The sequence below is a fragment of the Peromyscus eremicus genome, chromosome 2, assembly GCF_949786415.1.
Source record: "Peromyscus eremicus chromosome 2, PerEre_H2_v1, whole genome shotgun sequence".
Classification (NCBI taxonomy): Eukaryota; Metazoa; Chordata; class Mammalia; order Rodentia; family Cricetidae; genus Peromyscus; species Peromyscus eremicus.
In genome coordinates this window covers 94,276,377-94,348,465 of record NC_081417.1, presented here as the reverse complement: position 1 = coordinate 94,348,465, position 72,089 = coordinate 94,276,377, and the positions used below count along the sequence as shown (strand labels likewise).

Genomic DNA, 72,089 nt, shown 5'->3' with positions numbered 1-72,089 from the left:
AAAATATAAAAGGACAAGAAACAATCACTGATTTCACTAACACTTGACAGCAAATTGAAAACACCAGTCTCTCTGGGTTACTGTTATTGGGATGAAACACCATGACCAAAGCAACTTGGAGAGGAAAGAGTTTATTTAGCTTATGCTTCTGCATCACACTTCATTATCAAAGAGGTCAAGACAGGAACTAAAAGCATTGCAGAAACCTGGAGGCAGTAGCTGATGCAGACTGAGGCCATGGAGATGTGCTGTTTAACCCCAGCCCAGGGTTGCTGCCAACTGTAATGGGCTGGACTCTCCCTCATCAATAACTAATTAAGAAAATACCCTATAGGCTTGCCTGCAGCCCGATCTTATGAAGGCATTTTCTCAGTTGAGGCTCCCTCCTCTCTGATGACTCTAGTTTGTGTCAAGTTGACATAAAACTAGCCAGCACACTCTGATAATACAATGAACAAAATATAAAGTGATATTTTAGATTTGACATGAAACTTTAAAAACTGAAGAATATTAAGTGACCCCATTGGATGCTTACTACATAGTTCATTTTTTATTTTAAGAAACATAGCCTGGATATTAGAAGTCATGTTACAGATTCAGAAGGCTCTTGTGCTTTGCTGTTCAGTGTTTGCCACTATATACACATATTCTCTCTCTCTCTCTCTCTCTCTCTCTCTCTCTCTCTCTCTCTCTCTCTCTCTCTCTGTCTCGTTCATTTTTCTTTATGCCAAATTGTTTTTTAGTTAATTATTTTTAAAAAATATTTCCAAGGCCTTACTTAAAGATAATTTCTGCTCTGCTTCACAGTGACTCTGGAAACTCACTTCTGTATTTAATAAGCATTGCTCTTCTTAGGTAAATGTTCTTTATATCTGACTTAAATTACTTACTCTGTAGTCTAAAGTCATTTGTAGCTTTTTCTTCAGCCATCTTCTTTAGAGGGTAGCAATTAGAAGACAGCCACTACGTTACACCCTTTCACACTGTGGAGTTTCCTTTGCTTGTTTGATTGATGTTTCTTCTCACAGAGCTAAATAGTGTGGATCTCTCACTCCTGTTCATATTCAGACATTCACTAATTGCAGTATGAATAAACAGAAGAGGAAGAGGTTCTTGAAAAGGACTTAGGAGACATGAGATATTTTAAATCCATCCTTGTCATCCAATAACAAAATACTTGCAGGTCAGTCGGTTAGTTTATTGTTATAATTTTTTGCATTATACTGAAAACCTGTCTAATCATCAATCTTTTTCTGTTATGAAAACCTGCAATTGGTATATATGATTTCTCCATGAGTTAATTGTTTTCCTAGCTTAAAGAGTACACAGTCCTCATCTTGGTGGGATGAAGACATTCTAAAAAGATATGTCTGTTCCTTCGCTGAACTTCACTTAGCAAGCTACTGAAGAAGTGAGACCCAAGAAATAGAAATTTCCCTAGGTAAATGATGTTGGGAGTAAAACATAGCTGAAGCCTGGTGCCAAACAACATAGGAACTTGTCTCCAGGAATGAGACTTCACACAATTCAAACAACTTACCAAATCACCTTACAGGATGTGTCTAGAGTTGAGACAATGATATGATTAGTAGTCATTACTAATTATTTATTTATTCTTCTATTTTTATAGTGTTAAGGAATGAACCCAAACACCTCAACCCCTCAACGCATGGGAAGCATACATTCCACTAGTAACCTACATCCTCAGCCTATGGTATTATAATATACTGCACTTCAGCTTTACCAAAATCTGAATATTTGGGCTCTTAGTGATAGGTCAAAGTAGAGCATGGACTTAGTATGTGGCCTGGTTACAACCTGTAGTTAGTAAAAAAAAAAAATCAACTAATTTACATAAAAATATAAATAATAATCAAAAAGAATATCTCTCAGGAACACAGGTAAAAACCCCTCACCAAAACACTAGCTAATCTAACAATAAAGATGTTACAAGTTAGATTTGTCTCTGATGTGAAAGTATGAATCAAAATTTTAAAATAAGTTAATGGATTCCATCACATTATTAAATCAAATAAATATCGCATGATCATATGAGAACATTCAGAAAGAGTTTCTTCCAAAAAACTATGTTGATTCGTTCTAGAGACTCTCAGTAAAGAAATACCAGGGAATTTCTTCAGCTTAATAAAAACTACTTTAAAAACTTGTTGCAACATATTTAATAGCATGAAACCCAAAGATTTTTCCACAAAGATCAGCATCAAGGTAATGAAATCTCCTCTCACCACTCCTTAGTGTCACAGTACTTGGCTGTCCAGATGCAAAAAGGAAATCCAAATAAACACAATCCTTCATTTAACTTTAATTGAGTGATAAATCTAAATTGTACAAATGTGACTCACAGAAGATAGAAAAGGAAAAAATTGTAAGTGTTTAGAGGTACAAATGATATGCAATAGATTCAACAGTAAATTATAAACCTTATAAATATTAATGTACCCAACATCAGAGCAAAAAGGAGAAATATCAATAGATCCTAAAGACTTGAGTAAGAATGTAATTACTTTTAATATTGACTGTAATAGCCAGATCGGAATCAGTAGACAAAGACCGGACAATAGTATAGTCCAAGAGATAACACATTACAAAATGCGCATTCTTTGCAAATGCACAGAGAAATACTCCAAGGTAGGCCATGTTAGACAGCAAATGTGTCTAAATGAATTTGGGGAGACGATAGATATTAAATGAAGAATTATTTTCCTGTCTCTAATGTGGTGAAATCCATACTGTTAAGATGAGAAAATTCACTGCCATATAGAATTTAATAGCACCATTTTGAGCATCATTGGTTCACAAACTAACAAGGGCATTAAAGTGACATTAAATAATACATAAATATTCTTTAAACTATTTCTTCCATAGAGTTTGTCAGTTTTTTGTTTATTACATTTTCTACACCAACAACATATATTTTCAATATTCACATTATTTTGATACCTATAATTATTTGACTAACTTATTATTTTATTTAAATTTTGGTTGAATGTCTTAAATGGGCAAAAGCTAAGGAAAAGTTTTCAGATTTCTAAAGTACTCTTGTGACCAAACATCCAAAATATTACAAAGTTATAAAATCATGGCATAGATCTACTTGTCATTTCTTTGATGCCATATCTCTGGCTAATTGTCTCATAGGCAATTGAAAGCCTATTTCAGAGCAAATAACTTTGGCTGTAATAAAAGTAAAGTATGAGCAACGTAATATATAAAGAATTGCTAAAATACATAAGTGATTGTAACATGAGCAACGATATTGAAATATGCTATAAGGATACTGAATGCCAATCCTGAGTCACTCATGTCATCATGGACCTGCTTATGATGTTAGGGTATGATGATGAGTACGGCAAACTGAGTGGGCTAAAACATTCAGAAGAATGGACAAGGAATGAATGCAGAACAATGAAGAGCAGGTGTTCCCTATGGGGAATTAATATGAAGCTATGACATGCATATATACGGTATTGCAGAGCTACACAGAGGTGTAACATTGAAGTTAAACCATGCTAAAGTGTGTTTTCCCGTTATCTTGGTAAATAATATATGAGTGCACTTCTTCCATATATAACGTGCCAGAAAAATAAGATATGTAAATTTTTTTAGACTAAAAGATGACTTAGGTTTTAAAACTGTACCGAGTAGTATTGAATTACCAGGGAACCTTACAGCTTCCTCAAGGAAACTGTTTTTCTTTAATCCATGATTTATCCACCTTTTTTTCATTACTTTGGGATTCTATGATAGAATTTCTTATGTTGTCAAAATTTCAATTCCTTAGAAGTGGTGAGTTGTCAGTTTGAAAGTGGAAATATATTGTTATAGCTGTTCATTGTTCACATGTATAACCCTGTAGTATGTCACAAGTTAATATATTCAATCTTTCATTCATTTTTATTTTTTTAAACATGCTTATTTAGTGTCCCTTTTCTTCCAAGCAACTTTGCGGATGTTGACAATACAAAGATGAACGACATGAAGTAGCATAGAGATGTGTTTTAAATAGCATATACTGTGTGGGAACTGTTTTTGATGTTCAAAGAGTGGGAGGAAACCGTATTGCAACAAATACCCAAGAAATTTCTGTGTCAAGTAAAGGTGTTATAATGTACCTGTAAAAATGAAGTTTTAATTGCATTTTCAGCAGCAATAGAAAAATGTGTTGTGACCTATATTTTAAAAGATAAAATGATGAAGAAAATTGAGGAAGGCACTGAAAGCCTAAAAAGTACCCAAGACCTGGGGATATGAATATTATAGAGATATGATTTCAATTTTAAAAGAATTTAGTGTTCTGAAGAATACACACTTTAAAAGTGTAACTTAAACAATGCCTTTGCATTAAAGGGAGAGTACCTATATGTGTGAGTGTCAGAGAGCCTAATGGAGGAGGGCTGTGGGTTCTGGGGTTGTGTGAGTAATTCCTAACAGAAGTTTACAGATCTGAGTTGAAAGACAGAGACAAACTTTGAAGGGCACAGGAAACTGAGTTAAACTCTTGCCATGCAGGATGTATAAACAACTAAATATGAGAAAAAGTAGTTTACTTTGAAATATCACATATGCAAGTATTATTGAATCAATGTGAGATATTTGTAAGATATTTTATATAGGGAAACAGACATTGTTGAATCATAGTATTACTGAGAGGAGTACTTCAGGATTGGAACCAGAATACAGTAAGATAGGTCGATTACACTAGATAATGAAAACTATAAGTAACTGTAAAAAAAAAGAAAAGGGAAACAGCATATATTAATGCTAAAAATACCCATGGGGTGGAAATTATAGTTTGTGATATTCTACTGAATGTACAGTGTCAAGTGAGAAAGTGGATTTCTGAGGAGGGGATAGTTGGAAATTACCAGTCACTCAGAGTGAAGGCACGAGGGAGGGAGGGAGGAGGGCACTCAATCTCATCTAATACTCTCTGTATACAGAATATGAAGTGTCAACGTGCTATGACTAGGCAACACAAAACATTAAGAATTGTGAAAGAGGCCGGGCAGTGGTGGTGCACACCTTTAATCCCAGCACTCAGGAGGCAGAGGCAGGCGGACCTCTGTGAGTTCGAGGCCTGCCTGGGCTACAGAGTGAATTCCAGGAAAGGCAAAAAGCTACACAGAGAAACCCTGTCTTGAAAAACCAAAACCAAAACCAAAAAAAAAAAAAAAAAAAAAAAAAAACAATTGTGAAAGAACATAAACATTAGATTAAAGTTTCCTGGTGAGGTGATTCCAGCCTATAGCCGCTTCCTCATTCCAGCCAAGCTCATGGATAATTAATGCAAAGTGGGCTTCAAAGAAAGCTGAGCCATGCAAGAAGATCTGGACATATGGAAGGAATATACTACCAGTGATCAGACTGGAGGGTCAATATTCTTTAGTGTCCACCTGATATATGCTTCAAGATCTGAGAGTGGTTAAACGTGATTTGCTTCCCTGGATTTTCTTTCTTTAGCATTAAGCATAGTATTTTTGCCAAGTGCTCATCTTAGCTAATGTCTGGGGGAAAGTGTACAGTGTTAGAAACTATTCAATGTAATACACTAAGATAATCTAAATCTGGCTTTTGAGCTCAAAAAACACAGCTATTTGAAACGGTATAAAATCTTAATTAATCTCAAAATGTTTTATATTTAATTTTATATGTGTCTATTGTACTCCATGTGTGTTTATGTTCCTGGGGAGTCAGAAGATAGTTTCAGATCCCTGTGGACTGGAGTTACAGGCCATTATGAGTCACTCAAAGTGAGTGCTGGGCCGGGCGGTGGTGGCGCACGCCTTTAATCCCAGCATTTGGGAGGCAGAGCCAGGCGGATCTCTGTGAGTTCGAGGCCAGCCTGGGCTACCAAGTGAGTTCCAGGAAAGGCACAAAGCTACACAGAGAAACCCTGTCTCGGAAAAACCAAAAAAAAAAAAAAAAAAAAAAAAAAAAAAAAAAAAAAAGAGGGAGTGCTGGAAACCAAAGCGCAGGTCTCTGTAGAAGCAACATATTCTCTTAACCACTAAGGTATCTCGACAGCCTCTCCATCTTTTTTATCTAATTTTATTTTTTGATAATATATAATTTGAGGATTTCATATATACATACACACATACATACCTATGTGTGTGTGTGTGTGTGTGTGTGTAATGTCTTCTCTCCTTCCTTCTCCTTCCTCCTCTTCCTTCTACTTCTTTTCTTCCTCTTCCTCCTCCTTTTTTCCCTCCCACTAAGTTCAGTTAGTGATGCCCTTATATGTGTGGCTGTGGGGCTATTCACTGGAGCATGAACAATCAGTTGTCAACTGAATGATTCTTCCTTCCCCAGTAGCTATCAATGGCCAATAATTCCTCAGTCAGAATTAAGGCCTCATGAATTCCTCCTCCATCATGAAAGAACTTTGGCTGGCCTGATTATGTCCATGTCTTTTGTGGGTAACCACAGTTTCTGCAAGATCCCAAGTGCTATAATCACATCGTGTCCAGGAGACAACAGTTTGTAACATTCCTCCCCACCCTCCAGCTCCTACACTTTTTGTGGCCCCTATTCTTTGATGCTGCCTGAGACATGGAAAGAGATTTGATAAAGATGTCCCATTTAGGTAAGAGTGCACACGGTCACTTATTTTCAACCATTGGACTGGTTATGATGATTCTCTGCATTGGCCATTGCCTACTGTAAAATGAAGCTTCTCTCCCCACTGTTAAAAGCAATCTATGCTTGAGAGTAATAATTTTATAGTGGCAGGAGTATTGTGTTAACTATGATCAAAATACATTATATGCATGCATGAAATTCTGTAAGAATCAATTGAGATATATTAAGACATGCACATTTATGAAGCAGTTTATTGATATGATCATTAATAAAGTAAAAATAGCAGGTCCTCCCCTAGTGCCTATGACCTCCCCAGATGTGACCTTTTGACCATGTATATAGTTCCAATCCTGAATCCCCTTCTACAGAACAGGCCTCAAATCTAATCAGGAGACTATTGGTTACCTAGCAACAATCATGGCACTATTGACCCATGGGAACATACACCTTGGCTGGTCAGTATTTTAGCATGCATTGTCCAGTGCTGATAAGACAGCAGATGTCTTTTCTACTCTAGAGTCCTGCATTTTTCCTTCCGAAAGATAGCCAACATAGAATAAATTTCCTTTTCAGTCAGTTTGTTTCTCTACATCATGTTGCCAATATTCTCCATCTTAACACATCCTGGAGTATATGTGTCCTGGATTGTATATGTGCTATACTATTGTACACATGCTACATAATTACACTACAGTCTAGCAAAAATTATTTTGTTATTCTAACTCAAAATATAGGTATAAGAACAAAGTAAGAAAATTAATGTAGAAGACACTTGGAAATACTTATAAGACACTTAGAAATGGAAATGTTTTACCCATTTAGTAGTTAACTTTAAATTCATCTTATCCATGTGGGAGGAAAATATTTTTTTTTTCTGGAATTGGTTATTTCACCTGTTGAAATAACCTCTTGAAGTACATTGTTTATTAGATTAGTACAAACTACCAAATCGGTGCAGTGAAATTTTAGTATTATTGGCAGACAACTGCTTATAAGGAGGTAATAAAATAGCAAGGGGCAAAAGCAAAGTCTAAATCCAGATTTCTTTCCCTGCCAGAGAATGAAAATGAAAGATGAGATCCACTAACCCATTAGCTTCATTGTGTGAAAAACAACCAGCTTTTAATATATAAAGACTGTTATATAACCTTTTAAAATCCATTCCAAGCTGATATAATCATAACAATATAATATACAGCAATAAGATAGTGTGAGCATTCTGAAACAGTGTAAAATCCTGTGAATAGGCCTCTTTATGGTATAAATATTTTATGTACAATCCTAGTATATGACTGAATTTAAATAATGTTGATTTCTTAAGTCTAGATGTGTGGGATTTCATTTGCATTTGTCATTGTTTTGAAACAGGGTCTCACTCTGTAGCACTGGCTGGCCTGGAACTCACTGAGATCCATCTGCCTCTGGCGTCTAATGCTGGAACTAAAGACATCAGCTCACCTCAAGTTCAAATAAAAGAAAATAAAGGTATGTTGTTGCTGTCATTTACTACATTGATTTGACAGTATCTGAAGAAAACTTCCTTGACCAAAATCCTTTAACTTCAGAGAAATATTCTGAGAGGAAAAAAATTGGAAGAGGAAATATAGTACAGAAAACACTGATAATTTAATATACTTCTTGATCAACTAGTAAAAAAAAAATCCAGATATAATCAGTGGGTGAATGTACTCTTCAAGCAGAAAGGAGAATTGGAAAGAATTTGACTCTACATCTTTATGGTTGGGAAAGAACAAAACCACAAAGCCTTAACTCCAAGACTGGTATGCAATTGTTGAACCAACTTCTAGAACTCATTGTATTTTAGAACTAGCCTCTAGAATCCACCAGCAAGTATAAACAACACTCTAAAATACATCATTGTGTGAAAGCAGTGTCTAGAATCCATCTCCATGTAGAATTCGCCTCTACAATCCAACCTTTTATAAAATCGGCCTTTACAATCCATCCCCTGGTAGAACAAACCCCTCTAGAATCCATCTTTGTGTGTAAGCAGACTCCAGATCCAACCTTTTGTTGAACTAATCTCTAGAATCCATCTTGTGTGAAAGTAGGATCTAGAACCCATTCTCTTGTAGAATTATCCTCTAGAAGACATCCTGCCAGCATTTAGTTTTATATGCTTGAGGAAAGCTACATGGGATTGTATACTGAAGTAGACATGCCATTTAATCAAACAAAATGTTCTTTCCTAAAAAAAAAAAAAGACAATATTTTACCTAAGATCTTGTAGGAGGGATATACTGTATCATGCTTCTTAAAGCAGCTTTGTGATGAATGACAAAGCCACTTCTTAATAGCTTTTTCTTTTAACAGTCTGCAGTAAAAGCTAAGAGAAATTAGAGGGGAAAAGAGCCTCAGAAAAGAGAGGTTATTCTGTGCAAGACTTAGCACTTGTGACCCAAGTATGATAAGAGCTGTTGATTAATCACAGGTAGCATCCAAATTGAATTGTTGGCCATTTTAACTGTTTCTTACGAGTTTCACAGTCTCATAGAGACTTTTAATGTGACACCTGCTCAAGAATGTATACTCATTATTTCAATTTATGTGTCTTATGTTGTTAAAAAGAAGTCAAATCATTGCTCTTGATATAACAGACACTGGAAATCAGGCCAACATTTTACTATGTGACTCCTAATACTTTTGATAAAAAAAAATGAACAAAGGGTTGACTTCAAGAAGTCATTTCATATGTGTTAATAAAAATCTACAAAACCTAGTCACTATAGGAGGAATGAATTAGTAAATTATTTTAAACAGTATTCTAATACATATACTTTGCTTAACATTTTAATTATCATAATGTTATTTGGCTCATTTCTCTCAGAAATAGTTTCCAGTAGTAACTCCTTCTAGTTTACACTGACTTAGTCTACTTAGATGTCCCCTTGTTCTTAAAGCTATAATTTTCTAGGAAGACTTATGATCTGGAAGGCTTGGCTTCCTCTTTACCAAACTTTCATGTGATCACTGTTACTTTAACATGTGAGAACAAGCCATCAGCTTCATTTACTCTATTTCTCAATGTAAGTTTGCCCAAGTTTGAAAAGGTGATGTTTTCTGGGCAGACCTTCTTACAACTAGAATTAGTCCTAGCAGTCAGTTCATGGCTATATTTAATTTCCATTTCATATAGATAGTGTAGTCACTCTGCTTCAAATGAAACAATAAATAATCAGCAAAGATCTAGAATGTGTCTCAGTGGTAGACTATCTGCCATGTATATGCACAGCTCTAGGTGCAATACCTAGACCTAATAAATAAATAAATAAATATTCACTAAATGCATTTTACAGTCTGTATTTATAGGAAATAAAACAAAGCATAATATGCTTGTACTGGTAAAGAGAGACACGAGTTTAAGCAGGATGGGATACAAAGTGGATTTGTTTGTTTGTTTTTTTTTTCTCTGACTGCTCTAGCACTTTGAGTATCTTTTTTTCTCTCCTGTTTATTTATTTTTCTTCACTCTCATCTTTTCAGGAGAGAAATGAAAAATTCCTCTAAAATAGACACTAAATTTGGAATGATTAAATTTCCAATCCAAAGCATGATTAAGGATGAATTATTTTGAAAGCTATTGGTAATATAGTTGAAATAAACACAGGCTGTGTTCTTCTTGTTATGGTGGTAATGGATATTTCACCTTTTAATTCCTATGCAGTATAATCCAGGGAATTTTCAAGAAGTGGTTTCATTTTATTTTTAACTAGAACTAGAGAAAGTTGAATAATAACCTCATACTATGACTATCTCCAGCGGATACTTTTCTTTTTAAAAGAGTTCACATAATATATCATTTTATTGGAGGAAGGGTCTGAAGAAAGCACTTATGTCACTCTATAATTACCTCTTCCATTTAGCACAGAAAAAAAATAAGCATTGCTTTTGTTCAGTAGGTAGTATTTTGAAGGCTGGTCTTTGCCTGCTTTTTTCCATTGAACTTCCTATAATAATTACAGAATGTGAGCTGGTTCTGTTTTTCCACCAACCTTTTATCTCTTAGTACCTGTGAAAACAATTCCTACTTTACTAAACACACTCGGGGTCTGCTATGCTTGAAACAAAGTCCTTCCACACACCAGACAAAGAAACACGTAACAATGTAGTTAGCAAACACTGCTGTTGACAGCCGAACACGTAGTAGATTACAGTTATAGGTCCACCCCTAAGAGCTAAAGAGCTATTTCTAAAAGTTTGCAGTTTGATTGTTCCCCTCCTGGGTTCCCTCTCATTCTGTAAACATATAGTTTAGCAACTTGCAGGACATGGTAATTGTGTTTTATCTAGAGAGTGTATTTAGCGGTTTTTGTGTATTATTAAACACAATATTAATAAGCATTGCTATTTCCACTTACAAATCATGCTCAGTTATGGAATCACACTGGGCTTTTTTAACAAAGAAGCTTGGAAAATGCTTTAACTACACATCTCCACATCTCTTTTAGTGTATAGAGATGGGAGTAAAGGTAAGCTGGAAGCAAAGCAGGAATTAAAATCAAGGGTAAATGTAGGTCATAAAATCGTTGTATGGATATTTTTAGTAGTAGCCTCTAGTGGTAAGTTGTACGTCAAAAATCAGTAGTAAGTCAAAGTTTCATGGTTGAGGTTCCCCACAATTTCTGATTCAGCCTCACCTAACCAAGTACAACTTGGAAAATTCCAATTCCCAGTCTCTAAGAGATACTGAATCAGAAAGAGGGACTGTACTAAAATCTATAGTAAAACAAATTCTCCAGACACTTATGGATGCTGACATTTGAGAAACAGTAATCCGGTTGACAAAATTATGGTGGAACTCAGAATCTTTGTATTTGGATTGCAGTATCAGAAAGGAGAGAGAAATCTTTGAAACAGAATATTCTGAAACATCTCTAGGTGATTTTAACATCGTTTGAGACTGCTGATACTATGCTGTTCCTTTTTTTTTTTAAAGAATATTTAATTCATTCCACATATCAACCACAGATGCCCCCTCATGTAGAGGAATTTCTAAACAGTCTTATTAAATAAGAAACACAGAGCCAAACACAGAGGTGCAAACCATAGAGATCAGAGCAATAGCTGCCAACTAACCTTAGCTCACCACGTTGCCGTAGCTTCCTAAGAGAACTTCTTCCTGTCTAACCTGCACCTTTATTGCCTCCTGTTCTGCCTTCTCATTGACTCTAAGCCCAGCCACATAACTTCCTCATCACTGCCTGTCTATGCAGACCTCCACGTCTCTATGGTTGGTACTGGGATTAAAGGTGTGTGTCACTACGCTTGGCTGTGTCCCTGAACACACAGAGACTCTGCCTGCCATGTGATTGGATTAAGGGCATGTGCTACCACCACCTGACTTCTGTTTATGTGTGACTATGACCTCTGATCTCCAGGCAAACTTTATTTATTAACATACAAATAAAATATCACGTTTCAGCACAAATAAAATTATCATCACGCCCTTCTCCCACCCCCTGCCAGCTCCACCCACCTTTCCCCTTCTCTAAAAAGAAATGGTCTCCCATGGGGAGTCAGCAAAGCCAGGCACATCCAGCTGAGGCAGGTCCAAGCCCCTCTCCCTGCATCAAGGCTGTGCAAGGTGTCCCACCATAGTCAATGGGCTCTAAAAAGCCAGTTCATGCACCAGAGATAAATCCTATTCCCACTGTCAGGAGCCCATAAAACAGACCAAGCTACACAACTGCCCAGTCCAGTCCTATGCAGTCTCCATAGATGTTGGTCCAAAGTTCACTAGTTCCCACTGGCTTGATTTGGTTGTATCTGTAAGTTTCCCCATCATGGTCTTGATGTCCCTTGCTCATAGAATTCCTCTTCTTTCTCTTTGATTGGACTTCCAGAGCTTGGCCTGATGCTTGGCCATGGCTCTGCATGTTTCCATCAGTTACTGGAATAAGGTTAAAGCTTGTTTACATCGAACAAAATTTGTCTTTTCTGGCTCCTGTACTGCTTTTCTCATAGTATTTCTGCCCACCTCCCTGTTATAAACTGAACTACACCCAAAATTCCACAATGCTTCCTATTATACAAGAGATCTGAGACATTATGATTCTAAACTACTAGTCCTTCTGGAAATGTCTGTTTATCTTTCTTGTTCTCAATGAAATGTGACTTATTCTGAAGAGACTTTTATAAAGACGAAAATCCCTGTCTGTGTGCTATCATGACAACAATCTTTCCCCTTTGTTACTTACACATTTTATCCAATTGTTCTACAATAGTTAGAGGTTTTTCTATATAAATAGCCCACATTCTTCAAAAAATAAAAAGATGATTTTTGTCTTATCACCAATCATGTAATCTCAATGTTTGTCAGGATTTATAAGTAAAACAGTAATGGATATTTATACAGGTGCCAAGTCTGTTCTAAGTGGTTTACTTATGTATTTCTCAAAATATGATTAAATAATGTCTTGAATGTGTTTGGAAAAATATATATACATATGTGTGTGTTCTTTAGCTCATTTTAATTAAGTTAATCAATTTTTTGTAGTTGGATTGACTTCTTCATGTATTTACAACATTACAAACATTTTCTCCTACCCCAAAGCAACCCTTTATGCTGTTTACTTGTAGAGTACTACTTGTGATTTTCTTAGTGTAAACATATACATATTTATTTTTATTAGTTCTTTGAGAATTTGATCATATTCTCCTGCTTCCCACTAATCCTCCAAGACCTACCCTTCCCTACTCACCCAACTTTGTGCCCTCATTTCGTTGTTTTTTTAAACCATCCAGTCCAGTGTCTGCCACCCATGTGGGTGGCTTTCCACCAGAGCATGGTCACCTCCAGGAGCCTTAATGAAAACTGACTTTCCCTCTCCCAGCAGCTCTCCATTGTCAATAATTATTCAACTAGGGGTTGGAATTCATGCCCTCATCCCTCTGCATGCCAGCATTCTTTTTTTCTGGTTTGAGAATTCACAGATCTTGAGCTTAGTGCCACAACCATTGTGAGTTCACATGTGCAGTGCTAACCTAAACAGTGGTTCTCAACCTTCCTAATGTTGCTAGCCTTTAATACAATTCTTCACGTTGTGGTAACCCCCCAATATATAATTATTTCCTTAATGTCTCATAACTGTAATGTTTCTACTGTTAAGAATTATAATGCTAATATTTGATATGTGATCCCTGTGGGGTCATGACCCACAAGTTGAGAACCACTTCTCTAGAAAACACTATTTTCTTTTGTATTTGAGTGTCTCTGGTTCTTATAGTCTTTCTGTCCCCTTTTACGGTGATCCCTAAGCATTTATGGTGAAAGGATATGATATAGGTATTCTATTTAGTATGGAGCATTCTATAGTCTCCTATGCTCTGCACCCTGACCACTTGTGAGTCTCTGTGTCAATCCTCATCAGTCACAAATGAAGGCTTCTTTGATGAGGACTGAGAGATACATTGGTCTGTGGGTATAACAGTAAGTTATTTGGAGTTGGTTTAATTATATACTCACTTAGAATAATAGTAATAGGTTCTAAACTATGGCCTGTGACTTGTTTAGTCACAGGTTTGGGGCCCAATAAGGGTGCCAGGTATGTGCTTCATTTTATGGGGCAGGCCTTAAATAAAATCAGAAAATGGTTGGTTACACCTGTGACATTTGTGCCTTTATTGCACCAGTAGGCATATGTTGCTAAGCTGGTCATTACTTAGAGGGAACACAGATGCTGATTACTAGTCTCCTGCAATAGTATGCACTACATCTTCAGGCAGTATGCAAAGTAGCAATGAGGGTTGAAATTTCCAAGCCAGTAACAACTTGATATATCCATTTTTCTATAATTCATTAGGTTGGATCTTCATCAAGTTCTAAAGGGTAACCAAGAGAATTGGCAAAAGCATATAATGTTTTGAAGTCTATGGTGCTTTACTAGCCAAGAATTCTAAAGGAAGAAACCACGGGGATATGCTTTTAATTTGCTTTACTGTGGTACCTAGTAAGCGTACTGTACCTCTTATAGGGTAAATCCATTTGACCTCTTTTTACGCATGTGTAAGTATATATTTTAGGAAGTTTCTACAGCAGGTTTGCATATTATTTTTCTAAAGATCTTTAGTGTTAGCTACATTTCTCCATATTTTTCCTCTATCTACACTCTCAACCTACCCCAATTTGACATTTCCTGTTCTGTTATTCACTTTTAATCCATTATATCACTGAATTCTGTCTCCCCTCTATAAAAGCCTCCTCTTCTTCATGGTCCCTTCCTAATTTTCTGACCTCTGTAAGTATTACAAATGAAACATACATTTCAGAAGATTCAAAGCTAATATCCACTAAATGACAGAAAACTCACAACATTTGTCTTTCTGATCTGGGTTACCTCACCAAGAATAATTCACCCAGAATAATTGTTTCTAGCTCCATGTATTTACCTGTGAATTTAATAGTTTTGTTTGTCTTACCTGCTGGAAAATATTCCATTATGTTAATGTACTTAATTTTTATTATCCATTCTTCATTTCTCAATTACTGCAAATAGAGCAGCCATAAGCATAGACAGTCAGGTACTTTTAGAGTAGAACATAAAGTACTTAGTGTAATGCCAAAGAGTAGCATAGCTAGATCATGTTAGATCTATTTCTAGATTTTTGAAGAAGTCCAACACTGATTTTTGTAATGATTTCTACTGATTTGAACTCACCCCAACAGCAAGTAAGTGTTCCATTTTCCCTACATCCAATGCCAGAATTTAGGGTCATTTTTAAAAAATATTAGTCATTCTAGCTGTGTAGTGAGAAATTTCAAGATAGTTTTAATTTTCGTTCCCTATAAGGGAACAAGGCTAATAAGCTATAAGTCTAAGAATTTTGAATATTTTAAAAATGTTTTCTAGCCATTTGTTCTTCATTCTTAAGAATTTTTTTTTAGTTTTATATTCTAAAAATTGGACTGTTTGTTTTCTTGGTGTCCAGATTTTTTGAGATTTTTGTATAGTTCAAATAACTAATCCTTTGTGAACATACAACTGGTAATTTTTTTTCCATTCTGTAGCCACACAACTTAAAGACCTTGTCCTTGCCAGAGAGGTGGCTTAGCAGGTAAAAGCACTTGTTGTCATGCCTGAGTTTCTGGGTTTAGCACCCAGGCCCCACATGGTAAAAATCTCCATTTTTAAATGTTATTCTCTGACCTAAACATCAACTTTGGTATCTTCACACACACATACACACACACACACACACACACACACACACACACACACACACACAGAGAGAGAGAGAGAGAGAGAGAGAGAGAGAGAGAGAGAGAGAGAGAGAGAGAGAGAGAGATAGATTGAGAAAGAAAGCAGTGATGAAATAACTTTGGGGTTGAAAACTAATTTGGTAATCATCATAGTTTTGCATTGTCTCTGTATCTAACTGGCTACTCTCTGCCTTTCTGAGGATGCTCATCTTGGTCCATTTTTCAAGATCACTTCTTTCTCAAATCTGTTTTCCTACTGGCCCACCTCATATTCCACTACCAAAGCTGGGTCATGTGCTGGTTTCACCACATTGTGAACTGCTTGTACCAAACTCAGTATTAGATATTGACCCTTATAAAAGTTCAGAAAAACCTCTATGAGGACACATGACTTTCATTTTCTTCAGAACCTTCTATATCATCCAGTGTGGTAGTGACATGTCTCTGTGCTCACTAAGTGTAATACCACAGATGCTATTCATTGGAAGTTCTTTCTGAGCAAGACATAATTCACTGTACTCCCTGGGACATCTGTCCCATTAAGCCATTCATCGAGCCTTGGTAGATGGTGGGTCCTGACAGTACTCAATGTGCTTCTTGTTTTCCTGTCCAGGTAGATATATGTCAGTAATTGTCCATCTCTCATCATAACCACTCTACCTGATTAAAAAGTTTGTTAGACATTTTAGGAATGCTACCGTCATTTACTCATCATAGATGGTCTGTTGTTAGAGTTTTCATTAGATCTAAGCTGGAGGTCAAGATTTGTATCTTCTCATGTGAGTCTCTCATGGGTTCTGTAGCACTTAGCTATACTCTACATATTCTACTCCAGCCTCCTCTGCATCAACCTTGCTCGTAACTCTAAAATCAAATCCTCTTACAGTGCTTAGTTATTAAGATTCATCATGCTCTGGCTCTCCCCTGGTCTGTAAATTCCTGTAGTCTCCTGCTATAAATATTCACATTACCAAGTAGTCCTACAGGAATGGACAGTGCTGGTTGCTGCAATTGCTTCTGTATTGGCTGTATTGACAACTGATAAACAACCTGGTTCTAAGATCCATAGCGTATCCTCATGGGAGAAGGGAGGAAATGCCATAACTAGTGGGAAAATGCTTTTCTTAGCTCTTTTGTTGAACAGAGCTGCTATGTGCTTCCAGCTGCTCAGTTACCCATGCATATTCTGCTAAAAGCAATGATTGTATCATGTTTTGTAGAAGTATAGCCAACAGGATGGTGTGTAGATACAGTTAATAGATACCTGGCATAGCTCCGAGATACCTGGAGATAACTACTTATTATGTCCATATCCAAGCATGTGCTGCATGCAACCATGTACTAGATTGGGAATGAGTTGTATTAGCAGACTTGTTTCCATCCTGTGGTCTTTAGAGATATATTGGCTGCCAGCTGCTCCTCATGGAGTGGGTATGCAGGCTGAGAGCCATAGAAAACCCAGGTGTTGATAACTGTAGCAGTGGTATTTTAAGAACCTGTGCATGTGGGTATTGCCTGTGAGGGAGTTAGACAATCAATACAAGAAGTCTGTCCCTAAGAAGTTGCTTAGACAGTGTCCTTATAGGTCAGTGTCCCAGGTCTGTCTATAGTACAGCATGGGTGAGTTAGCAACTTATAGTTTTGTTGCCTATGTGCTGGGATTATCTGTTCATATATTTGAGTAGGCTGAGCATTGTAAACGTGTCTCTAAACCACTTCATCTTGTCTGTAGGCATTATGATTTTCTGATTCACTTTGTTCAAAATCTTGCTCTCATTTTTCTTGCCCTTTACTTTTCAGTTTAAGCTTTAAACACTGACAAAACTGCAATCCTGTTAAACTATCTGATCCGTTCCCACAGCTTATCTGGACTCCTTCGAATTAGTGATTTGAACAACTATATTATTTCCAATGAATAAATAGGAACCTGTGTTAGCTTAATTAAAGAAACGTGTTCCTTTTCCAGTTGTCCTTCAATAATGTAAAAGTTTTTACATCAAAAGTTCAGAAATATTTGCATATAAAACTGTTTCAGTTTTGTAGAAGATACTTATAAAGATGTGAGTGGTGTTCCTCATTACACTCAAGCTACAGTGAAGTTTGACGGTGTTGAAGCAGTGCTCTCTATTTTCCTGTTTGAAAACCCAGACAAATTTTCTTATCCTTTGCACAGACCCAAATAAATACCCAGGGGGATTTGTTTTTTCAATCACTGGAGCCAATAAAGAAAAGGAAAATGCTTTGGTTTCCTTATGAAGAAGGAATATTCAGGCATCTATTCTACAAGGTGACTTAGAAGATACACACTGGTGTTTAGTCAGGGTTACTCAGAGTAGTGACACACTTAGTAACACATGATGTATTGCCTATTCTGATTTTCTCATGCACTCCACACGCTCTGTAATTTCTGATTCTAGATATCAGTTGTCAAATAAATTACCACATCTAAAATCTATGTCTAAAGCTTTGTTTGTAGGAGCTGCAAACCAGGACATGCTTTTTAAAAATTTTTTTGAGATTATAATGTAATTATGTATTTTATCCTTCCCTTTCCTTTCTTCAAACCCTCCCATGAACCCATCCCTGCTCTTTTTTCAAATTTAGAGTATTTTTGTTCATTAATGGTTTTTTGCATATGTGTGTATGTGAGCGCATGAATACAACATGTTATGTTTCTACAATGTTACATATATATGTGTGGAACACACACATATATAACATAAATATGCATATATATATATATATATATAATGTTTTCAGAGCTGATCACTTGTCATTGGATAACCAATTTTTGTGATAATCTCTGGGAATGACATTTCTCCTTATTTCAGCATTCCTCTGGTATCTAATTCTTTGTGTAGATTTTAGGCCCATTTTTATAGATGAAGTCTTAAACAGCATCTAACATTGGGATTATAGCTAATCCCACTCACTAATGAAATACGCAAGAAGGCCCTATTACTGATAGTAAGGGGGTGTGATTATTGTCTAGCATGCTGTCATGTAACGTTTTCCTAATCTGTCAAAGTACTACAGATTAGAAAACCTTCAAGAATAGGAATTTGCTTGTGTGATGGTTTTCTGACATTTGAATGGAATGGGAAGACTGCCATATAATGTTATTTGTTTAAGTCTAAGAGCTGATCCAGGCTCTTAGAAGAGGACTAACACATCTATGTTATCCAATCTCCACTATGTACATTCTATAAAAGGTGAAGGAATCCAGGACAGTACTAAAAACAACTGTCATCTTTTGCAGCTTGGTAAGAAGCCATTTGTTTATTCATAGAGATGGAAATATTGCTAAGGAATGTATTTTATGCAGTATTGATGGGATTTAAATTGAGAATGTGGATAAAATACGAGGCTAGAAGGGGAAAGATTATTATTATGAGATAAGCCTTCTGTTGTGACTCAAAATTTAAGATCTTACAAAAAAAATCTTTAGCCAAATCTCTAGCTGTGCTGGAGTGAATTTTCAAAGCTTGTATGTAAGACCACCCATATATTGAAGAGGATGTGATGGGTTGCAGAAAGTTAAAGGAGTAGTCTGAAGGCAGGCATAGCAATTTAAACATGCTTATTCTGTATGACATAACCACCCTGTTATACCCTAGAAGAGACTATATAATATTCTCTTTATTAACAGCAGTACTTATAGGGACACCAGTATCTTCCAGAAGCTGTGTGGTGGCTGTTCTCAAAATCAAGGGTTAAAAGAGAGATTTTTGGTGGGACTGGAATTTTTAGATAAAAGGGAGTGATAAATATCTGGCTTCATGGAGGTCAGGTATCAGCAATTACTATCCAAGATCAAGGTGAATTTAATAATCATGGTGGATTAAAAAGGCAGATTCATAACTTACTGCAAATTTGATATGTCAGATTCTAAAGGAGTCATAAAATATGGTGCTTTCAGAGAGAGTTTCAATGAACAATTAGTAAGTCAGAAGCTGATGATCAAAGAAGTAGTATGTACTGCCACAAAGAAAATTCCTTAATCTTTGACCAGATCTGAGCCCAAAAATACATGATCACTAAGAAGCAGGCATGACCCTAACACAGGTCTACCACTGTGATCAATAATATATAACATTCTTCACATACTGCCCTAAAAGAGAGTCCATTCCTGTACTAGAAAAACAACATAGAGGAAAGTGAATATTTAGATACTTTCAAGGTTCCTGGAAGGTGTATTTCTCCTTCTGTCATGAATACAAAATGTGATGGTGGACTCACTGCCAGGCTTCTAGAAGACAGGCTATTGGTGCAGGGCTGACTTTCATTAATCTTGTGAGAGTCAAAGGCTCCTGTGGAAACAGCCTAGAAAAAAACAGGAAGTGTTAACATGTTTCTTTACAACCCAAACATACCTGACATCATGTTCAGGGTCCAGGTAGACACAAGAAGCTTATACCCATGTGCTTTATGATACATATGCAGTTCATGGCTGACTTCATACTTCCCATAATGAGGCAATACCAGCCATATTATATTCACAAGCTGTGACACTTCATAAACTGCATCTGCTTTCTTGAGTTCTTTATGTATTTTGAAAATCATCCCTCTGTCAGATATGGGGTTGATGGAGGTCAGTTCCCATTTTGAAGGCTGCCATTTTGTCCTATTGATGATGTCCTGTGTCTTACAGAAACTTTTCAATTTCATGAGGTCCCATTTATTAATTGTAGATCTTAGTAACTGTACTATTGGTATTCTACTAAGGAAGCTGTCTTCTGTGTCAATGCTTTCAAGGCTATTCCCCACATTCTCTTCTATTAGATTCAATGTATCTGGATTTATGTTGAGGCCTTTGATCTACTTGGACTTGAGTTTTGCACACAGTGATAGATATAAATCTATTTATATTCTTTTATATGCTGACATCCAGTGAGACCAACACCATTTGTTGAAGATGCTTTCTTTTTCCATTGTATAATTTTGGTTTCTCTGTCAAAAATCAGGGGGCTTATAGGTATGTAGATTTATGTTTAGGTCTTTGATTCGATTCCATGGATCCTGTCTGTTTTTATGCCAATAACGTGGTCTTTATTAATATATTTCTCTAGCATAGCTTGAAATCAGGAATGGTGATATCCCTGGAAGTTATTTTATTGTACATTATAGTTTTAGCATGAAACTAGATATAAACAGACCAAATAATTCAATTAAAAATGGGGTATAAATCTAAACAGAAGAATCTCAAATGACCTAGAAACACTTAAGGAGATGTTCAACATCCTTAGCCATCAGGAAAATGCAAATCAAAATGACTCTGAGATTCTGTCTCACACCTGTCAGAATGGCTAAGATCAAAAACATAAAAGACAGCTCATGCTGGAGTGGATGCAGAGGAAGGAGAATCTCCTTCATTGTTGGTGAGAGTGTAAACTTGTACAGTTACTTTGGAAGTCAGTGTGGTGGTTTCTCAGAAAACTTTGTAATCAGTCTACCACAAGACCCAGCTATACCACTCTTGGACACATACCCAAAGAAATCTCAATCATACCTCAAGGACACTTGCTCAACCGTGTTCATAGATGCTTTATTTGTAATAGTCAGAAACTGGAAACAACTTAAATGTCCCTCAAGAGAAAAATGGATAAAGAAAAATGTGGTACATTTACACATTGAAGCATCATCCAGCTGTTAAAAACAAGGGCACCAGGGAATCTGAAAGCAAATGGATGGTACTAGAAAAAAAATCATTCTTAATCAGGTAATCTAAACCAAGAAATACATAAAAGGTATGTACTCACTCATAAGTAGATATTATCTGTAGAATAAAGTATAACTATGCTATAATCCACAGACCCAGTGAGACTATGTAACAAGGAGGTTCATGGGTAGATGCCCAGAACTTCATAGGGAGGGGAAACAGAAGAAATTTTGTGAGTAGACTAAGGGCAGAGGGGAATGGGAACAAAAGCGATCATATTGGGGGGAGCAGAGCAGGAGAGTACTGAAAGAGACTACTGGAAAAGGGGTCATGTAAAAAAACATGGAGCAAAGGACTCTCCCAGGAATCTACAAGACTGACCTCAGCTATGACTTCTAGCAATAGCAGATATGTAGCCTGAACTGGCCATTCCCTGTGATCAGATTGGTGCCTACCCCAATTGTCTTCAGAGAGGCCTCATCTAGCAACTAATGGAAACAGATGCAGACCCACAGCCAAACATTAGGTGGAATTCAGAGAATTCTGTAGAAAAAGGGGAGGGAGAAAGCATAGTAAGACACAAGAAAACTCACAGACTCAATTCACCTCGCCTCATAGGGGCTCACAGAGACTGAACCAAAAACCAGGAGCCTGCATGGGACTGATCTAGGCACTCCGCGAACTTGTTACAGTTGTATAGTTTGGGCCTCTTGTGGGACTCATAATACTGGGAACAGGGGCTATCTCCGACAATTTTACTGGCTTTTGGGACCCTATTCCTCATGCTGGGTCACCTTGCCCAGTCCTAATACATCAGGGGATGCTTAGTTTTATTGCGACTTGATACACCATGTTTTGTTGATGCTTATGAGAGCTTGCCCTTTCCTAGACAGAAATGGAGGAGTGGATTGGTGGGTGGGAACAGAGACGACGGGTCGGGGATGGACTTGGAGGAGAGGAGGGATGTAAAATAAATAAATAAATAAATAAATAAATAAATAAATAAATAAATAAATAAATATTTTTAAAAAAAATAAAAATAAATAAACTGCATCTGTTAGTGCAATATAAACCTTCTTGTCTCTGAACCTCTCTAATAATTCACTCAATCCTGGCTATGCCATTACCCATGACCTCATTATCCATTGTAATATCTGTGAATACAGACGTCTGTTCACTCTCTCAAAAATTCTTTTTGAGTTATTTTGATGATGAAAGCTGAATACTTTCTCACATTTAAAGAAAAACAAAAAAATAAATTTATTAAGTGTGTTAATATATAGCTTGGAATTTTATAGTATGGATATAAGCTAGCCTTTTTTGTTCTTTTACTTTGTTACTCTAACTCTTTGGTCCTAATATTTGCCTTTTTAAGGTATAATTGCTTAAAATAATGAGTATACCTGCCTATCATACAGTTTAGCTAGTATAGGCAAAGCTCATGGACAAAGAGCAGAGAATGGAACCATTTGAGGAAAAATATCTCCACTTCTCATGCAGCATGAACTAAGATCAAATGAACAAGCAACCAAATGACAAGCTTGGCTTAACATAAAGCAGACCATCAATAAAAATGTCCTTTGTTGTGATAAAGCTGAGAGCTCAAAATTTTCAGAGGGATTAAGAACTTGTGGAGAGGGATAGATGCTATTCCAGCTAGAGATGTCACAGAACACACCATCCACGCTTCCAACCCTACACTTCCAAAATACAAGTGTGGAGGTGTCACTTCATCTTGAAAATTAGAAATGGGAGGGTCAGCTCTTGAGCTCACCCAGAAAACATTTCCCAAGAGTTGATAGTGTTGGTTGATATCTCAGATCTCCTACTATACCCCATCTTTGCTATTGTTTGAATTGAATTTCTTCATGTGATGTGACTGGAGATGTAATCTGTAGGGTACTATATTTCGAAATTCATCCAGTCCTTAAAAGATTAATGAGTATTTAAGAGGTACTACTATGACTTATTGATAATTCTTACAAGAGGGCTGTGATCATAATGAAAAGACTAGTTCTTCCCATACTTTTGCTTCCTGTCTGGAGATGTTGCCGTACTTTCCTGTATTCATTCTGTTACTACCATCAAATACAATAAGATTTCACCAGAACTGAGTATTTTGCATGATCTTGAACCTCCAGAGCTATAAAGTAAATGAACCTATTTTCCCTATAAGTAGTGTCTATCATTTGTTTTGTCATAATGATGAACATTTGATTATTCTAGTGTCTAACATGAGTTCTTACATTATCACAAAAGTTAAAAGAAAATCTCCATTACTCCATACTCAGAGAATTAGAGCCCAACTGTAGGACCTTCCTATTCCTTAAATAGTAGATCCATAGTTCCTTAGAGCATCTGAGCAATGTTCAGTGTGAATAGTGGAATGCTTCAGACAGAAGTATCCTAATTGAAAGAGTTGGGAACTAGAGTACATTGTATATCCTTATCTGTACTTTCTGTTTCTGAGCACAGGAGGATCTTAATGTTTATCCTCTCATCTTATGTTGGGGCAATCAACCCATATGCTACTGCTGGCCCTAGTCCTGGGTATTAAAATGAAGATTTTTAAGGAAGTTTTCCCAGTTGGAGTAACATGAGATGTTTGTCAAGATATTCATTGACTCGGGTATTAAAACAAAATTGCATAATACATTTATTGGTGATTCTGTAGGCAACAATAACTTCCAAAAATGTTCTGCAGAAGAAAAGCAGGTTAGTTTTAGTATATGTATCTCATTGGTACATGTGTTAAACTAACAAAATATTTTACTGAAATCTTAGTAACGAATTCTCTTCTATGTTGTAAATAAATAAATGTCCCCAATGGAATTAATGTACCAATAGAGAAAACAATCAATAAGCCACATGAATTTGCATATATATATACATATATATATATAAATATATGTGTGTGTGTGCACGTATTTATTTATCTATCATCTACCTATTATCTATCCTCTCATGTGTGTGTGTGCCTATAATGAAATTGCACATAAAACATAAAGCTTGAAGATGAAGTCTAGAAAGAGTATTAGGAGTAAGGGTGGAAAATGTAGACAAAATGTAAAGGGGTACTCTTAACTAAATGGAGGACATAGTTATAAATAGAGCCTTAAATGTTGATTGGGTTTGGGGGAGTTAATGAGTACCAAGTTGATAAATTTGAGTAATAGTAGTACTGATTAGATTAAAGAACCAGAAGTGAGAGCTGGAGGGAATTAGTATAGAGGAGAGGTGCAAGCATATACAAGATCTTGGAACAACTGCAAAGATTTTCTATTTTCTGTTATTTGAATTGAAATGCATTTGAGGTATTGAGATGGCAAGTATTACAACAATCCGGTTTGAAATTTCAGATTGATGCTTTCATTACTTGTAGAGAATAAGATGTTGGCAAACACAGAAGATCGAGACTGGTGAAGTAGTCTTATATGATGGGGCTGTCCAACATCATCAGATTTAAATCCTTAGACATTTGCAAAATAAAATAGTTCATAATTATTTTCTGATTTTGTTAAATACATATATATATAAATTATAACATTATTTCTTAAAGTATGTTCAATATAACCTCATATAAATATATAAGTTCACATGCTTAATTCAAATGGCAGAAAGTGAGATTCTAAAAGGAACAACTAAAAGCAGTCACTAGTGGTCATAACTGAGAAAATAAAAGTCTACAGTTAAAAGTGTTGAATTATATTGACAGGGAGTTATTTTGAACCATACATGTTATTCTGAAATCAGTGTTGTAGACCATTAGCTTGTTAGTGTTCTATTCTTTACTTATCTCAGAAAATCACTGAATGATTCCAGGATCTGAACCATCTGGGCAAATCATCTTCATCTTCAGGCAAATATCTTATCTATGAAAAATTTTCAAATTTCTAAAGTCAACTATAAGCCGTATTTCAAAGCATGCTCTAACAAGAAGGCAATGACAGAATCATTTCCAAACAATGACAATGCACAAAATTTTATGTGATATATGGTTTTTCTTTAAATATTTTCAATAAAGATGGCTAAGGTGGAGGGAATTAGCCAGTCTGAAATACAATTTACAGATATTGAATAATCATTCTCTCCTTTGCAGATGATATATCTCACTGTATCCTGCCAGCAGTTAATCACTTTTATGGAATTACAATTTGGTTTCCACTAACTGTGATTTACTTAGTGTGGGTTGATTTATGTCATGGAGAATTTGTTTAGTTAATGGAACATTTTAATTTATGACAGAAGGCAGCTTTGAATATCTCGATTGCATTACTATTGACTGTCAGTCAAAATTTTCAATGAGATGAACAGTGATAGATAAAAGCATTTGGTTTCAGTTATACCTAGTGCTGGTAGAGCGCAGGTTGGAAACTGATACCATGAGGAAACAACTCCATTTATATTTGCTTTTCCAAAGATTGGACTCACTATTGCATTTTTTACTGACATATGGTCTTGTCTGTTAAGTCTTTCAGTGAAGCCTTACTAGGAACCAGTGAGATATTTCATAATGCAGTATCATCAGCATGCTATTGGCATCCAGCCCTGGGTCTCCTTTCATCTGCCCAGATGGTTCAGATCCTGGAATCATTCAGTGATTTTCTGAGATAAGTAAAGAGTAGAACTCTAACAAGCTAATGGTCTACAACACTGATTTTAGAATAACATGTATGGTTCAAGAAGGCTTCTCCAGTAGTGGAGGTTCATTTAACCTTCAGCATGGCATTAAAGAAGTTGGATTCCATACCACAGTCATACATATCAATGTCTATACCTAAGCTCTTCATTCATGCCTTTGTTCCGTTTCTGATGTATGACTTTTCTTGAAAGAATGTAGTAAGATTAGCATTTCACAAATTCAGAGAATTTAAGGAATCTGATAAGTTCGTAAATAGTTCAAATAAAATATCTGCTGCATTTTCCATAAGATGACTTAATGCTGAGAACATGTGTGCATAGCTTCTCTGAGGACTGTCAGCTGTGCACATTCCTCATCTATTTTTCGGTTGGATTTGACAAATATAGAGAATCAGCAGAAGGCTGAGGTATGTGGTGAGACTACCACCAGAGAGATGGCAAGATACTCATATTCCCAGCTTCTCACCTCCCAGGTTAATGGAGGCTGCAGTGGCTGTGTCTTTAATCTTGGTCTCTGGTTTCTGTTTGTGATCTTTTCTACATGCAAGAAGGGGCTGAGCCCTCTGACTTCTGCCAATCACTCACTTATATTATGTCTTAAACTTTAGGATGGTAATAGTTGATCATTTCTTGTAGTCTGAGCTTACTTCTTTAGCTCTTATTAATCTTTCTTGACCACAAACGTATTTCTTTTCAAATAATCCATTAAATTATCTATTTTTGATATCCCTATTTCAGCGTGCCACAGGTCTCCAGGCATATCCTTCTGATACATTCATCTAGTCTAAAAGCTTTTGGGTGTTTGAATTTCCATTATAACACTTCTTCTGAATGTTATCTTTGGCTATATACTTGAAAAATGTGGTAAGAGAAAAAAATTTTCTTAAGATAATCTATTCTAGCTTTAATCAACTTTACTAGATTTAACTCCTTATTTATTCCAAAATAGCAACAAATCATCATGCTACTAGAGAGAGACATTCATTATATAAATAGTTCCTTCTGGAGATGGAAACATGAAACCTGGGATAAAAAAAACAAGTTTAGGAGCTCAAAGGTAATTGGGTATGTATTTTTCTCTATAAACAGATGGAGGTTAATGGTCTTGTAGAGCCAAGAGATTAAATTTTTAAAATTAATAAAGACAGAGGCCATCTGTCTTAGGGTTTCTGTTGTGGCAATGAAACAAAAAGCAAGTTGGAGAGGAATGAATTTATTGGGTTACACTTCCACTTTGTAGTCCTTCACTGAAGGAAGTCAGGACAGGAACTCAAACAGGGTGGGTACCTGGAGACAGGAGCTGATGCAGAGGCCATCAAGGGATGCTGCTTACTGGCTTGCTCTTCAGGGGCTTTCTTAATGTGCTATCTGATAGAGCCCAGGACAACCAACCCATGAATGGAATCACCCACAATGGTCTGGGTCCTCCCCCATTGATCATTAATTGAGAAAATTCCTTACAGCTAGATCTTATGAATCTCAATTGAGGTTCCTTCCTTTCAGATAACTATAGCTTGTTTCAATTAGACATAAAACTAGTCAGGACATTATTCCTTTAAATTCTAAATTTTTTGTAAAGTAGGAGTTTAATTTTCTTTACAGTTAAGACTTGTTTCTGTTTGAGGGGTCAGGTTTCTTTCCCTTTCTGTGAGCAGAGGATAACAGTACTCTACCACATTCTATATAAATCCCAGGCCCATAATTTTGGAGTCTTGTTTCATAGCAGCACTTTCTTGGCTCTAATCCTGCCAGTCTGAGTTAGACAATAGAGTATGGAGAAACAATGAATTATTCTTGTAACCACAACAGATTAATTCAGAATTATTTTCAAGAAAAATAAAAAATTATGGGCATTACAACTTTAGCACAATTTTTCTCTTCTGTGTTTGGACTAATATTATAAATGTTCAGGAGGAAGCAGTTCAAACTACTGACCTTGATGGCCTAAATGTCTATTCTGTATGCTTAGTCGATGTAGTTTTGATGTCTTGTTGTTTTGCTTATCAGGAAATCACTTTACTGGTATTTTGTTAACATATTTATACCTGTGCTCATGAAAGAAATCTGAATGCAGTTTATTTTTCTTGTGATGTCTTAACGTAGATTTGAAATTAATAACAAAGAGAGAGAGAGAAATGTCACAAAAGTGAAAATTTAAGTGTACCCTCCACTTCCACTTTTTAAAGGATAGATCCCTGAATATACATGATCTGGAAGATTTAACATCCACATTTGAAGAATGGAATTGGATCCTTATCTAACATGTTACACAAAAAATTACTTAAAAATAGATGAAAAACTTCAACATGTAACCTGAAACAGTAAAATTTTTGGAAGAAGATGTAGAAGATTGCTTGGTATCACCATTGACAGTGATTATTTTATTATAACAAAAGTGCAGGCTGACAAAGCAAAAAGAAAAGGATACAGAAAAATTAAATTTCTCCACCATAAAAAAGAAATAAACAAGGCAAGAAGTTAATCTTGAAGTAGGTAAATTATTTTTTTTACCAATCTATTGTTAATTACTTTTTATTATTTTATTTTAAACTTTTTATTTATTTTATATACCAACCACAGGTCCCCCTCCCGCCTTTTCTTCCCACTCCCCTGCCTCCCCCAACCCACCCTCATCCACTCCTCCAAAAAGGTAAGGTCTCCCATGAAGAGTCAACAAAGCCTGGTATATTAAGTTGAAGCAGGACCAAGCCCCTCCTGGAAGTCTTTACACTGTGGTGACCTGAAAAATGAGCATAATGACACCAGCTAATAGGCCAGTGTGAATGGAGAAATTACACATGTCTCACCACTACATATAGAACAACAGGTACTGAGAAGAGAGGAAAAATCAGTTTCCTCCAGGGATGAGTTCTTCCGTAGTTTGCCCTATTCCAAGTTGTTATCCTTAGACATATACACATGCAAACAACACTAAATAGACTCAGCGGGTTTTATACACATACAAGTGCACACACACACACACACACACACACACACACACACACACACACTGAGCCTTTGCAGACACATTTTCTTTCCAGAAATTCTTGTATATATAAGGAGAATTAATGGAAAGAAGTGTCTGCAAGGACAGATTGACTGACTAGAACTACAGTAAAATGCTTAGATTTGAATGTTGCAGTTCCAAAGGCTAATTACCTTATCACCAGCTAGCTTTAGCCTCCTAAATAACAATTTTTTGCCCACCTATGTGTATCACTATTGTCCTGTGAGTAATAGATACAAAACATTTTGGAATCCACAAATTTAATAGACTACTAGCTTATACCAACTTAAAAGACCCAAAAAAATCAAGACTGTCATCAGATAGCATACAAGGCCTATAGGAGAGAATTCTCTATCTTATTGTGACTGTCTCTTTGATGCTTTTGCCAATGTAGTTATTAAATGCCTAGATTAAAGACATTCTTTGTTCTGTTACTATGAAAAATTTGGAAACTGGGATAAGCTATCTCTGTGTTTCCTATGACGTGATCACTCAACTTTGACTTCAGAACTGATCTCTTATTTCCTTTGAGGCAAGAGCAGTGTTTTTTGAATGAGGTCATGAAATTGGGAAGGATGGAGAGGAACATTAGAGGAATTAGAGTGTGTGTGTGTGTGTGTGTGTGTGTGTGTGTGTGTGTGTGTGGTCAGGGGTGACACATAATTAGCACTAGTATATGAAATCCTTAAAAAGATAGTAAATTCAATTTAGAACCTATTCGAAAAAAGCAGTGCTGTCCTCAAGTTGGGAAGGGAGGAAGGAGGAGGATCAAGTTCAGAGATGACTTGGTGTTACTGAGTTGTCTGGATAGTATTGTCTGTGCTGCCTAGAAAAGAGGAAGAAATGTAATAAAATCTGAATGGCAACAAATGAAGATATTTGTGAACCTTCTTATTGGAACAGACTGGAGAATAATTGTATATGTGTTTAGAGATCTAGGCTAGGTAAAATGCTTATAAGTTCATTCAGAAGACAGTGGCTGCTTTAGATTGAATCTCTTGACCCACCCACTAAATTAATATTGAAAACATCCAATCTTTAATGTATATTGTAGCTAGTCTTTCTGAATTGAACCATTTAGCAGAGAAAGAAGGGAAGGCTGTAAAAATTCAGAGAAGGAAGGAGGGAGGAGTACAAGTCTCAGAAAACTAAGGAACTTGTAAGGCTCAGGAAGCTCACAAAGTTATGGGACCCATGAAGTCTTACCATGGGGTTATACAAGCTCAAGCAATTAGTGGGGCAAAGGAGACTCATCATCACTGGAGCTTTCTCTGCCCCATGTGAGACTGTAGTGAGTCAGCCTTCAGGAGTTGTCTCCTGTGCTGAGTGGGGGAGGCTCTTCAATGATGCACCTGCTTTTAAGTCACTCATGCTCCTGTAAGTAACCCCTCACACTTTCTCCCAAGTAACTACATACAAATTCATAGTTTCACCTCCTCCCAAATAAAGATGAAAATTAATTAATAAGTTAAAGCCAAAATTGAGATATCAGTTACAAGATAATCACCCAAGATAAAGATAGAAACTATTGGTGAGGGTGTAAAAAAAAAGGATACTAATTTTATACTAGTGGTGGGATTGTAAATCAGTGACTGAATTATGAAAAAGAGTATAGGATTCCTCAAAAAATTAGAACATAGCACTGCTGTGTTCTTTGCAACAGAATTCAAAAGATCTAAAATATGGTATCAAGGACTTTTTAAAGGATGGATGGACAAATTATAGTTTATAGTAGGATATCATTATATCTCTAAAAAGAGTTCTTGCCTTTCACAATAACATAAGTAAATCTATACTATAAATTTCTAAATGAAATAAGTCTGACATAAAGAAAAATACTGTATGATCTTAGATATGAGGAATTTTGAGGAAGAAGAGAATATTTAGACAGGAAGTTAGTAGTCACTGGATTAGAGTTTTAGGAGTGGTACATATAAACAATATAAAGCTATTGTGGTGGTATTTTACTTGTACTGAAATGTGATTTTAATTGTATGTTAATAAATAAAGTTGCCTGGGGGTCAGAGTTATAGAGCCATTGCAAGTGCGTGGCGGTGGTGGCGCACGCCTTTAAGGACCTGGAGGGCGGTACATACAGGCAATGACAAGGCAGTCACGTGTTTAGTTTACAACCAATGAGAAGGCAGAACATCTAGAGTATTTAAAGACGTACACACAGGAAGTAGGTCTCTTTTTCGGAGAGCTCTCTTGGCTGAAGCAGGATAGCTGAAGCAGGAAGGGTAAGGCTCTTAGTTCTGACCTCTTGGCTTTCTTCTCTGAATCGGCTCTGTGTTTCTTATTTAATAAGACGGTTGGTTACGTCTACAAGCTATATTTATGCAAGGTACACGGGTCTAGAGAGATGATTTTGAAAATGAGATATAGTCACCAGTTGGGTCTACTGAAGCATGAAATGACGTTAGATTATTGTATGTGGTCTTACCACATTCATGCACATCAGCCCACAGAAAATGATGGATTGTGTTCATTTGCTTGACTATATTAGCCATATCAATTACTTCATTATACCTGTATATCATGTTGCATACAGTGTTTTGCATAATTATTTTTTGAGGTTTCAATATTTTATTCAAGTTTTATTTTAAGTGATGTTATTACAGCACTTGAGCAGGAGGAGCTAATTCTACACAAAATGGAAGATTCTATATGTTCCCATTAAACTGCTAAAAAGTAGAGTGGTGAGGCTATAACAGGATTCCGTTTAGATCCCTAGTTTTGTTGTGGTGTGATCTTAGTCACCCACTCAACTCAGAGCTGAAGATCCTGGAAGCTCTTTCATACTCTGGTATAATGGCAAAAAAGAAAGAAAGGTGGAAAGAAAGAAAAAAAAAGAAAGAAAAAGAGAGAAAAAGAGAGAGAGGAAGAAAGAAAAAAGAAAGAAAGAAAGGAAGGAAGGAAGGAAGGAAGGAAGGAAGAAAGGAAGAAAGGAAGAAAGAAAAAGAAAGATGGAGAGAGAGAAAACTACATCATAACACAAGACAAGGAAAAAGTAAGTCCTGAATGATTGGCTCAATCATGCCTACCTTCTCCATCCTAAAATGGCACAAAAGAAATAGCTAAACACACCCTGAAGATTACCTTTTGTGTAAAACAGGTAACTGATGGGCTAAGATGGGAAGAGATCATGGAGATATGTCTTAAAAAGTCCCTTTCACATAGGGGTGTACATGCTTCCCACCAGTCAGGATTAGGACACCAAGCTCCTATGCTCAGGAAGTCATAATTTCATCTGTGGTCTCAATACAGATTTACAAAGGCCCCACACATTCTCAGCTTCCACTTGTGGTCTGGAACCTCTAGAGTGTTTCCTTCCGACTCATGTCTACAGCTAAAAGGACCCTTTCTGGAATGGGATTTTTGCTTTACCTCTGAAATGGTAAACACCTTAAAGCTGAGTCATCCTTAGCCTGAACATCTAACGTAGTATTTATCAGTTCTCACATCCTCAACATACAACATTAAAAGGTACACTAAATTCTGAAGGCACTATGCTACAAAATAGTTTAAAATTAACTATTGTATAATATTCATTTATGCTTGGAACTTCAATCCTAGACCAAGCTTATGGCCACTTGCATTCCAGGAAGAGCTGACAGCTTCAGTTTGACACCTGGCTTTAGGGTCTGAGTATACTCCAAGCTGATCAGGCTAGAGATGTTCTCCTTGGCCAAAAAGAGGCATCAGGGTCAACTTGATACTTGGCTGCTATTCCAAAGTGAGAGTTACTGTTTCCTGCTGTCCAGGCAAGATTGACAGCGTCTTCCAACTTCTTGTTCACTTTCTGCTAAGTGGAGCCTCCAAACTCTATCCCATCTTTCACATTATTATGAAGCTTTAACTCATCTTGTAGCTAACTGTTCTGGGTCACCCGGGACTTCGAGATCTCAAAATTCATCTGGTAGCCAGCCAGCTAGGCCTCATAGCCAAATACCAGAGCGCCCCTGATTGAGGGTCAAGAGATGTCAAAGTCTACATCACAGCCCAAGTTGATATGCCTGCTTTTGCACCCTGTCTTGATTTTAGCATTTCCCCCTGAGTGTTACACAAGAAGGATGAATCAAAGGTCAGCTTCAGTACACCTAGCAGCTGGTCTTCCATGGTGATTTCAGAGCATAGGATGTTGTCTGTGTTCTTCTTCTCTGTAAAGTTCAACCCCTACTCCTTCCATCTGTACTTGGTTTCCAGGCTGCCATTCACTTTGATGGCCTCTGTGTTGGTGGAGCCTGAACTGGTAAATTCCAATCCATTCTCTGACTATATTTTCAAATTAAGTTTTATTAAACCAAAGTCATAGCCCTTGGTGAAGACATTGATGGCAGACTTGCCAAGATCAGCATATGTGGAAGGCATAGCCATCATCTTGGAGGCAGTGACTGCAGGAGCAGGGGCAGCTGTAGCACTTATCTTAACAGGTTATATTAATAAAATCAAACCTGGGGCCAGGTATTGGGGTGAATGCTGGAAGATCAGAGAAGCAGAACAAGCCACAACTTCCTCACCTTGCCAATTCCTCAGCTGATCCTGTTTCCTCAGACTGGATGCCTCTCAACTGAACTGCTGTTCAAAAGCCTAAAAACTTAACCAGTCAAAAGCTTCTAGTTTCTGGTTTTCATGCCTTATACACCTTTCTGCTTTCTGCCATCACTTCCTGGGATTAAAGGTGTGAGTCACCATGCCTGGCTGTTTCCAGTGTGGCTTTAAACTCACAAAGATCCAGATGGATCTCTGTCTCCCAAGTGATAGGATTAAAGGTGTGTGCTACCACTGCCTAACCTCTATGTTTAATATTATGACTGTTCTGTTCTCTGACCCCAGATAAGTTTATTAGGGTGCACAATATTTTGGGGAACACAATATCACCACAGGCAGCTGCATCTAGGGCTTCATGGAGGAGGCTGGGAGTGTAGGGTAGTTTGCATAATTATTTTTAAAAGATATCCACATCCAAAAATTCAGGAACAATGTTAAAGTAAGTATGATTTAAATTTTAATGAGTCAGAAAAAAATGGTTATCCTGTAATATTTTAAGTAAAAGAATTCCAAAGCATCAAGAAAATACAGTCATCAGAAAACAAAGAGATTCAGGTGGGAATGAGGTCTACTTGTAAATGTATATAAGTGTATATATGGGATAAACGTAAACTATGAAATAACAATAGGATGTTGGAAAGCAATATGCTGTTGAATCAAAAGTATGATGAAAGTACATATTTGACAATACACAGCAGCAGAAACTATGGAATATGATGGTAGACTTCAAATGAAGAATTATTAAAGATAAAATAATGCAAATAATGGCTTTGGAAACACAAAGACATTTTTCTATTAGAAACAACAACAGTTCTATAGCTGGAAGTTTTCCTGTGTCCCTTCTAGTCCACAGCCGCTCAGACCCAAGTAAACACACAGAGGCTTATATTAATTAAAACTGCTCAGCCATTAGCTCAGGCTAATTACTGACTAGCTCTTACACTTAAACTCAGCCTATTTCTGTTCATCTATATGTCACCACGTGTTCTGTGGCTTTACCTGTGTGCCATTACATGCTGCTCCCTGGACACGGGCTGGCATCTACTGACTCAGCCTTCCTCTTCCCAGAATTCTCCTTGTCTGCTTATCCTGCCTATACTTCCTGCCTGGCTACTGGCCAATCAGCATTTTAGTAAACCAGTGCACAAAAGCATTATCCCACAGCATTTCTCCTTTTTTATTTAATTAAAAAGAAAGATTTTAACTTTAACATAATAAAATTACATATAACAAACAAAAATTACAGTTACAATATCTAGTCTATTAATTGCTGTGGATATCGCTCTGTATAAATAAAACACTAGCCAGTAGCCAGGCAGGAAGTGTAAGCAGGACAATGAGAGAGGAGAATTCTGAGAAGTGAAAGGCTGAGTCAGAGAGACACTGCCAGCTGCCACCATGACAAGCCAGATGTAAGGTACTGGTAAGCCACGAGCCACGTAGCAACTTATAGACTAATAGAAATGGGTTAATTTAAGATATAAGAACAGCTAGCAATAAGCCTGAGCCATTAGGCCAAACAGTTTAAATAATGTAGGTGTCTGTGTGTTTATTTTATACGTGGGCTGTCGAACTAACAGGGCTTGGCGTGGGCTGGAGAGAAGCTCTCCAACTACAATTAATATTTGGCAAAATTAAAGAAAATATTCTATCTATCCTATATTTGTGAGTCTAAAGTTTCATATGTAATTTATCTTTTGTCATAGCCAAGGAAAATTATAATTATAACTATCTAGTCTTCAAATACATCAAAGACCTCAGAGGGATACAATATTATCTAAAAAACAGGAAGAGCATTGTAAGCAACTTCCAAAAATCTAGAATAACAGAGACAGCTGCCTGCTTGGACAGTCATCCGAAGTTCCTCTGTAACCTTTGGGCATTCATCTTCAGCCCATAGGCCTAGTCTATCAGTCATTTTTTTTTCTCTGTGTACTGTAGAATGTCTGGCAGTTTCTTCAGGGACCTGAAAGACAATTTTGCCTTGCAAAGTTCAGTGGTCATCTTCCTATGGGTCCTGCACGTCCAGTTTGTATGAAATTTTGTCAAGAAGTTCAGGCAAGAACAGTTTCTTGACCAAATGGTTATTTTTTCCAAGAAGAAGAAAAACTCCATATGGAGTGTCTTCAATGCCCATCATCTTCCTTGAAGCAATTGATGTGCCAGGAGTGGATGTGTCTCAATGTCCAGAAAGTCAAAGTTCTTACAACATTTTAAATGCCATATTTTGTAGCTCTTTGAAGTGTTTGAAGATTGCCTACCTAATTGAATTATATCTATGTATATCTAGAAAACTTAACATGACTATAAGTTTGACTATCATAAAAGACTAATCTGTATTTCTTAATTATTCATTATAATTTAAATGAGCTGCACAAACAAAATATCTTAAACAAGAGTAGAAATATACATACAACCAATTGGGAATAGATAAGGCCCCATCTCCAGACTGGACAGAGCAGGTCCCTAGCCCCTAGGCCCCGGAGCACACCCTGTGCCTCTCTCCCAAGCCATTGGAGCCCCAGGGAATAGCTAGTTGCCTCTTCCTCTACCTTCTGACCAAGAAAACAGCCCCCTATGACACCAGTGAAAACTGGAGACATAAGCCCATGCTGCACTGATTGGGAACAGGTAGGGCCCCATCTCTGGACTGGACAGACCAGGTCCCTAGTCTCTAGGCCCCAGGGGCATACACTGTCCTTCTCCCCCAAGCCATTGGAGCTCCAGGGACTGGCTAGCTGCCTCTTCCCTGACTCACTCAACAAGAAAACAGCCCTCTATGACACCAGTGGAAACCAGAGACATAAGCCTATCCTGCACCGATTGGAAACAGAAAAGAGGTTTTACCCTGTGTCAATTGGGAATAGCAGTTCCCTGTGACAGAGCACTCTGGTGCCCATTGGACTAAGATCTTCTCTCTGAGACACAGAACCCATCAGCACTGATTGTGCCATGAGACTGGATTAGATCAAGAACTCCCATTAGACAAAGAGTATCAATCAAACCAAAAGAGGTTCCCTCAGACACAGATAGCACTTGCATGGAATGGAGAAAGAGATGAGTAAAAATACAGTGAACAACATAAAGACCAATATGGCACCATCAGAACCTAGTAGTGTCACACCAGCAAGACCTGAACATCCCAAAGCAGAAGAAGCAGAAGAAACAGATCTTAAAAATGACTTTAAGAAGATGATAAAAGCCTTTAAAGAGGAAATGAAAACCACCCTTAAAGAATTTGAAGAAAAGACAAACAAAAAATTAGAAAGAAATCAACAAATCTCTAAAAGAAAGCCAAGAAAAAGCAATTAAACAGGTGAATGAAAAAGTCCAAGATTTGAAAACTGAAATAGAGGCAATAAAGGCACGAACTGAGGGAATGCTGGAAATGGAAAATCTGAGTAAATGAACAGGAACTGCAGATGCAAGCATAACCAACAGAATGCATGAGATGGAAGAGAGAATTTCTGGCATTGAAGATACAATAGAGAAAATAGATTCATCAGTCTAAGAAAACACTACAGCCAAAAAGTCATAACACAAAATGACTGGGAAATTTGGGTCATGAAAGGACCAAACCTAAGAATAATAGGGACAGAAGAAGGAGAAGAAAACCAACTCAAAGGTACAGAAAATATATTCAACAAACCATAGAAGAAAACTTTCCCAACTTAAAGAAGGAAATACCTATGAAGGTACAAGAAGCTTACAGAACACCAAATAGACTGGATCTAAAAAGAAAGACCACTCACCACATAATAATCAAACCACTAAACATACAGAATAAAGAAAAAATATTAAGAGCTGCAAAGGAAAAAGGTCAAGTAACATATAAAGGCAGAACCATAAGAATAACACCTGACTTCTCAATAGAGACTCTGAAAGTCAGAAGGTCCTGGACAGATGTTATGCAGACACTAAGAGACCATGAATGCCAACCCAGACTATTATATCCAGCAAAACTCTCAATCACCATGGATGGAGTAAACAAAACAGTCCACGATAAAACTAGATTTAAACAATACCTATCTACAAATCCAGCCCTACAGAAAGCACTGGAAGGAAAATCCAACCTAAGGAGGTTAGATACACCCATGAAAATACAGGGAATAGATATTCCCACACCAACAAATACCAAAGAAGCGAAACACACAACACTACCAACAAAAAATAACAAGAATTAACAATCTCAGGTCATTAATATCCATTAATATCAATAGTCTCAATTTGCCTATAAAAAGACACAGGCTGACAGAATGGATACCAAAACAGGATCCATCCTTATGCTGTACACAAGAAACACAACTCAACTTTAAAGAGAGATACTACCTCAGAGTAAAAGGCTGGGAAAAGACTTTCTAATCAAATGGACTTAAGCAAGCTGTAACTATCCTAATATCTAATAAAATAGACTTTAAACTAAAATCAATCAAAGGAGATCGGTAAGGACATTACATACTTATCACAGGTAAAATCCACAAAGATGAAGTCTCAATTCTGAACATTTATGCCCCAAATACAAGGACACCAACATTTGTAAAAAAAAAATAAATAAAAATAAAAATTACTAAAGCTTAAGTCACACATCAAACCCAACATACTAGTAGTGGGAGATTTCAACACCCCACTCTCACCACTGGATAGATCTGCCAGACTGAAACGTAACAGAGAAATAAGGGACCTAACAGAAGTTATGACTCAAATGGACTTAATAGATATCTACAGAGCATTCTACCCTAACACAATAGGTCAAGGAAGAAATAAAGAAAGAAATTAAAAATTTCCTAGAATTCAATGAAAATGAAAGCACAACAGATTCAAACTTATGGGACACTGTAAAAGCAGCGCTAAGAGGAAAATTCATAGCACTAAATATCCACATAAAGAAGTTGGAGAAATCTCACACTACTGACTTAACAGCACACCTGAAAGCTCTAGAAAAAAAGGAAGCAAACTCACCCAGGAGGAATCAATGCCAAGAAATAATCAAATTGAGGGCTGAAATCAATGAAATAGAAACAAAGAGAACAATACAAAGAATCAATAAAATAAAGAGTTGGTTCTTTGAAAAAACCAACAAGATAGACATGCCCTTATCCAAATTAACTAAAAGGGAGAGAGAAAGCATCCAAATCAACAAAATCAGAAATGAAAAGGAGATATAACAACAGATAGTAAGGGAATCCAGAGAATCATCAGGTCATACTTCAAAAACCTGTACTCCACAAAATTGGAAAATCTAAAAGAAATGGACAATTTTCTGGATAGGCACCACATACCTAAATTAAATCAAGACCAGATAAACTATTCAAATCGTCCAATAACCCCTAAGGAAATAGAAACAGTCATTAAAAGTCTCCCAACCAAAAAAGTCCAGGACCAAATGGTTTCAGCACAGAATTCTACCAAAATTTCAAAGAAGACCTAATTCCAATACTATTCAAACTGTTCCACACAAGAGAAACACAAGGAACTTTACCAAACTCTTTTTATGAGGTTACAGTTACCTCGATACCCAAACCACACAAAGATGCAACAAAGAAAGAGAATTACAGACCAATCTCCCTCATGAAAATTGATGCAAAACTACTCAATAAAACTGACTCCAAGAACACATCAAAAAAATTATCCACCATGATCAAGTAGACTTCATCCTAGAGATGCAAGGATGGTTCAACATACAAAAATCTGTCAATGTAATACACCATATAAACAAGTTGAAAGAAAAAACCACATGATCATTTCATTAGATACTGAAAAGGCCTTTGACAAAAATCCCATAGTTCTTCATAATAAAGGTCTTGGAGAGATCAGGAATACAGGAACATACCAAAACATAATAAAGGCAATTTACAGTAAGCCAACATCAAATTCAATGGAGAGAAACTAAAAATGATTCTACTAAAATCGGGAACAAGACAAGGCTGTTGGCTCTTCCCATATTTGTTCAATATAGTACTTGAAGTTCTAGCTAGAGCAATAAGACAACAAATGGAGATTAAGTGGATATAAATCAGAAAGGAAGAAAGCAAACTTTCACTATTTACAGATGATATGGTAGTATAGATAAGTGACCCCCAAAATTCTACCAGGGATCGCCTACAGCTGAAAAACACTTTCACTAATGTGGCAGGATACAAGGTTAACTCAAAAAAATCAGTAGCCCTCCTATACCCAAATGATAAACAGGCTGAGAAAGAAATCAGAGAAACGTCACACTTTACAATAGCCACAAATAATATAAAATACATTGGGGTAACTCTAACTAAGCAAGTGAAAGACCTTTATGACAAGAACTTTAAGTCTCTGAAGAAAGAAATTGAAGAATATATCAGAAAATGGAAAGATCTCACATGCTCATGGATAGTAGGATTAATATAGTAAAAATGGCAATCTTACCAAAAGCAATCCACAGATTCAATGCAATTCCCACCAAAATCCCAACACAATTCTCCACAGACCTGGAAAGAACAATACTCAACTTCATGTAGAGAAACAAAAAACCCAGCGTAGCTGAAAGAATCTTGTACAACAAAGCAACCTCTGGAGGCATCACGATCCCTGACTTCAAGCTCTACTATAGAGCTACAGTAATAAAAACAGCTTGGTACTGGCATAAAAACTGACATGTGGACCAATGGATCAAACTGAAGACCCTGACATTAATCCACACACTCACAAACACTTAATTTTTGACAAAGAAGCCAAAACTGTGCAATGGAAAAAAAGAAAGCATCTTCAACAAATGGTGCTGACATAGCTGGATGTAAACATGCAGAAGATTGCAAATAGATCCATATCTGTCACCATGTACATAGCTTAAGTTCAAGTGGATCAAAGACCTTAACATCAATCCAGTTACTCTGAACCCGAAAGAAGAGAAAGTAGGAAGTAGTCTGGAACGCTTTGGCACTGGGGATCACTTCCTAAATATAACACCAGTAGCACAGACACAGAGCAAAAATTAATAAATGGGACCTCTTGAAACTGAGAAGCTTTTGTAGGGCAAAGGACACGGTCAATAAGAAAAAACAGCAGCCTACGAAATGGGAAAAGATCTTCACCAACCCCACATCTGACAGAGGGCTGATCTCCAGAATATATAAAGAACTCAAGAAACTAGACATCGAAATACCTAACAGTCCAATTAAGAAACAGGCTATAGAGCTAAACAGACAATTCTCAACAGAAGAATCTCAAATGGCCAAAAGACATTTAAGGAATTTCTCAACATCCTTAGTCATCAAGGAAATCCAAATCAAAATGTCTCTGAGATACCATCTTACACCTGTCAGAATGGCTAAGATCAAAAAACACTGAAGACAGCTTATGTTGGAAAGAATGCGGAGAAAGGACACTCCTACACTATTAGTGGGAATGCAAACTGGTACAGCCACTTTGGAAATCAGTATGGCAGTTTCTCAGAAAATTGGGAATCAATCTTCCTCAAGATCCAGATATACCACTCTTGCCGGGCGGTGGTGGCGCACGCCTTTAATTCCAGCACTCGGGAGGCAGAGCCAGGTGGATCTCTGAGTTTGAGGCCAGCCTGGGCTACCAAGTGAGTTCCAGGAAAGGCGCAAAGCTACACAGAGAAACCCTGTCTCCAAAAAAAAAAAAAAAAAAAAAAAAAAAAAAAAAAAAAGATCCAGATATACCACTCTTGGGCATATATCCAAGGAATGCTCAATCATACCACAAGGACACCTGCTCAACTGTGTTCATAGCAGCACTATTTGAAATAGCCAGAAGCTGGAAATAACCTAGATGCCCCTCAACTGAAGAATGGATTAAGAAAATGTAGTACATACACACAATGGAGTACTACTCAGCAGAGAAAAACAATGACATAATGAGGTTTGCAGGCAAATGGATGGAACTAGAAAATATCCTGAGTGAGGTAACTCAGACTCAAAAGGGCAAACATGCTATGTACTCACTCATAAGTGGATACTAGATATAAAGCAAAGGATATCCAGACTGCAACCCACAGCTCCAGGGAGGCTAGCTAGTAAGGACGACTCTAGGAAGGACTCATGGATTACCCAGTGATGGAAAAATGGATGAGATCTACATGAGTAAACCAGGGGTGGGGTGGGGGATAATAGAGGGCAAGGGACAGGGGTTGAGAGCTTAGGGAAGCAGGAGGTTTGAGCTGGAATGGGAACAGAGCAGGAGAGCAAAGAAAGAGATACTATGATAAATGAAGAGACCATGGAAATAGGGAGAAACAGAGTACTAGGGATGTTCCCAGGAATCCACAAGGATGACTCCACCAAAGACTACTGGCAACAATTGAGAGGGTGCCTGATCTGGCATACTCTGGTGGTCAGATGGCTGAATACCCTAAATGTCATCAGAGAACCCTCATCCAGTGACTGATATAAGCAGATGCAGAGATCCATGGCTGGGTCCCCGGCAGAGCTCCAGGAGTTCAATTGATGAGAGAGAAGTGGGATTCTATGAGCAAGGGATATTGAGACCATGACTGGAAAAATTACAGAGACAACTAGCCAAACTATTGTAAATGCATGAACTGTGGACCAATAGCTGAGAAGCCTCCATGGTACTGCATTAGGCCTTCTAGATAAGTGAGACAGTTGTTTAGCTTGAAATGTATAGGAGTTCCCCCAGGCAGTGGGAATGGGTCCTCTTCCTAGTACATGAGCCGGCTTTTTGGAACCTAGTGCCTATGGTGAGACACTTTGCACAGCCTTGGTGTAGGAAGGAGGGGCTTGGACTTGCCTCAACTGAATGTACCAGGCTCTGCTGGCTCCCCATGGGAGAACTTGCCTTGGAGGAGGGGGGAATGGGGGGTGGGTTGGGGGAGAAGGCTGGGAGGTGAGAGGAGGGAGGACAGGGGAATCTGTGGTTGGTATGTAAAATGAATACAAAAATCTCTTAATAAGAAAATATTTATAAAAAAATAAATATGTATACAGTATAACAAAATTAACTTTAAATTTGTATTAATAAACTAAAATCTATACCAATGTAAAACATTTTAAACAAGTTGTTCTTTAAAAGTAGATTCAACAATCCATCCTTTTATCCTATCATATCTATATTCAATATTTCCATATCATATCCCCCTTTTCTTCTTTTAGAAAGATATTGATTATGACCAATAACAATTTGTAACCAACAACCTAAACAAAGACAAACATCTATAATCTATTTTTGGGGAATGTAAGAGCAGTTTTCTAGGCTACTTCCTGCTGATAAAGGGTGCTGTATTGTTTTGGGGATCCTGAGAAAATTAAGAATTATAGTTAAGTCCTGACTGGAATAGTTGTGAGGCTGCATTGTCTGAGCCAGTTGTCTGGAAACTGTTCTGGATGTTGGATCATCTGGGCCATGGTGTCACTGGAGACCTTTCAAGGGGTCTTGGTTGGTCAAACCATATGAGCATGGAAGCAATTAATAGGTCCTCATCTTATGTTGAAACAAAAGCAGAACCTCTTTTCCAAAGCAACATATCCTTATACATAGATTTTGAAATCAAGATATCTTTAAAAAATACATATTGATTTAACTTAGCAACTTTTACAATCAAATGTCTCTCTGCAGTTAAAAATCCCAAAGACAATATAATCCAGACTCTCTGTGTAATATCTATGGCTTATTTTTATATTGCCTTTACTGTCTCTTTAAAGACTTTATTATTTAAAACTATTTCTTTATGTAACTGTCTATATTTTCTTTCTTTTTGTCTTTCATTTTCTTCTCTCTTCCAAGCCTACGTACATTTTAATATACACTGTAAACCGTTTAAAGTCTTATTCTATATGAATCTGTCTTACTGTGAATCTATTGCTTTAACTTGTAGAATGAGTAGGACTGAAATGGCATCTTTAGCTGCTGACTCTGCCCACCTCAGTTTTCCAACATGGTAGTGGTACGTTTACCACCAGCTTTGGCTCTGGAAGCCATGTGTACCACCAACTCTCCAAAGTAGTGGGTCTATGCCACTATTAAAGCTGCATGTAACCCAGAAATTTTTTTTTTTTGTCGGTACTAGCAAAGGTTAAATCCACCAGGCAACGTAATGTGCAGCTTGGAGATACCTCTATGTACTATGGCAGGAATCCACCATGCTGCAAGTCAAACCCACATGCCACAAACCTGCCATAGAGTACCTCAAGCACACAAGCTGCAGCTGCCCTGAGAGAGACAACTAGGAAGATGTTTGTAGCTCCATTTTAGAATCTTTTTTTTTTAAAGCTTTCTCAGGATTTAGGTGGAAACTCTTGCTCCACATTGGGCAGCCATTTGTAGCTGAAAGTTTTCCTGTGTCCCAACTGGTCCACAGCAGCTCAGACCCAAGTAAACACACAGAGGCTTATATTAATTAAAACTGCTCTGCCATTAGCTCAAGCCTACCACTGACTAGATCTTACATTTAAACTCAGCTCATATCTGTTAATCTATATGTCACCACATTTTCTGTGGCTTTACCTGTGTGTCATTATATGCTGCTCCCTGGATGGCAGGCTGGTGTCTCCTGAATCAGCCTTCATCTTCCCAAAATTCTCCTTGTCTGCTTATCCCAACTATACTTCCTGCCTGGCTATTGGCCAATCAGCATTTTAGTAAACCAGTGTACAAAGCATTATCCCACAGCACAGTTCTAAATATAGCTTTTTGTATGTTGCAGCTTCATAAACATACAATGTAAAATGGGTGCAAAAAGAAAGGAAAAGGTAAATTCACAGAGAAATAGAAAAATTATGCTATTAAAACAAAGAAGAGAGCATAAAAGAAAGAAGAGAATATAAAGGGTTTTATAATGACCAATTTAATAAAGTGTAGCCAAGGATATTAAACAATACTTTATCCAAAACAACAGAATACACATCATTTATAATACATATGAGACACACACTCAAATTATAAGATGGGACATAAACACATGTTAATTTATAAAACTGTTTAGAGACTTTTAATCATGAGAAAATGCTATCAACTGGAAAAAAACAGGTAATTTTTAACTTTGTAATGGTTTAATAATAAAACAACATAATTCTAAATAGCTATCTATTTAAAGGAAAACAATCGCAAAGAAACCATGTTATTCATTTTTATGTTGCTTTGATATGAACTATGTCACAGGCAACTTAGAGAAGATATTGTATTTGGATTTACAGTTCCAGAGAGACAAGAGCCCACCATGGCAGAGAAGCAGGTGTTACAACAGGAACAAGATGCTAAGGACTCACATCTAAAGCATATCAGGAAGTAGTGGTGGTGAACAGGAAGTAAGAAAAGTCTTTTTTTTTTTTCAAATCTAAATAAAAGCCTGCTCTCAGTGATGTGTTTCCTCCAGCAGGCCCCACAACCTAAATGTTTCCAAAGAGTGCAGCCAATAGGGACCAAGTGTTCAAATGCTACATTGTGGGTTACACTTAGGATTCAAGTGACCAAAGAGAGTAGAGGATATTTTATACTGAAGAATCTTCATATGGTGTCTCAGAATGTGTTGAATGGACATAAAGCACTGCTTAGAGGGGAAAATATAGTGTTAAATATACTACTTAGAAATGAATAAAACATAAAAATTGAGAAAAGAGAAATAAAGAAAGAAATTAATATATATGCAAGGTGATATAAAAAGCTAAAAAAATGACTCTTATAAATGATGTAACTATTACAAGAGTATCCATAAAAATAAGATATTGTAAGTTAGGAATAGCAAGGAAGAATGTTGATAAGATTACCACAGATATTACAGACAAGACAGAGTCAAGAGAAGGATATTAAGCCATTGAAGGTGTCAATTTCCAAAAGGAAATATTTATTTATTTGTTTGTCTGTTTTCATTTTTTGTTTTGTTTTTGTGACAGGGTTCCTCTGTATAGCTCTGGCTGTTGTGGAACTTGCTCTGTAGACCAAGATAGCCTTGAACTCAGATCTGCCTTCCTCTGCCTCCCAAGTGCTGAGATTAAAGGCATGCACCACCACCACCCTGCAAGTTTGTATTTTGTTTTGTTTTGTTGTTTTTCTAATTCAAATGACTAACACTGAAAATTAAAACTCAAATAGTTCTATTTATTAAATAAATTCAGTCAATGATATGATTTTAAACAGTTCAACCATTGAAATCTCTCTATTTAAACAGGAAAGGGGGAGAGTAGTGACATTTAATGATGCACAAATGTATTTGAGGAGATTGAACATGCAATTAGGTGTCAAAGCTACTATCACAATAAAGTAAAAATGCCTCCAATCCATCAAAGAATAACTATGGTAAAAAGCTCTATCACAGATCCTATTTATTGAATGAAAGGAGTCCTTTTCAGCTTGAAAATATAATAGATGGAGATGAATGAATGTGCAGCAATCCATCTGAGTTCCCCAAAGAACCAAGGGTCTGCCAGTGGCTTACAGAAATAAAATTTAAAAGGCAGAAATAAAATTGTCAGTTTTTTTTAAAAAAGATATCATTATTCATAGAAAGAAATCAAAAAGATTTGCAAGAAAATCTTAGAGTTTGTAGCTGACATTGGTAAGGTAGCAACACACTAGCATCCCGTATACCAGCAAGCAAAGTAAGAAAAGCAGTTCACTTCCAACAATTCAAAAGCTTGGAGCTCAGTGGAATCTGTGCAAGGTTCCTACAGTGCACGGCAGTTAGTATTTTTGATAGATACACTTTAAGATTTGAATTAGTTGATATTTGTTCATCGCTTAAAATAGGTAATATGTTATAGGTATCAGTTCTACCTAATCGATACATATCTGTGTGTTTGCACACACTACTGGTGTGTAGGTATGCAAATTTCAGTGAATGCATAGAAATTGATGAGCTGACTCTAAATTTTTTATGAAAAACAGAGGAGCAAGAACAACAATGTCAATCTTAGAGAACAGCTTCGAGTACTTGCACTACCAGATACAGAGATTTATTTTAATACTATGATAATTATTCAGTGTTTTGGTTGTACAAAGAGAAAAAATAAATCAAAAGAACAGAAGAGAATCCATAAATAAGCTTACATATAGATTTATTTGGTGATTATATCTGTCACATATTCTGCTTAACAAATTATCTCCAGACTTAGAGGCAAAACAGCAAGCATTTATCATCTCATATTGTCTCTGTTAGCAACTCTAGCAGCCTCGCTGGGTAGCTCTGGCTCATGGTCTATCATGTTCTGCAGTCCAGCTGTTAGCTGTGGGGTACTGTAGCAGCTTCCAAGCTCACTCAGGTGGCTTTTGGTGAGAGGCTTCCTGTTCAATCTAGCATGGGCCTCTCCATAGGCTTCCAGAGCAGCTGGTTACTTCAGCAAATACTGGTAGGAAAAAGAAAAGACTAAAAAGAGAACACTCATAATAGAAGCATGGTCTTTCATAGCTTAATACCAGAGATGACATACTGTCCTTTCCTGTGAATGTTATCAGTGTCCCAGAAACACTCAATACAGTGTGCAAGCGACTACACAGTGGGAATATCTGAAGGTGACAATCTGGGGGCTATTTTTAGGGCTGACTACCTCAGAGGTGACAGTGGTGGTTTAGTTAAGTACGGAAGAATACTCTTTTTAAAAAATAATATCTGAGCAATTTGGCATTCTTTTGGAAATAAAGAAATCTTGGTCATATGTCACATAACACACCAAAAAAATTGTCATCATTAGTGCAAAAGGCAACCCAAGAAAGTTTCAGGGGGCCTTAGAGAAGTTCTGACACAGTAAGGGTGTTGCTTCCACTATGAGGGTGGTATTGGGTTCCGGGGTCTTTTGAAAACAAAATGCATACAATTATCACTTAATGAACAATAAGTGGCTTTTTCAGTCAAGGGAATCAGGAAGAATGCAAAGTGAGATGGCACATGGTGGAAAACCAGCTATAGTTCAAAGAAGGCACAGAAAGAAGCAGAAGAGGTTAAGAAAAAGGCAAGTGGTTTGTCACAATGCTGTCCATGTGAATGAAGAATGTTCTCTGAAAGCCCAACTGTCATGAACTGACCCCAAGGACAGCGCTATTGATGAGTAGAAGAAACTTTGAGGGGTTGGACCTAGTGGAAAGTTCCTGGATTACTGGCAATGTGCCATCCAACAGGTCACAGGATCTCAGCCCTTTAGTTTCTCTTTTGCTCCTGTCCTCATAGTGCAAGTACCACCCTCACTGAGTAAGCACCACCGTCTCTGTGAGTACCACCCTTGCTGTGGGAGCATCATCTTCCCGGTGAGTACCATCCTCACTGAGTAAGTACCACCTTTTCTGTGAGTACCACCCTCACTGTGGGAGTACCACCTTCACTGTGAGTACCACCCTTGCTGTGGGAGCAGTCACCTTCACAGTGAGTACCGCCCTCACTGTGGGAGCACCACCTTCACTGTGACTACCGCCCTCACTGTGGGAACACCAACTTCACTGTGAGTACCACCCTCACTGTGGGAGCATCACCTTCACAGTGAGTATCACTCTCACTGTGGGAGCACCACATTCACAGTGAGTACCACCCTCACTGTGGGAGCACCACCTTCACTGTGAGTACCACCCTCACTATGGGAGCACCACCTTCACAGGGAGTACCACCCTCACTATGGGAGCACCATCTTCACAGGGAGTACCACCCTCACTGTGGAAGCATCAACTTCACTGTGAGTACCACCCTCACTGTGGGAGCACCAACTTCACTGTGAGCACCACCCTCACTGAGTAAGCACCACCTTCACTGAGGGTACCACCCTCACTATAGGAGCACAATCTTCACTGTGAGTACCACCCTCACTGTGGGAGCACCACCCTAACTGTAGGAGTACCACCTTCCCTGTGGAAACACAACCCCCACTGTGGGAGTACCACCGTCACTATAGGGGGAATCATCCTCACTGTGGGAGGAGCACCTTTATAAGCAATTGATTATTTTTCATTGAGTACAGTACTTGGTATATATCGACTTGATCATCCACAGTTGCTTAACATCACACATTTCAAACTTCAATTATTTTTATTAAACTTGCCATGATCTGCATTACTGCTGATTCTCATCTACTTTAAAAGTGTGGTAAACTTTGCAATGTGTCCTGAATTCATTCTGGGTTATAGATATCAAGGATATCATGGACTTGAAAGAGACAACCAGAACAAATCAAGATTTACCAGACAGTTTAAGATTTTTGGAAATTTACATACATAATTTCCTTTTTATAGTTATTCTTTATTAGTCACTTCTGTTTAGAAGTATGTAGATCTTCAGAGGCCTCATTAAAACAGAAATCTCTGCTTCAATTATTTATGGATACAACACATCTCTTTTTATCATTTATTTAAGTAAAGAACTCAATAATTTAAAAAGGGTACTTTAAAACAAACAAAAGGAAGAAAAATAGGGCAGTAAAGATTCTAACTGCATGAAAACAAAATTTAAAAATGTAAAGAATATCATGACATATATAATGATAGTAGTATCAAGTCATTCTCTGCAATCCTAGAAGATTCACAACTAAAAAATTAGTGAGAACATTTTCAACACATATCACAAATTAAAAAGCTAAAGCTTCATATTTAAAGAGCTTTATTTCTTGAATTAAAAAGTTTGATTAATTATCAATGCTTAATGGCAAACTACTTTTCCCTCTTGTTAGTTTTTTTTCAATTTCAAGTCTACCCATGGAAGTCCCTTTTTAGTCTTAGCAGGTATTGGTCTACTATTTTAAGAGGGCCAAGCATTTAGACAGAGAACATTTGAAATCTGATGGTGCAGGCATAGTCAGAGCTGCTAAGACCCGTGATAGGACATCCTTGCTTTGTCACAAGCCCTCTTCTAAACTCAGTTGACTATGGAAACTTTCCTGCTAGTACAAACCTCTTTTCTACCAGTCTAGCAGAACCAGAATTCAAACTGTTTAGCTGAGAAGCCTAAATTTTTCATGGTAAAATGATAGCTTATGACTGTTAATCTTTTCTAGACCTGTTTGAAAACTCAGCCATGACCTCAAGCCTACACTCCTCTGTAGATCATATTGCTAGTGGAAATACTCCAGCTTGGAGAACTCAGACTTGAGCTCAGTCTCTCATTCCCAAGAACAAACAATACCAACATTACTGCCTTTATGTTAACTATTCCTCAAGATATTTGGTGGGAATTATCAGCAACATTAACATTTTCATGCAGTAGAGGGGAAAAAAATAACCCAACTTTGAAATTCAATACTCACCATAATGGTCCAGGAGTCAGTCTACTGACAGAAATATTTCACAAGTCACAGGCTATTTGGATTATTCAATGAAAATCTTAGTGTACATACATGTTGCTGTATATGTACTTGCATGCACATATATACATGAAAAGATACTATGAAAATTTTAACAAACATCAGCAGATATTGGCATGCTTATATTAGGATATCTGAAGTTTATTTCTTAAAGATTGTGTATTTCCTAAACTTTGTGCCAAGAACCTATGTCCTATGTAAATAAGACAATAAAAAATGAAAGGTATACTAGCTGTTAAAGTTCTAACCCCATTCCATTCATCTGTGAATACCATCAGGAAAACACTTCTAAATTTTTCTTTGTTTAATTTCATTTAAATTAATTTCAAAGCTTGAAGTGATAGTGCATACCTCGAATCTCAGCACTGGGGAGGCAGAGACAGAAGGTTCTCTGTGAGTCCAAAGCATGACTGGTCTACATAGCAAGTTTCACATCCACCAATGCTAAATAGTGAAACCTTGTACCTTATCTAATGTGCAGTTGGCAAACACTTTCTCATTCTGTAGGCTGCTTCTTTGCTCCCATGATGCCCAGTTATCATGCAATCCAATGTGAGAGTTCCTGGGGTTATTTCCTGCACTGTTAGACTCCTGTGCAGAAAGTTCTTGCCAGTTCCTACACATTAAAATATTGTGAAAGTATTTCATTCCATTATAAAAGGAGTAAAAGTGGTCCATTTCATTACAAAATATGTTAGGGCCAAAAAGATCTCGTCTGTAGCCTGAGATTATCCTTGCAATGTCCATTTCCTCAGACCAACACTTTGCTATATGACTTTAAATAGTGTGACCCTTAAAAATTGAATTATAGTAGAAGATAAACTTTGACTTTCAATCTAGCAGTACATATGGAAGCTGGTGCTTGTGAGCCATGATATTATGCTAATTAATGGGGAAAAATCAAGAAAATCACAAGCCCAAATACCTACAAAATATAGTTTTTTTGGGGACAGGGATTCTCTGTGTAGTTTTGGTGCCTGTCTTGGATCTCGCTCTATAGACCAGGCTGGCCTCAAACTCACAGAGATCCACCTGGCTCTGCTTCCCAAGTGCTGGGATTAAAGGAGTGCACCACCGCCTCCCGGCAGCTTAATTTTCAATAAGCAAATGGGTATATATGGTTTCTACTGTAGATGTTTCCAGTAAACTTTCAGCATAACAAAATGTTACTTCACATGACAGATTAACTATGAAAATATTATTACTTATTTCCTAGCAGCAGTTTATTATCTTTAAATAACTAGTGTATAGTACAATAAGAAGAACTCAGGTTTTCTGGTCTACTATCTATTGCCTTTTCTCTATGTAATATCAAGTTTTTCAGAAATATTTATTTCAACATATGGACTACACAATAAACTGAAATAACAGTTCAAATTAATAAGAGACTAAAATTACATCTTTTATGTATAAAAATTCAATACAAGGATCCTACAACCAGAAAATTTTGTAGCAAGTGAGTTGTAACTTAGAAAACTGAGCATCACTAGTACAATGGCATTTCGGGTGTTCTTTACCTGCCATTTGCTGGAGAGACTTCCTTGCCCAAAAAAGAAGATTTGAACCTGGGAATCTACTGACATCATGAGCTCTCTGTCCACTCAAGCTCATGAATCCTACTTTGCCTATGTCTGTTTTACTTTATCAAAAACAAGCTTCTCTTGTCAGTAGGGTATTCCAACAGTTCTAGTTTGAAATTTTTGAAATTACCATCAAGAGCAGAAATTACCAAATATTTACTTCAATTCATTGGCTCTCAGTGTATTCTAAGTACATCTCTAAACCAATCTTCACAGAGAACATAAGACACCAATCAACTTAGAATAAATTATATACTTGGGAGATAGAGGTAGAAGTAATTTCATCAAAACACATAGAAAACAGGTGAAAAAATATATATCCATATGAGATGCTGAATAATTTTGTCAGAAGAAATGGTTACTGATATACCATGTTGATGAACCATCCATTTTTAATTTCTTTTATTTTTGAAATTATAATATAATTACACCATTTCCACCTTCCGTTTCATACTCATAAGTAAGTATAGTCTAACCCATATCAAGGAAACTTCTCTTTGCAACAGAAAGAGACCATTACAGAAAACTACGACCAATCAAAATGCAGAGTTATGGAGCCCAGTACAGTACCAATATATTCATCTACAATAAAACTCCCACACCTAATGCTCAAGAATCACTGTGGAAAAGGGGGTGGAAGGTTAAGAGACAGAGGAATGGGGAGTTGTCTGTGTGATTTTGTCTTCTAGAAATGTCAGAAGGTATACTCATAAAGTCTCACCAAAATGTGAATCTTACAAATGCCTGAAAGTGAGCTGGACAAGGGCAGAAAATAGAGATGTTCAAATAGACAGAGGAAAGCTTACAAAGCCTCAGTCCTACACAAAGAACTATGCAACCACCTATTTGCATCCTTGAAATGAGAGTTTGTTTGCTTAAATTGTCACATAAAAATGACACAATGGAAGCAAGAGCTGTAAATATCCTTGAGTCTGTAAGTATACCAAAACAATTAGTACTTAGATGTGGCATGGTGCAGTTTCCAAATTAAAATATTTTTTTCTTACAGTTCAACCATTTTATTCATCAATTTTCATAAACCTGAGAACAAAATAATCATATGCATTTGAATTGTATTTAATATAAACATTTAAAGATGCAGGAAAATTCCCTTAGGGATCAACAGCAAACCTGACGTGCTCTTTTTAGACAGTATTCCCCCATTTACTCATGTGTTTAAGCTCCTTCTGTAACCAGAGAATTATAGCTAAATGAGAAGCTGTTTCCTGACACAATATGAAATGAATACTTCATATTTTTCAGCTTTTTCCAACTCTTGGAAAAATTCAACCTGACAGTCTTTAAAACACAATACACGACTATGGGAAAATACATTAAATTATGTTGTGGAAGAACTTAGCTACCACAGCTAATATTTGTTTATAATTGAGTTTTGTATTTCTCATGTAAAATGTTGCAGAGAACACAATGCAAAATATGCCGACGTGTTAAGTGGGAGTGAGAGTGTTCACAACATTAATGTGAAAGCTCTGCCTCCTGACGAAGAAACCTCAGGGCTTTTCTGTAAGCAAACACAATAGCTCACAACATCCTCCTCCTTTTTATTTCTCTTCTCTTCTCTTTTCCGTTAGGCACAAGATTCATTGACACTTTTTATAATGCCTCCTTCTGTCAAGGTGTCCCTTTGCCATTCCACACGGTTTTGTCCATCTCTAAATCTTTATTTAAGCTTTTCTCCAGTGGCATCTTTTATCTACTGAGATAACCAACTCCTTTTATCTCTGGGACACTCATATGAAGGACTTAAGAAAAAGCAGAGTGGTGTGGGCAAGCAGGATAGAATAGCCTTGCCCTGCAGAGGATTCTCGTTTTTATTTTATTCTGTTACACGTGTGGGGAAACTTAAAAAGATATTTTAACACGCTGCTGCCTCCTCTGCTCTTCTGCCACTACTAAGTGACTTTATGCATTTCCTAAGGTGAAGAAAAAAAATACACAGCAGAGCCATGCTTTGTTTCACAAATAATCTCCAGTTCAAGAGTCTTAGATCACCACAAAGCAGTTATCTGAATCATTTCAGAAATTGCTCTCGAGTACACATTGAGGCCTTAATAACGCAACTGAATGATGGCTGAAGTGTTTTTCCCTAAGGTCACAGCATTCTCCTTTCAGCATTCAAAGCTTCTTTACCTTGCTTGTAAATGAAACTTAGAATCCTGCCAAGTTTTCCTTCATCAGACACCACAGGTTCTAATTATTACCTGGTCTGTCTGAACGGTATCTGTCATTATGGATCAATGCAATGGAGTTTCACTAGAAACTTAAGCATCTGAGCTGGAGACACCCCTTGAATGGTTTGCTGTCAGTGTGACACTTCCTCAAGTAATCTTTCTTCAATTTACTGTTTTATTTGTATTTGAAAGTAAATATCCTTATCTTCCACAAATCTTGAGTTTAGGACATAGTAAAATCAACCCTGGCTGTCACAACACTCTTAACACTCTTGCCTGGCCTCTCTGTGCATCTGCATGTATGACAGTGGAGAATGAATATCCTCTCCTCTCAGGGTTGATGGGGAGATGTATAATGGGAACTTAAATACTGTAACCGAATGTGCACAGAGCACTGTCTCACTCACAGTAGCCATTTAATAGATGGTGCTGGATGCTGTTATACTCGGGTTATTGAATGAGTTCTAAAGCTCCTTACATCTTAATAAAAACAATGTATATTTCTTCGTTTCTCGGGCTTGAAGCACATGCTGGTGTGGAATATCTTTTTCTTTCTTTCTTTTTTCTTTTCTTTTTTTTTTTTTTGTTTTTTCGAGACAGGGTTTCTCTGTGTAGCTTTGCGCCTTTCCTGGAACTCGCTTTGGAGACCAGGCTGGCCTCGAACTCACAGAGATCCGCCTGGCTCTGCCTCCCGAGTGCTGGGATTAAAGGCGTGCGCCACCACCGCCCGGCTGGAATATCTTTTTCTTTGGCAAACTCTGAGAAATAAAGATAATTTAACAGATGATTTTTAGAGAAAGATATAGGACAATACAATGGACTGGGTAGTCCTTGTATTAGAGTCCCATCATGGTTCTTCCAAAGTGCCATAGTTTTAATGACTAAAATAACACAAATGCTTTATAGTACTGCAGATCAGAAGTGCAGCACAGGCCTTACTTTGCTAACAACAGGTGTTGGTGTAGATGCCTTTCTCCTGAGTCCTATAGGCCTTGTAAAAGAAACTGTTTCCTTATTCATGTACCTTTTTGGCTATTTTTTAGTCTCTCAGATTGTCAGTGAGGTGATAATTGCAGCTTTGAGGAGGAGCCAGGTTTCCTTTGGTCAGAATTCTCATTTCTCCAACTTTGGAAGCAATGACTTTTGGTCATGGATCCATGCTATCAATCTCTTTTGACACTTTCACTAAACTCTATGATGCCTGTTTTAAGGCATCTTTCTACTTTCTACTTTTAAGGACCTATATGGTTAAATTATGTCCAGAAGATATATTCACGGGTCCTAAAAAAAATTGCAGGCTGAACATCTCTGGTGGAGTAATGATGACTCCAACTCTCTTGTCCCTCACTGGGCTTTATTGCTGCATTCATTCTTTTCCAGCTTCATCTTCTGTGCTAATTTTATTTCCTTTGTGCCTCATTTGTGCTTCGGGTATGCTTGGAGAGCTTTATAAACTTTACTAAAGTCAACAACAGGCTCTTTCAGAATTCCTAGAGATGAAGAGAGTTGCTTTACTTTCGATTCTGTCATAATATATTATTTATACTTCTGTTAAAAGTTTTTTTTTTAAGAAAATCTAATATTACACAACTCAAAACACAGCTTCATGTCTTTGAGGTGATTGATAAAAAACATAGGGGAAGAGTGTTTTTCCTCAGTGTTGTCTGTAAACTGAAACACTAGCTAAAATGGGACCAAGACAGAGATTAAAAAAACATAGTTTTATGGTTGAGCAACTTTGGGTATATGCCCAGGAGTGGTATTGCTGGGTCTTGAGGTAGGTGGATTCCCAATTTTCTGAGATACTGCCATAATGATTTCCAGAGTGGCTCTACATGATTGCATTCCCATCAGCATTAAAGGAGTGTTCCTCTTTCTCAACATCTTCTCCAACATAAGCTGTTATCTGTATTTTTTTATCTTAGCCATTCTGACAGGCATAAGATGGTATCTCAGAGTCATTTTTATTTGCATTTCTCTGATGGCTAAGGATGTTGCATTTCCTTAAATGTCTTTTGGCCATTTGAGATTCTTCTGTTGAGAATTCTCTAGCTCTGTAGCCCATTTTTAATTGAATTATTTGATATTTTATTGTCTAGTTTCTTGAGATCTTTAAATATTTTAGAGATCAGGCCTCTATCTGATGTGTGGTTGGTAAATATCTTTTTCCCATTCTGTAGGTTGCCTTTTTGTCTTATTGACAGTATCCTTCACCTTACAGAAGCTTCTCAGTTTCAAGAGGTCCCATTTATTAATTGTTGCTCTCAGTGCCTGTGCTACTGTTGTTAGTTATATTTAGGAAGTGGTCTCCTGTACCAATGTGTTCAAGGCTATTTCCTACTTTCTCTTCTATGAGATTCAGTGTAACTGGATTTATCTTGAGGTCTTTGATCCATTTAGACTTGAGTTTTTTGCATGGAAATAGATAGGGATCTATTTACATTCTTCTTCATGTAGATATCCAGTTATGCCAGGACCATTTGTTGAAGATGCTTTCTTTTTTCCATTGTATAATTTTGACTTATTTTTGTCAAAAATCAGGTATTTGTAGCTGTGTGGATTAATGTCAAGGTCTTCAATTTGATTCCACTGATGGATGTGTCTGGTTTTTTTTTTTTTTCCTGGTGGGCAACCATGTATTTATTGTGTTTGGGAGGCAGAGTAAGTGAGAAACCTCAGCAGAAAGAAGATTGGGCACAGTCCAGAGTTCCTGGTGAAGAGCAGGAGGGTCTCTCTTTTGCCCATCAGAGAACAAGAGATGGGGTTCCATAGATCATTCCCTTTGTTTCTCCACAGGGCTTCTTGAGCTTCTCAAAGTTCTTCAGGATGATGTCATATAACACAGCATAAGCGTTATGGATCTCCATTACCATCAGCTGGATGTCCTGGTACTCTGCCTCGTCCACCTCATGCACCAGCTGCCAATAATCATCCACGTGGGGCTGTTTGGCTGCTTTGGCCACTGCATCACCCCTCTCTGAGAAGTACTTTGAGATTTGAGTGTGGAAGCCCTCCAGCTTGATATGAAGACTGGTCATCAGCTCATACACCTTCTCCTGGACAGCCACTCCAAAATTATTTCCACCCTCTATCTGAGGTATTTGTAGTTGCAACCAGGTAGTGACCAGATTGAGTTGCTCAATGACATCCTTGATCTCAGGCTTTAGGTGCTGTAGAAGGTCCATGATCTTCTCATTGCAGTTCACTGGGCCACAGGGAGGACCTTTGTCTTCATCTTCCCCTTTCTTCTTCTCATCCTTCTCTTCCTTTTCCTGCTGTTTCTTCTGCTCCTCCTTCTCTCTCTCCTTGACTGGATCAGGGACTGGGATGTCCAATGGAGCCTTCTCATTGCTCAGGTTGGCTTCATTGAAAGCTGGCTCCTTTAAGAATACATCCAGCTCTGAGATCTTCTTGGGAAAACAGTTGCCAAGCAGATTTTCTGTCTTGCTACACAGGTCTTCAAGAAACATATCCCTCCTGGCTTGGGCCTCAGGATGTACCCTCAGTGTGACCATGGTCAGATCGGGGATTGGGGGGGGGCCTGAGCACTGCACAAGGAGCCTGGAGTGGGCAGCTGGAAGGGAAAGTGAAAGCAGACCTTGAAACCTCCACGGCCTTCCTTGATTTGGGGAGTGGAGGCCAATGTGTCTGTTTTTATGCAAATACCAAACTGTTTTTATTTTTATAGCTCTATAGTAGAGCTTGAAGTCAGGAATGGTGATACCTCTGGAAGTTCATTTATTGTGTAAGATTGTTTTGGCTATCCTGGGTTTTTTGTTTTTCCGTATGAAGTTGAGTACTATTCCTTCAAGGTCTGTGAAGAATTGCATGGGGATTTTGATGGAGATTGCATTGAATCTGTAGATTGCTTTTGGTAAGATTGCCATTTTTACTATGTTGATCCTACCTATCCAAGAACATGGGAAATCTTTCCATTTTCAGATATCATTATTTGTAATAGCCAGAACCTGAAAACAACCTAGATTCCCTTCAACAGAGGAATGGATAAAGAAAGTGTAGTACATTTATACAATGGAGTATTATGCAGTGGAAAAAAAAAACCAATGTCATCCATGAAATTTAGAGGCAAATGGATGGAACTAGAAAAAATCATTCTGAGTGAGGTAACCCAGACCCAGAAAGACAAACACGGTATGTACTCACTATAAGGAAATGTTAGAAGCAAAACAAAGGATAACCGGGCTAAAATCCACAACCCCAGAAAAGCTAGGTAAATGGGAGAACACTAAGAGGGACACATATGGATCACCCCAGGAAGAGAAAAGGGTTAAGATCTCCTGGCAAACTGAGAGGGGGTAATAGAGTGGAGGGGAGGGGAGGAGAGATGGGGAGGGAGAGCAATTAAAGAGATATCTTGACAGAGTGTACCATTAAGGGGATGGGGAGAAATCTGCAGCTAGGAAAATCCCTAGGAACTTACAAGGTTGTTCCCAGCTAAGACCCATAGCAGTGGTGGAGAGGGTGCTTGAACTAGCCTTCCCCTGCACTTATATTTGTGTCTACCCTAATTGTCATCATAGAACCTACATCCAGTGACTGATGGAAGCAGATGCAGAGACCCACAGCCAAGCACTTGGCCAAGATCCTGGAGTTCAGTTGAAGAGAGGGAGGAAGGATTATAAGAGCAAGGGGGGTCAGAATCACGATGGGAAAAACCACAGAAATAGCTGACCCAAACTAATGGGAGCTCATGGACTGTGGATTGACAGTTGGGGAGCATACATGGGACCTAACCAGGCCCTCTACATGTGGGTCAAAGTTGAGTGGTTTGATGTGTTTGTGGGTTTCCTGGCAATGGGACCAGGACTTACCCCGGGTACAGAAACTGGCATTTTTAACCCCCTTCCCTATAGTGCAATGCCTTACTCAGCCTTGATGCAGTAGGAAGGGGCTAAGTCTAGCCCCAACATGGTATAACAGCCTGTGTTGACTACCCAAGGGAGGTCTTATTCTCTATGAGGAGGAGATGGAGGTGGAATGGGAGTACGAGGGGGGAACAGGAAAAGAGGAGGGAGGGAGGGAGTTGGTATGTAAAAGGAAAAAAATATTTTTAATAAAAATATTATATTAAAAAATCACAATTTCATGCAGGGCTAGTCTGACAATGGGATTTTACCTTTCACAAAGTACTTCAGTGATGCTGGGTCTGACTGAATGCCATTCTGTACCAATATCGAGATTTTTATGTCTCACAGAGGAGTTCTCTTTAGTTGCATTTTATGGAAGAAAGGAGTAGAAGCTTTATAACTTGTGAATTAGTTATCTTGTTACAAGAGATGAGGTAATGAGGAAAACTAAAGATGTTCATCATCAATTATCCACACTTCCTCTATTACACATGAGCATTTTATGATTTGAATGGTAACAAGCCAAAAATGTGACTCATTCTAAGTTTGAAACAAACAAACAAAAAACACATTATAGAGTACATATAGCCTAAGCATTACTTACTATTGTTAGGGAGACTTATTATGGGTCGAATTTACCAATTATGGTGTTGGAAATAACAATATTATTCTAGAAAAATTAAATATTCTACTTTCTTTTAATCTTTTCTAGGCTTACCATTTATTCAGTCCTGTTATTGGAGATGTTCGGATAACAAAATGGTGAGTTGATGGGTGAATTCAGTTTTTATTTTTAGCAATTTTGATTTTCTGTTTGCCCTGAAGGACAGATTATACAAAAACCAAGCAGAATTCACTTCTCTCCTTTTGTCCTGATCTCATCAGGAGACTGTTAATGGAGATTACAATTTCCTGAGACTGGAGGTAGATATTATCAATTACCAGCTGTTCTTAGCTACATAATTTGAGTAGCTTACAGTGTGTATAAATCTCAAATGATTGAAGGTTAGTATTAATTATATGAAACATGTTAAGCTACTGTAGATCCCTGATGTTAATAGTGACTTGCAGTATTGCCTGAATTAGTCCAATATGAGCACCTCATTACATAAGCTTTTCATGTCTTACAGGAGAGTTAATCTCAATATCATAAAATGATTTTGTGACCTAGAAACAAAAATATACAACCGTGAATGAACATTATAAATATCTTCATGTAATTGGTAAATGAATAGAGAATCTAAAATATTCATTTATTATTCTGATTAAAATTTATAAATTTTCTGGGGTGAAACCAGATTAACAAATAAAGAAAGCTATTGCTTATGAAATGTTATTGTTTAAAAGATGTTGCTGAATTCAACTATGGCTTTCAAGTTTAATTAGATAAAAGTGAACTTTTCAGACTTCTGAAGTGCCAGGCCACAGGCATATTTAACAAGATTTTGTGTCAGCTCAGCAGCTGGGTTTGGAGAAGACAGTCAAAGAAGGGTCTGGGCTAGGGTCCCCACTCTAACAGCCTGAGCAACTAGAGCACACAGTGGCATCCAGTGCACTTCTTACAGATAACCTCATCAGCTTGTCACAGTTAGCTTTTCTATAAGAGTAAGAACTGATGCTCTAAAAAGGATGGGAAGCAACTTGCCTGGAGACTTTAGGAACCTCAAGAGATCCAACTCCTGAGATGTCTTATTTTCACCAAACATGAGACCTTCTCCCAAAGAAAGAAAAACTATGATTTAAATGTAGGTTCTTTAAGCCCAAAGCACAATACTATATAACTTAACATATTGACATGTTCAAAATGCTTCTGTTTAATACTTACTGGGTGTGATACATTGTGTAAAATGTATGGGGAACAGGGATGGGGGAGACTATCATTAAATCACAAACCAGTCTTTGAATAGTAGCAAATGGTGTCTGATATGGAGCTCTTAATATTGTGCTATTCTGTCAGGATGGTGAGACAATGGAGGCAGAAAAATATTGCAGTGGACAGAGGACTCCTTCCAATTCACAGAGAGAAAAGAAGTGTAAGATGCTAGCATTGAATTCTAGGCAAATACATTTTGAATTAAATGAACACTGGAGATGCATGTTTAACTTATCTAAATGACTGGTTAAATCTACTACAAATGCTAAATCTGTCTTTAAAATATAATTGAATTTTTAATGTATTTTTTAAAAATTTAAATAGAATTATATCACTTCCTCATCCCTTCCTTCCCTCTAGCCACTTTCAATACCCTCTGCAGAACTCTTCCCATGTGCCCACACACTCTCTAGTTGATAGCCTCTATTTTGTATTATTATTGTTACAGATATAAATGTGCATATATATGTGTGTATGTGTTTATGCAAATATATATGTTTATATTTCCATTAGCACAAACTGCTAAGTCCTTTTGTGTTGGTAGTGTGTATATGGTTTCTAGGCTGACCATTCTGCTTTGGGCAAACAATAAGGTGGCTTATCCCTGAAAGGAGCTAATTCTCCTCCTAGCAGTCATTTGTTGCCTGTAGTTCTTTGTCTGGTGGTGGGACCCTACAAAAATTTTTCTTTCCCATGAGAACATGTCAGTTGACATCACCATTGTCCTGGTCTTATTTATAAAGTCATTTCTAGTAGACACTGTTCCACAGCACAATTCTCTCTATTCTGGCTTTCACTATTTTTCTGACTCCTCTTTTTATGTTCCATGAACCATATGGTAGCTGTGGAGTGGATGTATCCACTGGAGATAGGCTCCCCACAATCTGTTTTCTCTGCATTGTGTCTAGTTGTAATTTTCAGTGGTTGTATTATTACTTATAAGGAGAGGCTACTTTGATGAGGAGTGGTAGCTTCACTATCAGTGGGAATTGGGATAAGATTTAGAATGTAATAAGGAATTATGGTGGCCTGGAGAAGCGGTGGTAATGGTGTATGAACAAGGAGGAATACTCATTCAGTTTTGATGGGAAAGCAAGTAAGTGTAGCCACTCTGCAAATCAGCATGGAAAATTTGAAAAAATCTAAAAAAAAAATCTACAGTATTACCCTGCTATATCACTCCTTGCCATATACCTAAAGGTATTGACATCCTACTCCACAAATAATTGCTCAGCCATGTTCATAAAAACAAAACAAACAAAAAAAAAAAACCACTGTGCCAGGCCCTACAAAATTTTGACACTCAGGGATTCTCAGTCAGTCATATCACCACCCACAAAATTCCACAAACAGTTCAAGTAGTCAGTCTGGAATTACAAAATGTAAAAACAATCATAAATCTCTTTCCCTGTTTATTTCCTTATTTTTTTAAATTATCTTCCTCCTTCTATCTACATAATAACCATATAGTTAACATGGCCATTTTAGGTGAATCTTATGGATAAAGATTATACTTAAAAGTACACACACACACACACACACACACAATTTTAAGCATCATTTTTTTATTAAAAAAAAAGAAAGAAAATAAAAGAAAAAAAGAAATTTCTCAATGCCAACATTAGGGTCTTTGTTCCCCAGCTAAGGAGATCTGTAACAATGACAAAGACTCTTAGATGCTAAACATCAGGAAGAGGAAAAAACACAGATATTTCTTTCTAATAGGAAAAAGCCCAAACAGATGACCAGGAGTGATAGCATCATCTGATGTGTGATGCTGAGTAATCTGAGGACATTTGCTTCTGCTAACAATTCTACTCATGCTGCAGTCTCCACCAGGTGCTGTTGATGTTATTGACTTCAGACCTTCTACTTAACAAATTTGTCACATGCTTATGAAAAATTTAAAGGATGAGAATCATAACGAGAATGTCTAAATCATCATGCCTTACTATTAAAATCTGAATGTAAGATTTAGACCATCTTCCTGATCTATAAAGTTTCTAAATTCCTACATGTTATATTCACTTAGTAATTGATTTCCAAGCCATGTACTTTGCAGGCCTGGATTGGCATTTGACAGAATAAATCTGGTTAGCTGTGAGCTTTACTTTGGATAAAAGATACACAAGAACAACATAGACAGATGGTGTGCTAGTGGCATCTATATCCATGCATGGTGTGTGTGTGTGTGTGTGTGTGTGTGTGTGTGTGTGTGTGTGTGTGTGTTGTGTTCAGTTACAAAGAAATAACAAAGAAATAACTGGAGCAGGAGCTTAGCTGTAGCATTTATTTGTGTGTGTATAGGGAGGTGCTTTTGTACCTTTACTTGCCTTAGGATTATTCAGAAACATTTTATTGCCCTCTAACACAATAAAACAAACCTAATTCTTGGATTCAGAATCCTAAATTCTTGGTTTTAAATACTTGTAAAAGTTGTTTTACCCTCTTCAGATATAGAACCCAAAGATACAGTCAAGACCTACTATAATATCTCAGTATGAGCCAGCATCTCCTCTTTTTTTCATATAATTTTATCTATCCATGGCTAAAAATTAAAACACCATTATGGTGTGTGTGTGTGTATGTATATATATACATATATATATATATGTATATATATACATACACATACATATATATACATATATACACATACACACACACACATATATATATGTAATGACCTCACTACAATTCTAAATGTCCGTATATTATAAAGATTAAATTTATAGTGGTATTTTGGGTTTCTATTCAGTCATTTATAATTTTTCTTCCATTATTAAGTCTTTTTCCCTTCTGCTGAATCCATTCATCAAATTACAGTTTCATGATTCTAAGCCATTCCAACACTGTATTTGCCAAGTAGTTGTAAATTCAGTTGCTCTTCTCTTGCAGTGTCTCCCTGGTCTGCTGTGACATTCCAGTCATTTCTAAGTGAGGGGATAGTTAATGTATTATTCTCGTAAAATAATAAAGCCCTAATTCTTGTTTTGAGGATGTGAGGGGGTATGGGGGGTGAAAACCTGAGAGCTCAGAGAGGCTGAGTAGCAACTAGCTAACCCTCTCCCCCTACTGGCATCTCTGAAAGACCCATGCTTCCACTCTGCCAAACCAGAAAATGCCACACCACTCCAAATCCCACCCTACTTTGTCCTATGTCTTTCTTTCTCTCCCAGATACCTTCTAAAGCTCTATGATTACTTTCTGTCAATTAGTTGCTAACTCAGCCTCCTGACCCAAGGTTAATTTTATTTATTCAATGCAAATGCAAACTGGAGTTCACAGTGTGATCAAATATCCCCCAACAACAATACTATAAACACTGGATATTTAGAACATCTCCAAGACCTTCCTAATGAGTATTGGGCCTTAAAAAGTTTAAATGTTTGATTGAAAACAAGGCTATAAATGGTAGGACACCTGGAGCTACATGATTTGCATAAGTTGGACTATGCAGAAAGCATTCAGCCAAGACATTAAAGCAAGTAGAATTGTAGTCTGACTGTGCCTAGGCCGTGACACTACATTACATGGAAAAAATACTTAATTTTAACTAAGACTTAGTCAGCTTTCCCTCCCTCCCTCAGAACTTCTGGTTTGGTTTCTAGGTTTGCATCTTTACATCTTAAATGTGACAAAGTGCTATTAAAGGAGACTCTTCTAATATCCTTAAGCAGGATAGACAGGTAAGTCAATTTGCTTGGTAAAAAGTAACGTGTTTTGCCAGATAGTGTCTAAAGAGGAAATCTCCATGCTTGCGTTTAAAAACAATCATATTTAATATTATTTGATGTCTTAGTTTATTTCAAACCTTGTTTTTTATGGTTGTCAATTCAAGCATACACACACACACACACACACACACACATATATACAGAAGAACTGCAATACTGACTCTGTTTGCTAAGTTGTGACAGTAATTTTTCAGTTTTTTAAAAAATTTCTTTTTACTTATTCTTTGTGTCTTTCACATCCTGTCTCTACGTCATGTCTCCTGATCTCACCCATCTCCCTCCCACCCACCAAAAAAAAATTACATAAAAAAACAAAATTTAAGAAAAAAAAAGGGGAAAAAGGAAGAAAAGGAGAATTATGTCATAAAAGCTACAGTTTGATATAGTGAGTCATGCAGTAACCTCCTTTACCCATACATTTTTACATTCAGGCATTATTCCAAGGAATCATTGATCTGGTTTGAGGCCTCTGGTCTCTGCTACACCATCCATGCTGGACCCTCACTGGGACTCTTCCTGGATAACACGATGCGATGCTGCCCTGTGTCTTGGAGATCCTGAAGCCCTGCCTCTGTAGGACCGACACCCTACCCCCGAGCTCCAGATGATCACAGATGTGGTTGAATTTGGGGTTGACCAAAACATGACCCTGGGTCTTGGGGCCCGGGTAGTTGCAGGGTTGGTCAGCCCATCAGCTCTCCTCTGTCTTCACCATCAGGGTAAACTCTCCAACATTGTCCTGGCTACTTCACCCCTTGCAGTGATGAGCAAGGGGGGGGGCATTTCTCCTGCCTTTGCATCCTTAAAGTCAATTCTCCCACACCTACACCATCAGAGCCAGCTCTACTGTGCTGCCCAGGCGAGGTGTAGGTGCCACTCCTCGGAATGCTGCAGCTCAGAGGGGCAGGAACAGCTCTCCCACTCTTAATGATCTCAGCTCTTACAACTGCTTCAGGTGTTGGTGAGCATGATGGGTGGGGGATCTCTCCTCTGCCCATATCATTCTGCCAAGTGACAGATGAATAGTTGGGGCAGCCCTCCCATGCTTGTAATGTCAGGACTGGCTCACCCACATCTCGGCCAACAAGTTCATCTCTACTGTGTTACCTGGTGAGGTGCAGGGTCCATCTTGCAAGTGCTACAACTGATGTCTAATTCATAAAGGGTGGTGGTGATGCAGACATTGGCAATGAGAAATGATTACAAGGCACCCTAACAAGAAGAGCAACGTCTTTTCTTTCTTTTTTATTCTTTTTTTTTTTTGGATTCAAATGACTTTATTGATTTAAAGATAAGGTATGACAATAACACAGTAGATTAATACAACTCATTAATTCAGGAGAGAAGTTCATAGTTAGGCCAGGTGTATTATTAGCTCAGAACTAGACTCTCAACACCCAGGTTGAAGTAAGAGGATTGATAGATTGTGTAGGTCAGTGTAGAGTATGTAAGGAATGGCTTTCTCACAATAGCTGTTCAATTCTCATATGTTGTATATATATGTTTATATGTACAATATATAATAGTCAAATATCTAATATAAAACATAATACATATAATATATATCATATTATACATGTTTTTACACAGTTAAGGACAAAAAGAAAAAAAAGCTATAAAGTCCCTGACAAAATATCTAAGTTGGATGTCAACATTGTCAGTGACAAATTTTTTTTTTTTTTTAATTTTTATTTTGCAATACAATTAAGTTCTACATACAGGCACAGATTCCCTTGTTCTCCCCCCTCACGCCCCCCTCACCTTCCCCCCAGCCCGCCTCCCATTCCAATCTCCTCCAGGGCAAAGCCTTCCCCACAGACTGAGATCAACCTGGTGGACTCAGTCCAGGCAGGTCCAGTCCCCTCCTCCCAGGCCGATCCAAGCGACCCTGCATAGGCCCCAGGTTTCAAATAGCCGACTCATGCAATGAGCACAGGACCCAGTGCCAGTGCCTGGATGCCTCCCAAACAGATCAGGCCAATCAACTGTCTCACCCACTCAGAGGGCCTGATCCAGTTGGTGACCCCTCAGCCATTGGTTCATATTTCATGTGTTTCCAGTTAGTTTGGCTATTTGTCTCTGTGCTTTATCCGACCTTGGTCTCAACAATTCTCTCTCATATAAACTCTCCTCATTCTTGCTAATTGGACTCCCAGAGATCCACCTGGGGCCTAGTCATGATCTCTGCATCCAGATCCCTCAGTAGTTGGATGAGGTTTCTAGCACGACAATTAGGGTGTTTGGCCATCCCATCACCAGAGTAGGTCAATTCGGACTGTCTCTCGACCATTACCAGCAGTCTGTTGTGGGGGTATCTTTGTGGATTTCTGTGGGTACATATACACAATGGAATACTACTCAGCAGAGAAAAACAATGACATCATGAGGTTTGCAGACAAATGGATGGACCTAGAAAAAATCATCCTGAGTGAGGTATCCCAGACTCAGAAAGACAAACATGGTATGTACTCACTCATAACAGGATACTAGATGTGGAACAAGGATGACTGGACGGCTACTCACATGACCAGGGAGGCTACCTGGAAATCAGGACCCCAAGAAAGACACAGGGATCGCCCAATGACAGAGAAATGGAATGAGATCTACATGAACAGCCTGGACAGGAGTGGGGGTAGTGAAGGGCGAGGGTCGAGGGAAAGAGAGCTTGGGTGAATGGGAGATTCCAGCTGGATCAACAACAGAGAGGGAGAACAAGGAATAGGAGACCATGGTAAATGAAGACCACATGAGAATAGGAAGAAACAAAGTGCTAGAGAGGCCCACAGAAATCTTTTTTATTCTTCTTTCATACATTATATCCTGACCTCGGAATCCCCTCTCTCCGTTCTCCCAGCCCCACCTCACCTTTCCCTCACCCCCAGATCCTTTCCACCTCTCTTTCCCTTCAGAAAAGCGCAGGCCTCCCAGGAATATAAACTGAATATGACATAACAAGTTAAAATAAGACTAGGCAGAAACCCTCATATCAAGGCTGGACAAGGCAACCCAGTAAGAGGAAAAGGTTCCCAAGATCAGGGAAAAGATGATTGGGCTAAGTACCTATCTATGAGTATAGCAGAATATTGTTAGCAATCATTTCATTGACTTTTTTTCTCCAGTTTGATTCTATCCTGGGTCACTGAGCTGTCCATCCAGGCAGAAAAACAAGGTTTGTGCTGGCTTTTAAGTGGACATTAGCTATTTTAAAGGATAATCATGCTACAATCCACAAAAGAAGCTAAGTAACAAGAAGGGCTCAAAGGTGGACACATGGATATCCCTGGGAAGGGGAAATAGAATAGATTTTATGAGTTTACTGGGGGCAGATGGTGGTGGAAGCAAGAAGGATCAGGCATGGGAGAGGAGGGGATGGATGGAGGGAGAGAGTCCTGGGAGAGAAGACTGGAACTAGGGGGGCAATCATAAGGTTTGTGAAAACCTAGTGCAGTTGAAACTCCTTGGACTCTAAAAGAGTGATCCTAGAAAAGACGTCTAGTAATGAGGAATATGAAACCTGAACCAGCCATCTTCTCTAAACTAGCAGGGCTTTTCAAGGTTGGACTGGAACACCAACACAGGCACAAAACCTTTGACCTACAGTCTGTTCTGCTTACAAGATGTGCTGGGACAATGGTGGCACAGAGCTTGTGGGAATGGCCCACCAATGACTGGGCCAAGTTGAGGCTCAAGCCACAAAAGGGAATTTCTCTTTTTAGTTCTAAATATGTGCAAAAGACTAGGGCCTGCTTGTCCCAGCCACGTACACACCTGCTTTCCCTAACCACTGTGCAACATCCTTGTTTCTGCACTTCAGAACAGGGTATATATGTATTGATCCAGACACTCCTAGTCATGCTCTTCTCTCTCCTGTGATCTATGTTCTCCAGAATACAAAAAGGACAAACCTAAAAGAAGCTAAGTAATTACAGTTCATGTTAGACTACTAAAACTCTCCAAAATTTTCCTTTATTTTTTTGCTGTTTAAGCTTGAAACGTTCAAAGAATTATTGTCTGAAAGTAAAATAAAATGAAAAGATAGTATTGAAGAAAAAGAAAAATGACACATGTGACCCTGGTCACCCCTGAACATTCCTTAGTCAGAGCTGGAATCTAGTGTTGTGTTGGAAAGGCTAGCAAATGCTGCCAGCCAAGTTTCTGGTCTGTGAAACACAACTCTGAGGCAAATATACTATGCACCAAAAACATCCCTTCTATGAAAAGTGTCCATTCTTTGACTCAGGAAGACTGGAAATTCCCTTGGAACAGGAAGAGGGACAGCAGGTGTTTATGAGCCCCAGTCTTTCAGTTGCTAATTTTGATTTTTCTCGTTTATCACATAGATTAGAAAATAAATGAAGTATCTTTTATTTTAACTTCCTAAAAAGGAATGATATAGCTTATTGTAGCTAAAATTTCCACACTCCTCCATAGTGAAACCTAGGCATTATCTGATGTTAGTAAAGGAAAACTACAGGTTACAAGTCAGTTCATTAGAGTGATGTTAGTTAAATCATGATGTAGGAATTCTTGTGTCTTAGTCTTATTTTTTTGAGTACCTCTTTAAAGGGAAAAAATCCCACAAATCAATATTGGACAATTCATATATTTCTTCTCACTAATGGAGAATTGAAGAATATTAGAAACTTCTTTATTTAAATGAATAAGCAATATCAGTTGTTTCATAAATACCTTTTGTTTGTAGGCAATTTAGAACCAACATGTTGGTGTTTTAGTTTACATGAACTCTCATTCAGGTGTCTGATTTTCATAATCTTAATATGGGAATAAAAATTCAAAGAAAATAAATGTATGAAAAGGCAAATTTTGTGGTGAAATTGATTTCTTTTACCCACCTTTGTCCTTGAAAGTACATTTGGGCCATTATTTGTGATGTTCAATACTCAGTTAGGCTCTGAATTGGTTCGTACATGCTTTTATGCTTTGTTATGAAGAACAGCAGAGAAAGGACCCATTTTTTCACATATGACCTCACAACATTGTATTTTATAAGGGAATCTTTCCCATTTTCAGCCTAAACAGCAATCTCTGCTTGCAGCTGTTCTGTTTGAGTAACCTGATTAAAATGGACCGATAACTTTCCCATCTTTACAGCATTTTATGATTGCTACAATAAATGGCCACAATCTTCTTTCTCTGGATAGAATATTTTCCTGCAGAAGCTTGATGTCTTTTACCTCTTGATTTTGAAGACTTTCCTTTTCCAGGCTGTTTTGTGCAGATTGTTTGATCAAATCCTCTTTTACAACCAAGGAGCTGCCTCATTATTAAACTTATCAAACAAGCAGTATACCAGAAAGGAAAATTACGTCCTTAATGGGTTTGAGCAGACAAAAAAAATAAGTAGAGGATAAAAATGTTGCTTTATTTATTTTTTAAGCATTTTTATTTTCATATATCCCTTTAAGAAATAATAGCACAGGAAAAAACATTGACCCTGGATAATGTTTTGTCATTTACAAGTGCATGTTGTTATGAAATCAAGGCATTGCTCCTAAAGTAAATAATACTACATCTTAAACTCTGGGTGAAGTAGCACTTCATGTTCTGAAATATACAGGCAGAAGCTATATTCAAATACAGAGCTCAGTCACATAGGAGAAGTACTAGTCTAATCAATCCAGATAAAGCCATATCTTTATAAACCACAAACAGGAAATCCTGGGCTTTTTATGAGACTGTCCATAAGTAGAAGTCCTTCTTCACAAAGAACTCATTCCATTAGTATTAAATGCTAATGATAAAGAAACATTCTCCATATGTTTATCAAAATGTTATTTTCCATTTTGGTCCTTTTTTAAAATCAAATATGGCCAAACCTGTAATAATGAAGTAAATGCTCTAGATATTAAATTGTGTGATTATGCCTGGCTTTCAAGCCCATTTCACCCATATCTTTAAACTCTTGAACTGACATCTTCTTAATTTTAAATGATATTTAGCAATATACGTTGATTGTATTTTTTTAATTCCTTCCTTTTAAAAATGGTTTCTTATTATTTTTAATTATGTGTATGTATGTGTTCATCTGTGTGTGGGCATGTTCATGTGAGAGTAGCTGCCCTGTGAGAACAAAGGTATCAGAACCTCTGAAACTACATATACAGGTAGTTAAGCCTGATGTGAGTATGAGGAATTGAATTTAGGCCCTCTTCTAGAACTGTATGTATGTATATATATATATATATATATATATATATATATATATATATATATATATATGCTATTATGACCACCTGAAGGATCACGTGAGACCCAATTTTCATGCTTTTGATTAAAGTCAGCTAAGGGTATATTTGTGTTTTTATTATCTGCTCTGCAATACTAGCCATTTTTGTTCATAAGCAAACAAATGTGAAATAAATTGTAGTAATTGACAGTATTATTTGTGTGTATTTTTGTAATTATATCAATAGATTAATATGCATAAGAGGGTCAGTACATGCACATTTTCCCAGCTCTTCTATGGAATAATTGCTATTGATCTATGCATTCAATCCTATGCTTTGTGTAATAAAAATCCTGAACACTGTTTTGTACTCTGTTACTGACAATATTGCCATTTTCTGTTTCAACAGCCATGACTGTGATGAATTAACATTGGCATCACTCATCCTCATTCTGCCCCAAGGTGGTATTCATAACTTACTTATTATTTTCTTACTTCCCTTAGAATTTAATCTACAAAAGCACAATATTCTCTTTAATTGTAGATTTCCATTTGCTATATAAACTTATTTCTGTGAATATTTCTTGACTCCAAGTGATACCTAGTGAATATCTTTTGAAAAATAACAAACAAATGATGAAAAACTTTAAAATATTATTTTTATTTAGTTTTTGAGATGTTCATACAATGCGTGTTGACCATATTCATCTTCCTCGTTTAACTGTCACCAGATCCTCACCCATGTCACTCTCCAACCAACTTCACATTGTCCTCTCACAGTTCTCTCATTATTATCACTATAAACATAGCTGCTTGTCCCTGATGCTTTTGCAGGCTTTTGGGAACCTATTCATACTGGTTGCCTTATCAAGCCTTAATATGAGGGGAGGAAGTTAGTCCTATCTCAACTTGATACACCACACTTGGTTGACACTCATGGGAGGCCTGCCCCGTTCTGAACAGAAACAGAAGAGAAGTGAATTCAGGAATAGGCAGAGGGAGGTTGGAGGAGAGGGTGGGTGGAGAGGATGGAGAGGAAACTGCAGTCTGGATGTAAAATAAATGAATAAAAATAAATAAGTTCATAAATAAATCATGTATAATCATTTGATGTGCTCTTTTCCGGGGAGGACTATTTCTTCTGATTTCAGTATTGCTTAGTTGCCTGTAGTGCACTGAGCAGGACTGAGGTTGTGCGAGTTTTGCCTTGTCTATATGAGCATGTTTGTTGGTGTTACCCTTGTTGAGGTCATGTTTCGGCAGTCATGTTGATGAAAATTCATGGGTGTAACTTCTGGCATTTCTAGAAGGCTCAGTCTCACAGCCAACTCCGCTATTCTGGCTCTTACATCCTCTCTCCCTCTTCTGCCTCCCGGAGCCTTGCTTGAGTTCTGGAGTAGTATTGTAGGTGTATCAGTTGGGACTGGGCTCTAGGAACAACTCTGCCTTTTCAACTCCGATTCTATTAGTTTGGATCCTCTTTCTTTCTTTTGTTCATATGGCTAAATGTTTGCCGATCTTGTTAATTTATTTTCAAAGGACCAACTCTTAGACTTAATGATTCTTTGTATTATTTTTTGTGTGTTTGTGTACATACATCAGAACACCTTTTTCATCTTTTAACCCTAAGGTGTTATCTTTCTTTGTTGACAAATTGTGCATTCTGGAATCAGTAGAAAATGGTTCTTATTTCCTAATCCAAAATGTTATTTGGTGCCCTATTTTGGACAATTGAGATATTAATATTG

The 72,089-nt window shown here is 37.4% G+C and overlaps 2 pseudogenes; both read right to left on the bottom strand.

Moving 5' to 3' along the window:
• Positions 1-32,682: 32,682 nt before the first annotated feature.
• LOC131904978 (voltage-dependent anion-selective channel protein 1-like) lies at positions 32,683-33,507 on the bottom strand (annotated as a pseudogene).
• A 22,990-nt stretch (positions 33,508-56,497) lies between these two features.
• Positions 56,498-57,191, bottom strand: LOC131904977 (proteasome activator complex subunit 1-like; annotated as a pseudogene).
• Positions 57,192-72,089: the final 14,898 nt, after the last annotated feature.